We start from the raw sequence: 72089 nt of genomic DNA on the forward strand, positions 1-72089 counted from the left end.
AGGAGAGATAGGAAGGAGCTAGACAGTGAAAAGCTTTGTAGGTCAACAGGAGAAGTTTATATTGGATTCTGAAGTGAATTGGAAGCCAATGAAGAGATTTCAGAAGTGGAGTTACATGGTCAGAGCAGCGAGCCAAGAAGATGATCTTAGCAGCAGAGTGGTGAACAGAAACCAAATGACTGATGTGGGAAGAAGGAAGGCCAGTGAGAAGAAGGTTGCAGTAGTCCAACCGAGTAGAAGGTTGCAGTAGTCCAACTTCTTTTCCCGCATCATTTTATAAAACGGCTATCTTTGTGACTTGCAGCTCACATTGCTTTATTAAAAATCTCCTCCTTGTGTCATTTATTTGCTAATCATTAGCAGGCTGTAGCCAATAAAATCAGGCCATGGTGTTTAGATAAGAACCAATAATCTAAAAAGCATTGATGGCGCACTGGTACTTATGGCTCAAAGCTAGAAATCAAGATAACCCTGGCAGATGCTGTTTTTATAACTCGCCTCCCCCACCCCGATTATTCTCCCCCCCCCCCGCTTTTTGCATTGATGGAGTCATTCCAAAGAGTTATCTCTGGTCACCAGATCAGGTTGACTGGAGGGAAAATGAAGAGCAAAAAAAAAAGAAAGGAAGGAAGGAAGGAAGATGAGAGCGGAAGAGTTGGATTCATAAGAGGCCAGTTTTCAAAATGATTACTAAAGCAGAAAGCCTATGTTCCTACTTTGTGTTTCAGAACAAGATTATATTTTAAGAACATTAGAAGATCCCTGCTGGATTAGATCGAGGGTCCTTCTAGTCCAGCATTCTGTTCACACAGTGGCCATCCAGCTGTCAACCAGGGACTGACAAAGCAGGACATGGTACAACAGCACCCTCCCACCCATGTTCCCCAGCAACGTGTGCACACAGGCTTAGTGCCTCAGATACTGAAGGTAGCACATAACCATCAAGGCTAGTAGCCATTGATAGCCTTCTCCTCCAGGAATTTATCCAGCCCCCTTTGAAAACCATCCAAATTGGTGGCCATCACTACATCTTGTGGTAGTGAGTTCCATAATTTAACTCTGCAATGTGTGAAGAAGTACGTCCTTTTATTTGTCCTGGATCTCCCACCAATCAGTTTCACGGGATGTCCCCTGGTTCTAGTATTTTGAGAGAGGGAAAACAATGTCTCTCTGTCCACATTCTCCACACCATGCCTAATTTTGTACAGCTCTGTCATGTCTCCCCTCAGCCTCCTTTTTTCCACGCTAAACAATCCCAGCTGTTGTAACCTTCCCTCGTAGGGGAGATGCTCCAGCCCCTTGATCATTTTTAGTTGCCCTTTTCTGCACTTTTTCCATCTCTGTAATATCCTTTTTAGGTGTGGTGACCAGAACTGTACCCAGTATCCCAAGTGTGGTCGCACCATAGATTTGTATAAAGGCAGTATGATACAGGCAGTTCTCTTCTCAGACTTTTCTCTCTGACTTTGAAGATACAGCAAGTATATAAAAGCCTCCCCATATGCTACTCCAGACTTCCCCAACCGGTTGTCCACCAAATGTGTTGGGCTACATTTTGATTGAGTACCATTGTTGGTAGAACAGTGAGGTATACATCAAATCAATCAATAAGGACCTACCATCATCCCTGGTCAGCACGGCCGTTGGTAGTTGTGGTCCGATACTGATGGAAGTGGCCATCCAATGTACAGTATTTGGATGGCACCACATTGGGGAACCAACAAAGCCTCATCCTGTGTAGCTAAAATAAATCTGTATTGTTGCTGTTCATCCTTAACTCCATTTATCACCCTTCACTTATCCTTTGTTCCATTTCAGGTTATTATTATTATTATTATTATTATTATTATTATTATTATTATTATTATTTATATAGCACCATCAATGTACATGGTGCTGTACAGAGTAAAACAATAAATAGCAAAACCCTGCCGCAAATGCTTACATTCTAATAAAATCATAATTAAAACCATAAGGAGGGGAAGAGAATGCACCAAACAGGCAGTATAAAAGTCAGAACAAGATCAAGTTTTAAAAGCGTTAGGAAAAAGAAAAGCTTTTAGCTGAGCTTTAAAAGCTGCGATTGAACTTGTAGTTCTCAAATGTTCTGGAAGAGCGTTCCAGGCGTAAGGGGCAGCGGAAGAAAATGGACGAAGCCGAGAAAGGGAAGTGGAGACCCTTGGGCAGGTGAGAAACATGGCATCAGAGGAGCGAAGAGCACGAGCGGGGCAATAGTGTGAGATGAGAGAGGAGAGATAGGAAGGAGCTAGACCGTGAAAAGCTATCTGTCTCCCATTCCAAATGTAATAAAAATGATCCAACATTTTCTGTCCCTTTTTCACAGCAATACAAATCAGTTAATACAGACAGTTATTATTATTTATTTATTTATGTATTTATTTATTTATTTATTTATTTATATAGCACCATCAATGTACATGGTGCTGGTTGAAAGCACCTCAGAACTGGCATCTGTTCTTTTGTCAGCGCCGGCCCAAGACATTTATTTATTACATTTATATCTCACCTTTCTCCATTGTGGAATCAAGGTGGCTACATGTGCTTCCGCCTCCCCTCCAAGCACTGACCAGACCCAGCCCTGCTTAGCTTCAGCAAAGCGGCTGCCTCATGAGCCTTCAGACTATGCCTTGGGACACAATGCAGCCTCTGGTGAAGGACAAGATGGCTGCTTCTCTCTCATTCCATGTACAGAAGCTGAACAGGGTGACAGTTGAAGTGTACTCCATAGGTTTTTAAGGTATATGCTGGGAGTTGTAGGACATGTTTAGGGCATGCTGGGAATTGTAGTGGGTTGTTTTTTTGTCTAAGCATACATGGGAATGGATCCTTTTAGTCTGATCCAACTCAGCTGTTTTGAGGTTCTTATATTAGGCGTGTGCGTGTGGGCAAATTTCAGCTCTAATTAAAAGGACACACATGTTTTGCATGAGGAATGGAACTGAATACTGAAATGTGAGGCTGACTTATGGAATTCACTGCCCCAAAAGGTGGTGTGGTTCCTGTCTTAAAAGAAGTTTAGACGAATTCAGGGGGAAAACTTCCGTCAGTGGCTACTAGCCATGATGGCTGTGGGCAACCTCCCAGTTCAGAGCCTGTCTACCTCTAAGTACTAGCTGAGGAAGTCAAGCATAAGCCATCACCTCTATCACCTTCATGCCCTGCTTGTGAGGCATCTAGATAGCCTCCATTGGAAGCAGGAAGCTGGACCAAATGAGCCTTATGTCCAGGCATAAGAAGAGCCTAGTTTGGCTAAGAGACTGAGCCACGAATCAAAGACAGGTGTCACAGGCAGGCATAGTTGGGCACCTGCTCAGGACCAGCACCCCAATAGCTTGCATAGTGCCAAGGAGCTAAAGCTGGAAGAAGCCAGGTCTTGTTCCCTTTGGGGTGTGTCAGGACTGGGTCATGGCAGCCATCTGCACTGAGCCAAGGACTAGGAATCAGAAATCTGGGTTACTAAGTGTCCTGCTCCAATTGCAGGTTCCATCGTCCCTCCTAGGTGATGACACAAGTGAGGGAACATGGTGCCAGGCAGCAACTGCAGTGGTTCTGGAGTAAAGCAGGTTCTGAAAACTTGGCAGAACCCTTTAGAATTCTGACTCGATTCAACTGAAACCCAGAGTGGGTTCACTACCCCACTGACATTGGAGCCACCAGCCTCCACTGTCGTAGGTGCTGACTTAGGGATTGGGGAGCTGATTCAGGACCATGGAGAGCAACCCTGTAGTCAGGTAAGAGGAGTTACTCCAGCACTGGCTTAGAGCAAACGGTCAAGGTTTTAAAGCCAAGCTGGTGAGTTCTTCTTGGGAGCTCCACCTTCTCAAGTGCTGCTTTTGGTTGTTTTAAGGGCCAGTGCCTTTTCCCACAGGTGAGGAGCTATTTGGGGACATTCCCCAGGATCTCCCTGCTCACTAGAGATCCACTCCTCATTGTAAAAGGGAAATGGCAGCATCTGAGAATCAAGTGGACACCGTGTGGGATCAAAGGTAGAGGTGGATTCCTGCATTGAGCAGGGGGTTGGACTTGATGACCTTATAGGCCCCTTCCAACTCTACTCTTCTAGGATTCTAGGATTCTAAGAGTCCATGAATGGGGATCAGAATCCAGGTCTCCTAATCCCAGTCTAATACTCTAACCACTACACCACACTGGCTCTCCTTGAATGCGCATATAAGGCTTACATCCAGCATCTTGGGGCCAGAGATGTTTAAATTCCTGAGGCGCTCACATAAGTTGGCATAGGCTGAAAAGTAGGGCTGAGCGGGGTGGGTGGGTGGGTGAGGACACACCCAAGCTACTTAGGAGGTTGATTCGGAGCTTCTGAATCAGCCCTGGTCCCTCTCAATCCAGCCCATCCCAGATGTCCGGATCTCACTTCAGATCCAGATCCAAAGCAAGATCCGGACAGCCAGAGTGGGTCAGATGTTGTGGTTTCCCTGGTGCCTGCCAAGCAGCTGCTCAGCGGGCACCTGGGGAAACCCCACCTGCTCATCCCCCAAACTCAGCAAGCCCTTGCCCCTGCCAACCCGCAGGACTTCCCTGACCCACCCGCTCATGCCCAGCACCTATCTGTCCTCCATGAGAGTTGCCATTTTTAAGGAAGATGGTGGCTCTGTCTTTTCCCACATCTATTGTTGAAAACTACAGTAGCTGTAAGGGGGCATTTTCAGATCGGACCGAAGCGACCTGGAACTGGACCCGAAGTGATGCACAGGCCTACTGAAAAGCATGAGTGTGTTTCCCGGTATTTGGGACAGAAGTGGTGGATGGATTCTTGTTCGCACTCAGGATTTAAGTCCAAGTCTCGTGTGGCGCAGAGCGGTAAAGCAGCAGTTTCTGCAGCTGAAACTCTCCCCACGGCCTGAGTTCGATCCCAGCAGAAGCTGGTTTCAGGCAGCTGGCTCGGGTCGACTCAGCCTTTCATCCTTCCGAGGTGGGTAAAATGAGTACCCAGTTAGCTGGGGGAAAGGTAATAACAGCCGGGGAAGGCAATGGCAAACCACCCCACTATATAAGGCCTGCCAAGAAAACATCAGTGAAAGCTGGCGTCCCTCCAAGAGTCAGTAATGACTCAGTGCTTGCACAAGAGGTTCCTTTCCTTTCCTTCTCACATACTTGGGGGCATGCAGGATACTGACACAAGCAATTTTCTTTTTGCCCCCAGACGACTCTGGAGATGTGGAAGGCACACAGGGTCAGGAGGAGCAACGTTTCCTCCCAGAATTGAAATTGGGGGGTGGGAGTGGATTGAATTTTAAGGGGGGGCTGAGGGGTGAGACCCCCTGCCCTTGGCAAAGGTGGACTCAGACTGTATAAAAAACCTAGTTACATGTTTTGCAATTATGGCTATTTCATTAGAATTAATAGCTACACGTTTTGCACAACTCTGTTAATAACACCATGAATGCAGTGCATTAATTTTGAGTAGCTTCTTGTGCCTCTAGTTGTTCCGGTCTTTCGGCTGATATACCTATTAGTATAGCATCATCAGCCTGAAAGCGATTCCCTCCAAAACATTCCTTTCTATTCACGGATGAAAAGGAAGACCGAACTCTTATTGTTCTGCTTCGAAGTATCCAGCAATGAATTTGTACTTCATTCCTTCCAGAAAACACAGTGCCAGGGTCATGTTGAAATGAATTTTTTCCGACTGGAAAATGGCGACTGTAGACAAGTTGCTCTTGAGAGGTGGGAAGGAAGCGTCCAAAGAGTTAGGAGGGATGTAAACTCCCCTCAGTCTAAAGCAAGGGTAGGAAACCTGGTGCCCACCAGATGTTTTTTTACTACGAAAAGCCCCAGCGAGTATGGCCAATGGTCAGTGATTATGGGAGTTGGACATGCAAAACATATGAGGGACACCAGGTTACTTACCCCTTCAGGCTCTGTTGGGGATGCCCTGGGCAGAGCTTATGAATGTTGATTCCAGAAAACATTGTCCTCAGCAAGCCAACTCACGACAGAAGCTGGCCAGCATGCGGTCCAAAAGGCAGGCAGAAGGTCATAGCCCCTTCAACACAGAAGGAGGTGGTAGCATTCTGAACTCTAGCTGCAAGGAGGCTGTAGGTGTGAGGATGGCCATGTTTTTGAAGTGCCCCCCCCTTCAAGGCATGTAGTAAATTAGCACTTCAAAGAATCAGAGAATTGGGGAGTTGGAAGGGACCACAAGGATCACCTAGCCCAACTTCTGCAATGTGCAGGAAAACCAATTAAACTATCCATGAGAGGAGGCTGTCCAGCCTCTTCTTAAAAAACTCCAGAGCTGGAGAACCCACAACCTCCGTAGGTAGACCGTTCCACTGTTGTACAGATCTTACCGTCAGGAAGTTTTTTCCTAATACTTAATTGGAATCTAGGTAGCTGTAACTTAGACCCATTATTTTGGGTCCCAATTTCTATGGCAATAGAAAATAGTCCTTGGCCATCCATCCTGTCTGTGGCATCCTTTTATGTACCTGAACACTGCTAACATGTCTCCCTTCAGTCTTCTTTTCTCCAGGCTGAACATCCCAAGTTCCTTCCGCCTGTCCTCACAGGGCAGGTCCTCAAGTCCCTGAATCATCTTTGTTGCCCTCCTCTGAACTTGTTCTAACCTGTCAACGTCCTTCTGGAAATTCTGGAAAGGGCTGGACTTAACCATCCTTCCTACACAAAAAGTAGGGGGGAGCATTCAAAGGCATGACCTTCACACCCAAATTTGAAGTGGTACAGTCCAGAACGTAACCACCTTTCCCCACTCTGAATAACTATTTAGACATATGCTGCATGGTAAGATAAGAATCAGGTGGTAGAGTCCAGGGATAGTAGAATGGACTGTACCATTTTATACTGCAGGTGAAGGGGGAGGCAAAACCATCCTAGAACCTTTCTCCCAGTTGTCTTCTCCTTGGAAAGGGATGTTTGCACATGGGGAACATTTTTTTAAAAAATGTATTATTATTTCTCAGCTGCAGTCTGAAGTAGGACAGTCCAATTTGCAACCTGAAGATTGTACTACCTCGTTCTATTGCATGTGCAGGCTGGGGCCTTTTAAAAATCTCAGTGCCAGGGAAGTCAGTTCAAACAGTCAATGCTATGATAGACCCAGGAGCAAGAGGCAGCGGTAATCACAGTTTCACATTTACCTCAAGAGTCTCGGACAGACATCTGCATATGAATGTGTTTTCCCTTTAGTTCTTTGTGCCATGACATCTGTGTAGTATATCATGAAAGCATTTGCATCAGTCCTGTTGCTATGAGATGGGAGCTGATTCAAGAGAAGCACCCTTTCCTACCTTTTGCATCTCTCTCCCTCTCTCTCGCTCTCTCTCTCACACACACACACACACACACTTTCTCTCTCTTTCTCTCTCTTTCTTACCCTCCCAACACAGTGAATTCACAGCTTTTCTTGTAGAGTTCCACCAGGTAAAAACAAAACAAAACACAGAGGGAGGGAGGGAGAGAAGGAAGGAGAGGGAGTTTCTGAAACATTCCGCTTAATCTTCCAATTGGATAGCTGCACTTTTTCCCTCTAAATTCTGCCTGTTGTCTATTATCCGTATTTTGCAAGGACATGTTTTGATTATTTGCAAAACTAAACCACAATTTTGCCTGAATTAATTTCAGGTTAATTTCTGTGCCTAACAGCTGCTTGATAAGCAGAGGGCAAAGAACCAAAAGAGCCCGTCGACGCAAAATAAACAAAAAACAAACTCTCAAAGCGGCTTAATAATAATAATTTAAAAAACGAAGACCAAACATCAGATCACAACCAAGGGCAAGCATAAAAACACCAAACGTTATCAATACAAATGCCAATGAAATCCCCAGAACTCTCTTCCTGCTTCCTTTTGCATGAGTTCCTGGGACCAGACAGAAAATGAGTTATGCACAGTTCCAGTTTCCATTCGAATGTCACCAGGTGCAGGAGAGGCGTATGATGCAAAAGGAGATGCTGTTCTATGCCCCAACTCCCTACGGAAGCTATAGTGCCAATCACCCCTTGGGTCATTTTCAGAAATAGTGGAGTGCCCCACCCCCTTCTGCTCCTACAATGGAATCACAAAATGGTAGAGTTGGAAGGGACCCATAAGGCCATCGAGTCCAACACCCTGCTCCATGCAGGAATCCACCCTAAAGCATCCCTGGCAGTTGGCTGTCCAGCTGCCTCTTGAAAGCCTCCAGTGTGGGAGAGCCCACAACCTCCCTAGGTCATGGGTTCCATTGTCATGCTTCTCTGCTCTAACTGTCAGGAAGTTTTTCCTGATGTCCAGCTGGAATCCGTCTTCCTGTAACTTGAGCCCGTTATTCCGTGTCCTGCGCTCTGGGATGACCAAGAAGAGATCCTGGCCCTCCTCTGAGTGACAACCTTTCAAGAACTTGAAGAGTGCTATCACGCCCCCCTCAGTCTTCTCTTCTCCAGGCTAAACATGCCCAGTTTTTTTCAGTCTCTCCTCATAGGGCTTTGTTTCCAGAGCCCTGATGGTCCTTGTTGCCCTCCTCTGAACATTCTCCAGTTTGTCTGCATCCTTCTTGAAGTGTGGTGACCAGAACTGGAAGCAATACCCAAGATGAGGCCTAATCAGGGCTGAATAGCACTGTATATCATAGTCCTTCATTTATCATATTTCTGTTCCCATGAACACGAGTGATTGAGTAAGTGTGTGAGAGAGAAACATGAGTACACTGAGGGGTAAATTATAAACAGTTGGGCCAAAGGATCCTGAAATTCAAGAGGCAGCTATAAGTCTGCACAGGATAACTGCAGGATAATTCCTCATGATTCTGATGAAGTTAGCTTCTGCCTTATAAAGCAACTGCTTCAAGAGCAGCAAAATCCTAGGCATGTTTACCCAGGATTAAAGTCTTTCTAGGTGAAATCGCATTTACTCTCCAGCCAGTGTATCTAAAGATTGCAGCTTCAATCTGTTAAAGGTACCATAAGACTCTCTGCTTAACTGAGTCTGTAGCTTCTCGAGAGAGCTCTTCCATACCAGCAGGATTCAAGTATTATGCAGGTGTTCGTCTGACACCCAGGTGCTGCTAAAGTGGCAACAGGACATACCCCAAACCATCCTCACACCCCAGGCTACATTACAGATCTTTACGCATTGAAAGGGTGACCATATGAAAAGGTTAAAAGGGCTTCTGCATCTTTAACAGTTGCATAGAAAAGGGAATTTCAGCAGGTGTCATTGGTATGCATGCAGCACCTGGTGAAATTCCCTCTTCATCACAACAGTGAAAGCTGCAGGAGCCCTGCCCTCTTTTGTATCTGGCCACTCTAGTGTAGCTCCTGCAGCTTTAACAGTTGTGATGAAGAGGGCATTTCACCAGGTGCTGCATGCATACAAAGGACACCTGCTGCAATCCCTTTTTCTATGCAACTGTTAAAGATACAGGAGCCCGGTCCTCCTTTTCTTATGGTCACCCTATGCATTGAGCACAAAGCTCTGAATAAGGGCTTGTATGTGCATTCAGCTGAATGTGAAGGACACGTGCAAACATGCATGACCTGGCCCCCCTCGCTACCTCACCGACCTTTATGCATTGAGCACAAAAAATTGAATAGGGGCTTGTTAGCACGTTCAGCTGAATGCACTTTACAGAACTCTCACAATCTGGATCCCTCATACAGCAAGGTTGCAGATTGTGGAAGCAATCTGGAACTTTGCCATACATTCAGTTGAACAGTATTACTAGTCAGATTTGTGTACTCGGAGCACGAAGATCAGTGACGTAGTCCGGATGCCCTGGTTGATAAGGTAATGCTCTGGATTACAGGAGCTCTGGAATCATGTTCAAACAAACACACTTACAGGTCCCTCTTCAGACTTTCATGTTCAATGTGCAAAGATCTGTGACGTAGCCAGAGGCACGGGGATGTTTGGGATTGGGTCATGCAATCCTGTGTAGGACTAAAGTGGAAAGCAAATCTTGAATACAAGTGCTTCCAGATGAGGCTTTTGTTATGCAATCATTCACAGAATTTTATGGGGTGTCCACTTGCAATCCTACCATGTTCTCCCATCACTTCTTCTGCCTTTTATCTTACCACCCAAAAAAAAAATCCATTGAGGAGGGAAAGATGAAAGAGCTGCACACATCTTTTGATGGGTAACATTGGGAGATGTCCGTCTGGAAGCACCCGACATGAATGGAAGCAATTCCATGAAAAGAGGGACTTTTCAGTGGTGGCCCCCCAATTATGGAATGATCTCCCCGATGGGGCTCACCTGGCACCAACATTGTTATCTTTTTGGCGCCAGGTCAAGTCTTTTCTCTTTTCCTGGGCAGTTAACATATGCTGAGTTTGTTTTTTTAATTGACCCCAGAATCGTTGTTTTAATTGGATATTGTTGTTTTTATGTTCTTGATGGTTTAAAATTTTGTATACTTGTTTTTAATGTTCACTGTTTTTAACTTCTGTAAACCGCCCCGCTTCAACTATGGGGTGGTACATAAATGTAATAAAATAAATAAAATGAAATAAATATCAATCTTCTCCACATGAGGTTTATATCAGGCTCATAGAAGATTGGTGGCTCATAGAAGAAAGCGGTCTTTTAAATTATGTCATCAAGGTCCCAGGCCCGTACTGCAGTTTATGACCTTCATCCCGCTTTCAAAAAAATTGGAGATAATGTGATAAGGGAAGTTAATCTGATCTATAACCTGTGTGAAATGATGGCATCGCGCTACAATCACAGCACCATCTAGAGGCTGTAAAATGAAACACATAGAACTTGTCAAGAAAGGACTTTCCTCTATTCAAACCACATGTCCGCCCATGTAAAGGAGCCAATCTTAATCCCACAAAGAATCCGGAAGCAGAAAGCTCTGGTAAGAATGAACCCCCTAGTCTCCATCATAGGCAAAACCAGTGGATGCCTCCTTCTCTCCCAGCCATCTTTGGGCTTTCCCTCCATGCCTTCTCCCTCCACCAGCCTCCCTCCCATGCACAGCCATAAATACCACCATACGTGGTGTGGTTGATTCGAAATCAAAATCCGTGACTCATCTCGTATGCCTGCCTTCAGCATCGCAAAGCAGGGGGAACTTATCATCCTCCACCCTTCTTGCATGGTGCTGTCTCCATCTGCTCCAGGGCACGGATGCTGTTTTCCTTGGCATCCTGCCCTGAGGCCCCTGCCAGCTGTAAAAGGACAAAGAGCAGGGTTTGGAGTTAATCAAATTAACCATAAGATTTATGCTGCAGTATTGTCCACCCCGTCTTAAATTGGCACTTAGCAATTCAGCACAGGACTTTTAAAAAATGAGTTTATTTTCTTTATAGGCAAACGTCATACCATACCTAGACTGAAATTTGGCAGGGAGACTGAGAAGATAGCACCAAAACCTAGATGAGGCCCATGGACCACCAAGTGGCCAAGTCATAGGAAGCCGGCTTGTACTGAGTCAGACCCTTGATCCATCTAGCCCAGTACTGTTGACACTGACTGGCAGCAATGCCTTCCCAGCATTGCAGGCAGGATTCTTTGTTAGCCCTATCTGGAGAAGCCGGGATTTGAACCTGCAACCTTCTGCATGCAAAGCAGGTGCTCTGTCACACTGAGCTACAGCCCTTGCCCTTAAATCCTGGGCCTCATCTACACCAAGCAGGCTATTGCACCATGAAAGCAGTATGAAAGGGGCATATAAAAGGCAGGAGCCACAACAAGCAAGATATAGAGGTATGGAAGCAGTATATATTATGTGTCAATAAAGCAGTCGTGTGGCTCCTGCCTTTTATATTCCGCTTTCATAATGCTTTCAGAATGAAATAACCTGCTTGGTGTAGATTAGGCCTTGGACTACCTAATCCATCAGGCCCCTCCCCAATTCTTTACGCTGCTCAAATTTTGATCATTCCAATATTTAAAGTTTGAAGCTATGACTATTCTACTCCCTAAATTAACCCATCTGGGAGGGATCTGTGCCAGATCGAAGAACAGCAGCAACAGGGAAGTTGCTCTTTTGTTATGCTGCAACCCTTTCTGGTTTTGCCTGGAAAGAAAACCGCTGCCTCCTCGGGCTCCCCTCTGAACGTAAGAGTGATCCTCAGACTTTTGATGGGACTTTAGAGAGTCAAAGGATCCGACCTGCCAGACAGCGCAGAAGCACATCTGGCGACGGAGCGAGCGCCATTTGCAAAGCTCGTCCATCGCAGCCCCGACAAAGCCACACCGAACAATCCCCCGCCACAATCCAGGAAAAAGCCGCTTCACAACACGAAAACCTCTCAACGGTGGAGCACTTGGAAGTGCCTTTGTCAAAAGGATTCCCGAACACTGATTCAAACAGGGAGAGAGGCTTTTGAAGTACTGCTGCCTTTTTGCCCAGGTAATTGGAAGAAGATAGACTGGGAGGAGAGATGCTCAATAGGGAACTTCTACGATTGAAAAAACACCACCCTACCTCTTCTTTCAGTCCAATGGAATGAAATGGCCAGCTGGGAGCAGCGAACAAGCCAGACTCAAATCCCAACGACTGTCAGAGCTGAGGAATAAGAACATAAGAAGAGCCCTGCTGGATCAGACCAAGGGCCATAGACTCATAGAGTTGGAAGGAGCCTACAAGGCCATCAAGTCCAACCCCCTGCTCAAGGCAGGAATCCGCCTTAAAGTATACCTGACAGATGGCTGTCCAGCTGCCTCTTGAAGGCCTCCAGTGTGGGAGAGCCCACGACCTCCCTAGGTCATTGATTCCATTGTCATACTGCTCTTACAGTCAGGAAGTCAGGTCCATCTAGTCCAGCACTCTGTTCACACAGCTGTCGGCCAGGGACCCAAAAGCAGGACATGGTGCAACAACACCCGCCCATCCATGTCCCCCAGCAACTGGTGTATATAGGCTTGCTGCCTCTGATACTGGCAGTAGCACATAGCAATCAGGGCTAGTATAGGGCGACCATATGAAAAGGAGGACAGGGCTCCCGTATCTTTAACAGTAATGTAGAAAAGGGAATTTCAGCAGGTGTCAATTGAAGTGGATGAAATTCCCTCTTCATCACAACAGTTAAAGCTACACTAGCTATAGTAGAGTGGCCAGATACAAAAGAGGGCAGGGCTTCTGCAGCTTTAACTGTTGTGATGAAAAGAGAATTTCACCCTCTTCAATTGACACCTGCTGCAATTCCCTTTTCTACATTACTGTTAAAGATAGAGGAGCCCTGTCCTCCTTGTCATATGGTCAACCTAGGCTAGTAGCCATTGATAGCCTTCTCCTCTACGAATTTATCCAACCCCCTTTTAAAGCCATCCAAATTGGTGGCCATCACTACATCTTGTAGTAGCGGATTCCATAGTTCAATTATAAAGGTCCCACAAACTATCATAAGTGAGAAATCACAACTGCACAATAAAGACCTGGTGTACAAAGGCTCTAAGAATCCCAAACTACCAGAGAGAGACACTGAAGTGCTTCTTTATTCCAGGCACTCACTAAAATTGACACCAAAACCAACACAGCCATTCAGCAACCGCCCTGACTCTACTCTTCATTTCTCTTCTTCCTGCTGTTTTTCATGCCTCTACTACAACCCCCAGCATGCAATTCACCTACCGCAATACCACAGCGGTCCTCCCATACATGCCACCACATAGTGCTACCTGTTACATCATTTTGTCATAGAATCATAGAATAGTAGAGTTGGAAGGGGCCTATAAGGCCATTGGGTCCAACCCCCTGCTCAATGCTGGAATCCACCCTAAAGCATCCCTGACAGATGGCTGTCCAGCTGCCTCTTGAATGCCTCTAGTCTGGGAGAGCCCACAACCTCCCTAGGTAACTGGTTCCATTGCCGTACTACTCTAACAGTCAGGAAGTTTTTCCTGATGTCCAGCCGGAATCTGGCTTCCTGTCGCTTGATCCCATTATTCCATATCCTGCACTCTGGAAAGATCAAGAAGACATCCTGACCCTCCTCTGTGTGAGAACCTTTCAAGTATTTGAAGAGTGCTATCATGTCTCCCCTCAATCTTCTCTTCTCCAGGCTAAACATGCCCAGTTCTTTCAGTCTCTCCTCACAAGTCTTTGTTTCCAGACCCCTGATCATCCTCGTTGCATTTGATGTGTGTGTTTTGATGTGGGACTTTTCAAAACATGGACCGATCTTTGAGAACTTTAGCCCAACCTGCCAGCTTCTCATCTCTCCTGTTGGATGATTTGGACATAAGAAGTGATGCACAAGCCTATACTCAAGATACACCAGCTGGAGGTCCATAGGTTATGGCAGAATACTGGTGCAACTCTAGATATGTCACTGCCGGTGGAGAAACACTGGAGCAATTGACATATAGGATTGCTCCACCTGACTGAACAGTAAGAGTTTAACTACTAGACCAATCCTTTCTTATTCAATCCTGTTACATTGTGGCAGTAGGAATCACTGGACTCAATGGCCGTTCTCTACTATTCTATGACTCACTGTACCATTTCTTTGATTAATGACTTCAGGATAACAAACACAACTGATTACATTGCAGATGTTTTGACTGTTTGGTATTAGATTTTTAGTCTTCTGGATAGTATTCCTTCTTTTCTTTTAGATTTGTAGTCATTAAACAATAAAAACTAACTGCAGCGGTCATGCCATTCCTTGCACAAACACTAGAAATAATACAGACATCTTTTGGGTGACATACGACAAACCTTTTTGCTACACCAATTTCTTATTAAATCGAACAATTCACAACATCGCTAATATCAAGTAGCAGAACACGGATGTCTTTCCTTCATTTTGCCATGCATCTTCCTGCCAAGGAATGCCAGAGAAGGCCTGGCAGAGTGAAAATTGGCGTCACCTCTGTCTGGCACCTTCAATTTGCAGAATTACAACTAGCAACATAACATTTCTGTGATTGAAGCCATTGATCGGAGGCGAGATCTTCTTTTCACCTAGTTGTTCAAATTCAACAATGCAAGCAACCTAATTTTCTTATTCTTCCTTTGCCTTGAGCAGAGCATCTGTGCGACTTAACAGACTGTGTCAAGTGTTTCAATATTATGTGGCCCAGGAAAGGAAATCATCCCCCTGGCTGCTGCTGCTGCTGCTGCTTCTTCTTCTTCTTCTTCTTCTTCTTCTTCTTCTTCTTCTTCTTCTTCTTCTTCTTCTTCTTCTTCTTCTTATTATTATTATTATTATTATTATTATTATTATTATTATTTGTATCCTGCCTTTTCCCCAATACTGGGCCTCAAGGCAGTCTGACAAAGTTTAAAACACACATTTTAAAACATAGGAAAAGAAATGTAAAAATAAATAAATAAATAAAAAGTTTAAAATACACAACAAAATTATAAGTCATTAACATAGATGGAGGACCAAATTACTCTCCAAAGGCCTGCTGGAACAAACGCGTTTTTGCCTGCTTCCGAAAGCCCATCAAGGAGGGAGCCAGTCTAGCTTCCCCGGGAAGAGAGTTCCAGAACACTATAGCAGCCACTGAGAAGGCCCTCTGCCATGTTCCAACCAGGCGCGGCCGTGAAGAGGTGGGACTGAAAGAAGGGCTTCTCCAGAAGATCTCAAAGTTCGGGCAGGCTCATAAGGGAGAATATGGTCTTTCAAATAACCTGGACCTGAGCCATATAGAGCTTAATGTTTCTTGTTCATTGAGACTTCTCACTTGATATCTGGCGGATTGTGTGAGTGAGCCAACACACCTCAGACACATCAGATATATATAATTTAATCATCTTCAGGGGTCCTTCTCCGTGAGCCCCTGCCAAAGGAAGTGAAGCAGGTGGCTACCAGGAGGAGGGCCTTCTCTGCTGTGGTGCCATGGCTGTGGAATGAGCTCCCTAGAGAGGTTCGCCTGGCACCTACGTTATACTCTTTTTGACACCAGCTAAAGACCTTTTTATTTCCCCAGTATTTTAACAGTTTATCATCTCAAGTCTTTTAACTTTGCTGTTTTAAATCTGTGTTTTAAATCTGTATAAATTTGTATAAATTGCTGCTTGGTTTGTGCTTTTACATTGCACTTTTATATTGTGTTTTTATACTGTTGTTTGTTTTATACTTCAAGCTGACCAGATGGAAAGGAGGACAGGGCTCCTGTATCTTTAACAGTTGCATTGAAAAGGGAATTTCAGCAGGTGTCATTTGTATATATGGAGAACCTGGTGAAATTCCCTCTTCATCACAACAGTTAAAGTGCAGGAGCTATACTAGAGTGCCCAGATACAAAAGAGGGCAGGGCTCCTGCAGCTTTACATGGTGTGATAAAGAGGGAATTTCACCAGGTGCTGCATGCATACAAATGACACCTGCTGAAATTCCCTTTTCAATACAATTGTTAAAGATACAGGGGCCCTGTCCTCGTTTCCATATGGTCACCCTATTACTGAATTGTATTTGATGGTTTTGACTTTTGTGAACCACCAAGAGAGCTTTGGTTATTAAGCAGTATAGAAACACAATAAATAAATAAATAAATACAATTTAAACTGCAAAAAGAGATCACACATTAAACGTATACAGGTACCAAGCAATATTGTGGTCAGAAGGTTACAGCAATACCTTTAAAAGATACTCTATATACAGGGGCATTATTTCCCACTGGCCTGGATGTATTTCCCAGAGTCATACGTGTGTATTGGTGCCAGTGAAAGGGTCTTTTACCCTTATTTTTTACCCTTTTTCCCATGCAGCGGGCCAGCAGAGGCTGGTGGCTCCAATGTCAGTAGGGCAGTGAATCCACTCCGGGTTTCAGTCAGGACCAATCAGAACTCTAAAAGAACCATCTAAAGTGAAGAAGCAGAAACACCTTGGATAGCAACTTCAGAGTTCTGATTGGTTCTGGCTGAAACCCGGAGCAGATTCACTAACCCAATGATGTCAGAGCCATTGACCTCCACTACAGCGGGCAATTTTCAAGGGAGTTACAGCTGGGGAGGGAGGGATTAACCCCTCTCCCCACATACTGCGACACACACACCCCACAACCTTCCCACATGCACAGCAATTAAGGTCAAGGGCAGGGAAAGACCTCCATTGATGCCAGTGGAAAAACCAGGCCCCCATTTTTTCGAGTGCTTCGCAACGCCTCTGTATCATATTTAATTAGAGGACAGATAACGCATGTGATTCAACAACCCAACCGGGACCATGTAAATGGTTCCCACACTTCACCAAAAGGTATTGCTTTTGCTTTATCTTTCAGTGAAGGCAATGTGATCATTTGGGGCAAGATTAATTCCAGCACTAATTAATATATTTCCTGGGAGATTATAAAACTTTCTTGGAACTGTGCCTTTAACATATCCAGGCAACACTATCGATAGAAATATATTTCAGTGCCTAACTTCCCTCTTTATTATAACAAAAACTTCAACCCAACAAAATTGGATGCAATCAAATTCCACAGGATGCTTTTTCATCTCACCTCCTGTCAGTACACGCACAATGTTTTTCAGTGGAGTAACACCAACACATTACGCTCTGAGTTTTCAAGAGTCAGGTAATCGAGAGGGTAGAAATCTGGAGAACAATCCTGCAGGGAAAGGATGAAGGAGTTGGGTATATTTAGACAGGAGAAGAGATGGCTGATATGATGGCCACCTTCAGATATTCGAAAGGAGAACAGCTTTGCAGTGGCTCCAATCCTTCCTTGCAAGGGGATTGCTGGATAAAATAGCAGTACATTGAGCGCTCTGTGAACCTTTTCTATGAATGCTGCTTGCAGCCAATTGTGGAAACACAATGTCCCTCTTTCGGAACCCCCCTTTAGGAAAACTCCAAAATACTAAGGAAGGAGCTGGGGCTGTCTATACGCGAGGGAAGACCCATGGTGGCTGCAAATCTGTGCTGTGTCAGTTACATGATGCAGCCGTGGATTCACAGCCACTGTGGGGTTTTCCCGCAAAGCTGCGTGTTGAAAAAGTCAGGGACTTACCCTGACTTTTTCATTGGGAGCGAGGTCAGCATGGATCTTCTGCCATCTGACGTCATTCCTGGAGCCAATCCAGGGGGTGGTCCTGATGTCAGGTCACTGGCGATTGGTCACCTTCTACCAGAAAGGGTACCTGAATGACCTCCGGAAACCCCACATTCCCTCCTTGGGTTCGGGATTCCCCGACACCACCATGTGTGAGTAAAACCACAGGTTTTGGGGGGAAGGTGGCAACAATCAGCGTCGTGAAGACAGGGCCCCAGTCAGCACCAGTTTTCTGAGCTGGAATCTGCCCCGCTATGGGGGGTGTGTGTGTGTGTGCTTCCAGATAAGACTTTTATTATGCAATTGCTCTGCTTGATTTCCATAATTTTAGGTGGGGGGATCCAGATGTTGTCATCTTCCATGTGTAACTCTCCTGTGTTTTCTCACCATTTCTTCCTACTTTTTTCTTACCAGAAAAAAAAGCAGTTCAGGAAGAAAAGTCATCATAGCTGCGCAGTGGCTTGGGATTCCATAGGGTGGCCCCCTAATTCTAGAGAGCTAGGTTGACTGCCTTATCCATGCTGTAACTTGGACCCAGGTGTCTGTCCGCTTCCCATTCCTGGACCTGATACTTCTTTTTCGCCCACTTCTTGGTTTTTCTGCCTGTTTTCTCAGCCTTGTGATATCACCACTTGCTTCTTTCTTGGTTTTATAATAATATATTGTAGTTGTAAGCTTCCGTATTTTATATTTTATTCTGTATCTTTTAGTTTTAATTTTTTGAACCATCCAGAGAGCTTTGGCTATTGGACGGTATAGAAACGAAATGAATGAATGAATTTTCCTGGATTTCCATCACTTCCTTGACTTTGAACCACCTTTATCCCTGGAGATACATTGTATGTGTCTCTTTATGCCAGTTTTCACCTCCAGGTATTATCTGTTGATGATCTTTACCCTGGAGTGATGTCATTCTCTCTTGAATGACATATTTTGTTATGTCTTTTTGACCTGATTTCACTATTCAGGGCTCCCAGTTCCAGCTTCTCTATACACAGGAAAAGTCCCACACCTTACCATCGCTTTCATCCTCGCAGTAATCCCACCACCATGATGTTCCCTTCTCAGAAAGACCCCATTGTGTTTTAATGAGACAGCACCATCTAGTGGCCGAGAGATCCCATGATGTCTGGATAATACCATATTATCTGTGGGTTTTTTCAAATGTGCAGTTTCCAGGAGACAGCATGGGAGACATCCTGGCTGTTGACGACATCGTGTAATGAACCTGCAAACTTCCGTGAGTGGCCAATCAGCAGTATGCTAAAAATCACTCGTTTAGAGAAGCTCTCAAGCTCTTTGGCCTGATTCATAAGGTGCTCTTCTCTCTGCCCTGTCCCATTAACAGGAAATGGTGTTTCAAAAAGGCAGCATGGATCTGTAAAGTTCAAGGCTGAAGCAAGCAAACATATTTTCTGCTGTAACTGGTTGTGCAAATATTGTGAGTCCACAGGCCTCAGAAAAGGTACTCTTCTCCTGCCTGAAGAGAATGGTTTCCCACCAGGGGGTCATTTGTGGCAAGCTGGTGATGATGACATTGAAGATTAAGTGTGCCTTTTTACTTATCTCATGTCTCCCATGCTACAAGTTCATTAGTATCCCGGCACTCTGCCACCTCCACAGGAAAATTTCCATGCATATGCCGGCAGGCGAGGTATTAAACACACAGAGACAGACACACACACACCTCTGCTTTTGCTGTGTCAATGGGAAATAAAGAGAATATGGAGACGGAGAAACCGGGAAAGTTGGTGCTTCCAGATAAGCGATACATGACACATTTCAGTCAAAGGGTGGTCTTGTACATGAACAATATAATCAGCACTCTAATAAGAAAGGTATTACCTTAGATGATGACGAGTGAAAACTGTAATTCAGATCAATCAGTGCTTGTCAAAATGGGACTCTCTGCCGCTCTGGCTTTAGCACCAGCTTGATCTGCCGCAGTCAGCAAGAGATCATGCACAAAGTCACAGGTGCCTTCCTGAGCATCTCCAGACAGGGGTGGGAGAGACTCCTGCCCCCAAATCTCCAGACAGCCTCTATCTCAGAGTCTCCCCCTGCCCCCCACCACCCTTCTATGCACCTTGGATGCTTGATACTTTGACTTGCATATCATCATGTACATGGGAGTGAGCACCTGAACTCCATAGGAGGAGAACTCTAAAATGGTCTCTGTTACTGTCCACATGGTAGAGCAACCAGAGCACTTAACCTGTATCTCAGCTCAGGATATAGATGTTGACATGCCCAACCACTGTGGGGGTGGGGAAGGAAGAGGGGGGGAACCAAGTGGACCTTCAGCAGGGCTGGTAGAATGGCCCAGCTCTCTGTGTCCACATATCTGTCTGTCCGTCCATCCATCCATCGTCATCATAGATCCAAGACGTTAAAACCCAGATACCTGAAAGTTAGTATGCATACTAAGGAGACCCTGGGGGTGTGAAACTCGGGGTTATTTTATTTTAAAACACACAAATTAGTTTAGTTAATTTAAATGTGTCCAGATAGTTGAAGCCTGGAGCAACATTTTCAGTCACTAGGAGGCAGAGTTCCCTAAGCAGCACATAGCTGTGCAATACAGCTTGGAGCCAGGGGAGGTTAAAAGGCTGAGAGACAGAATTGTCCACCTTGCTGTGGGGCAGCCCTCCCCACCCCCTGTACGACCAAGGGAACAGACAGGCCTCTCCCTGAGGGGTCTACAGGGGTGCATCGTGCGTAGAGGCGCCAGTGGGCTTGACTTCACTCAGACTAGGAGGGGCAACGGGTCCAACTTGGCTTGCAGCCTTCACTCTATCAATGTCAGGGCTATTCCCACCTGTGCGAAGCCAGGTCCATTTGCCGGTAAATAAATAAAGCTCCCAGAGTATAATCTTCTGAAAGCAGGGTCCAATTTCCATCCTTTCCACCTGTCCTTGTCCCTAACAGGCACTATGAAAAGTGTCACATTAGGGAAGTTGCTCAGAGGTGTCCAGTCCATCAATGTTTAACTTATCTTGAAACAATTGGACACATTTGGCGTACCCACTTGTCCAGCGAGAGGCGGGGGAGAGGCCTAGATAAAGAGCCGATGTGTGCTTTGCCTTGGCTCCCTTCGCTTCTGTGATTTATTGATTTGTTTTCTATAAGAAGCTAATCTCGCAAAGTGTTCCCAGAGCACTGGGATATGGAGAAGTGCGTGGGCTGAGGCCTGCATTCCCCTCCACCTCCCAAATTCTTAAATTTCATTCATCTCCACTGAACTACGTATCACACATCCAGGCCTCGTTCTGAGCCAGAGAAAAGTCGTGAGATGGGTGCAGCTCCAAATCTGGAGCATCCGGCACGCCTCGGATCTCAAAATCTTTTCTACGCTTACCTGGAAGTAAGGTCATCAAACTCAATGGCTCTTTCTTCTGAGTAGACACACACAGGATTGTGTTGAAAGGCGCCGATCCTAAACCCAAGAATTAAGTCCATGTCTGGGCCCGATTCAGAGTGCTGGTATTAACATTCAAAACCCTAAAGGGCTTGGGGCCGGGCTATCTGAAGGAAGGCCTCCTCCCATATGTACCTGCGTGGACCCTCTGATCATCTTCAGAGGTGCTTCTCTATGAGCCCCTGCCAAAGGAAGTGAGGCAGGTGGCTACCAGGAGCAGGGCCTTCTCTGCTGTGGCACCCCAGCTGTGGAATGAGCTCCCTACAGAGGTTCGCCTGGCATCTATGTTATACTCTATCAGACACCAGGTGAAGACCTTTTTATTAGCCAAGTATTTTAGCATTGTAGCATCCTACTCTTATAACTCTGCTATTTTAAATCTGTATTTAAATCTTTGCATTACTGCTCAGTTTTATTCTGGTCATACTTTTATATTGTGGTTTTAAGTTTCCATATTATATTCTATGCTGTACTTTATGGTTTTAATTTCTGTGAACCACCCAGAGAGCTTCGGCTATTGGGCGGTATAGAAATGAACTAACTAAATCAATAAAATAAGTCCCATCAATCAGGCGTAGGATTGCACTGAAAGTTGTCCATGGTCTTTGCAAAATGTCAATCAAACAGGCACACCTGGGCTCAAAATTCCCTGCATGGAAAAAGAAAAAGAATTGGTGGCAGAAAAAAGAGCAGAGTGGGTGGAAGAAAGAGGGAGGTGGAAGGGTGGAAGAAAGAGGGGAGGGATTACAGGGTGGCAGAAAGAGAGGTCTGGCCCAATCCACCAACAGCTTCAGCCCTGCCCACTTCTGGCATGAGAAGTTACAAGTTACAAGATGGGGGATACTTGGCTCAGCAATACTACAAACGAGAAGGATCTTGGAATTGTTGTAGATTGCAAGCTGAATATGAGCCAACAGTGCGATATGGCTGCAAGAAAGGCAAATGCTATTTTGGGCTGCATTAATAGAAGTATAGCTTCCAAATCACGGGAGGTACTGGTTCCTCTCTATTCAGCCCTGGTTAGGCCGCATCTAGAGTATTGCGTCCAGTTCTGGGCTCCACAATTCAAGAAGGACGCAGACAAGCTGGAGGATGTTCAGAGGAGGGCAACCAGGATGATCAGGGGTCTGGAAACAAAGCCCTATGAAGAGAGACTGAAAGAACTGGGCATGTTTAGCCTGGAGAAGAGGAGATTGAGGGGAGACATGAGAGCACTCTTCAAATACTTGAAAGGTTGTCACACAGAGGAGGGCCAGGATCTCTTCTCGATCCTCCCAGAGTGCAGGACACGGAATAACGGGCTCAAGTTAAAGGAAGCCAGATTCCGGCTGGACATCAGGAAAAACTTCCTGACTGTTAGAGCAGTATGACAATGGAACCAATGACCTAGGGAGGTTGTGGGCTCTCCCACACTAGAGGCCTTCAAGAGGCAGCTGGACAAGCATCTGTCGGGGATGCTTTAGGGTGGATTCCTGCATTGAGCAGGGGGTTGGACTCGATGGCCTTGTAGGCCCCTTCCAACTCTGCTATTCTATGATTCTATGATTCTATGATTCTATGATTCTAAGTGTCACCCAAGGGTGACTGGGAAATGTTCATATCACTGGGCAAGGGGGTCCTGTAGCCCTCGTGAACTAAGGCTTCAAGCCCAGGCAATAATGAGGCTGTGACACCAAAGTTGAGGCCACTGAGTCACTTGGCAAAGCTGACTTGTGAGTCCCAGGAGTTAAAATCATGCTAATAGGTATGAGGTGAGGGTTGTGATGGACACGCTGACCATATGAAAAGGAAGACAGGGCTCCTGTATCTTTAAAAGGTGTCACTTGTATGTGTGCAGCACCTGGTGCAATCCCCTTTTCATCACCACAGTTGAAGCTGCAGGAGCTATACTAGAGTGACCAGATACAAAAGAGGGCAGGGCTCCTGCAGCTTTAACTGTTGTGATGAAGAGGGAATTTCACCAGGTGCTACATGCATACAAAGGACACCTGCTGAAATTCCCTTTTCTATACAACTGTTAAAGATAAGGAGCCCTGTCCTCCTTTCCATAGGCTCACCCTAGCGATGGGTGTATTGGTTGGTGATGTCACAAAGGCCTCAATATTGAGCCAATTCTTCTAGTGGCTTCTTCGTGAACTTCAGGGGAGTGCAGGAATTGGAGGGGGAGAGGAATTTGGCTGAATCGGTAGATTCCCAACCTGGTGGTGTCCAGTTGTGTTGGCCTACATCTCCTATCATCTCCAATCAGCATGGCCATAAGCCAAACTGGGGGTGATGGGCATGGTAGTCCAATAGATCCAATGGTTTGGAGAAAGCTGTCATGGGGCAGGGGGGGACGTTGCCCTATTCATCATCTCCATGTTCCAACAGTCAGTGAAACAGCTCAGTAGAAAACACACAGAATTCCATAACTGCTTTATTATTAAGCACTCACCCTCCAACATGTCAGGTACATTGCATTGGCGGATTCTTGCCCCATGTCAGACCAGCTCTTAAGGAGCAGCCTAAGGCAGGACATCCTGAAATGGCTCCCACAATCCCATGACACTGGGGTGACCATATGGAAAGGAGGACCGGGCTTCTATATCTTTAACAGTTCTATTGAAAAGGGAATTTCAGCAAGTGTCATTTGTATGCATGCAGCACCTGGTAAAATTCCCTCTTCATCACAAGAGTTAAAGCTGCAGAAGCCCTGCCCTCTTTTGTATCTGGTCAAGAGGGCAGGGCTCCTCCAACTTTAACTGTTGCAATGAAGAGGGAATTTCACCAGGTGCTGCATGCACGCAAATGTCACCTGCTGAAATTCTCTTTTCTATACAACTGTTAAAGATACAGGAGACCCCTGTCCTCCTTTCCATAAGGTCACCCTACATGACACACTTCTTCAAGGGAAGAAACCTTCCCATGCAAGACACAGACTTGGATTTCCCACAGGCAGTTCTGGGAAGGAAAGGGTTAAATGTGAATCTGTTTGGGATGCTTTAACTCCAAGGTCAGCTAGTCTACACCAAGCAGGATCTTGCACTATGAAAGCAGTATATAAGAAGCAGGAGCCACACGACTGCTTTATAGCGTTACTGAAGTGCACTGACAACTGTTGGGGGCCATTGACACAGGCCATATACTGCTTTCATGCCATTTTCATACAACTTTCATACTGCTATGTCCTGCTTGTTGTAGGTTAGGCCCCGGCGCCCTTCAGATGTTTTGGACTATGATTCCCATAATCCCCTGACCATTGGCCACCCTAGCTGGGCTTGATAGGAGTTGTTGTCCAAAACATCTGAAGGATGTTCAGCTACATCCCCCTGCTTCAAGTACCGGAGATCAGGCTGCATGCCAAATAACACTTACTCATGAGTAACCCTATCAACTTCCTCTTGGATGCCAGGATGCAGCTCACAGATGGGCAAACCTTTGAAGAACTCATGGGGGCCGCCTCTCCTACTGCCGCCTCATCTGGGAGCCGTTCATTCTACGGCCGGCTTAATTAAATGGCCATTGAACGTGATGTAAAGGTCCGACTCCTCACTGTAGATGGCGTTCTCCCTCTCCCGCTTGAACATCCGCACCCAGACCTCGTCCCCCTCCTGCAGGTCGAGCATGAGGCTTTGGCTTTGCATGATGCTCCGCTCGCTGGGCTGAGAGTAGAGGATGGCGACTTCGCTTTCGTTCTTCATGATGTGGAGGTAGGTCTCCTTGTAGTTCCAGGTGTGGACGTTGAGGTTGAAGAAGTAGATCCCCGGAACATAGCAGAAGAACTTGCCTGTAAACATGTTGAAGTGCTTGTGGAGGTTGACGAACTCCGTGTCGAAAGTGACGTGCTGGTAGTAGTCGTTGCTGTGGAGAGGTTTGCTTCGGCCAATGGAAAAGGCGACGTAATGTTGCTTGCAGGAGTCGCCCGGAAGGCCGGCATGGCCTTTTTGGCCTTTCCGGCCTTGATAACCACGTAGGCCGGGTTGACCCACTTTGCCTTCGGGGCCAGACATTCCACTATCCCCCATTTCGCCTTTTTCACCTAAGGGCGCAAGAAGAGGCCAGATCATTGGGACGGAGAAGAGGGGCGTCTAGAGTGGAGCAACGCTTACATTTGGGGACACAGTTTTGCCTTCGGACAACATTTCAGTGCTGGGAATCAACTTCGTGAAGCATTATTATTATTATTATTATTATTAGGGGTGCGCACGGACCCCCCGATCCACCCCGCGGGCCGATCCGAAAATTTCGGATCGGCCCGCTCTGCTCCGCTCCGCCCATAGTCCGCTCCTCTTTGCTGCGGAGCTCCGGCTCCAAATCGGAGCTCCGCAGTGGAGGGGAGTGGCGCCAGGTAAGGGCCCCCTCCCTCCTCTCCCTTACCTGTGTCCGTCCGCGATCCCTCGGCTTCTTCAATTGAGCCCGTGGCTCAACACGGCCTAGAATTCCTGGTTGAGCCACGGGCTCAATTGAAGAAGCCGAGGGACCGTGGACAGACGCAGGTAAGGGAGAGGAGGGAGGGGAGCAAGGCAGGGCCCAGTAAACCCCACTTACCTTTCTTGCGGAGCTCCGGATCGAGGCGAAGAATCCGCCTTCACCTCGATCCTCTTCGCAACGCTCCGCCGGCCCCCCAATCCTCTTCGCCTCCACTTTAAGGGGAGGTGAAGTACCCCACTCCGCTTCTAATTCGCCGGTCCGATTAGAAGCGGAGCACATCTATTATTATTATTATTATTATTATTATTATTATTATTATTATTTTGTTTATTTAAAACATTTCTTGGCTGCCCTTTAGGGCAGAGGCCCTCACAAGTTGGCTTACAACTATAAAATACATAAAATATTAAAAGCAATAAAATATTAAAATATTAAAAGCAATAAAAACATGATTGCAATAAAACAGCAACTAAAACAATAAAAGCAACAATAAAACCATCAGGAAGAACAATAGCAGCAATAGCAGTGTTCATCGTGGGAAGGCCATGGTAAAATGAAATGTTTTTAAGGCCTCCTTGAAAGCCTGCAAGGATGGTTCATGGCAGACGTCTGAAAATGAGAAGGACCTCCCTTTCTGATCTTAAAGTGCAGGCAGGCTGGTATGGCTAGGCAAAAGGGAGATGGTGCCGGAGGGCGGGGTGCAGTATGCCTTTATAAATTGCCTATTTCTTAGGGATGTCATCAGAAACCATCCTCCAGGCACCCCCACTTTTACAGGTTAGGCAAACAGAGGCAGGGCCTTTTCAGTAGTGATGCCCTATTTCTGGCATACCAGAGACATCGCTTCAGCACCATCTCTCCTCTCTTTCTGGCAACAAGTTAAAATTATTGACTTCCTTGAGGCTTTGGTGAGCCACTATGGAAATTCCTTTCCTGTCCAACTGTCACCATCTCAAGGGCAACATCCCTTCAGGCCAAAGGCAGTTGCACCCACACAACTGTCCTTTGTTGTGGAGGACAGTTGTGGAGGACAACTGTCCTTTGTCCTTTGGAGGGGGCAGGGCTTTGGGGAGGGCCCTTATCTGAGGCCCTCAGAGCCAGAAGATGTGGTCTCGTGGGCCACATGTGGCCCAGAAGCTCACGGTTCCCCACCCCCATTTTAAATAAATACAGTTTATGTCACTGTTGAGGGAAAAGGCAACCTGTGTGTGTGTGTGTGAACAGCGGTGGGGCTAAGATAGCTAAACGGCTTCTGGAAAGTCTTTAGCCTTTGCACTGTTCTTTTTAGATCCATGTGCACCACAGAACCAGAGACTGGAGGGGGTCTGTTCCAACTCTTTCTTAGGTAAGGTGACCATATGGAAAGGAGGACCGGGCTCCTGTATCTTTAACAGTTGCATAGAAAAGGGAATTTCAGCAGGTGTCACTTGTATGCATGCAGCACCTGGTGAAATTCCTTCTTCATCACAACAGTTAAAGCTGGAGGAACTATACTAGAGAGACCAGATACAAAAGAGGACAGGGCTCCTGCAGCTTTAACTGCTGTGATGAAGAGGGAATTGCACCAGGTGCTGCATGCATACAAACGACACCTGTTGAAATTTTCTTTTCTAAACAACTGTTAAAGATACAGGAGCCTGGTCCTCCTTTTCATAGGGTCACCCTATTCTTTGGGCCAAACTACAGGTTTAATGCATAGCATGTAGCGCTGTCTCCCTTTTTTACTTTTATTAATTCCAGGCATGTGGGGTGGGGGGTTGATCCTTACCGGGAATACGGTGCGTGGGAAGGGGAGATTTATCTTCTCCTTCCCCAGCCCATTCAGAACTCAAACGTACACAGGCAAAGACAGCTGAATCTTTTTCGTACAGGCATGCACATCACTTGATTACTCCATGTTTAATACAAGGTTTAGGTCCTGTTCTAGCCTTGGGAGTTGGATGGACTCCTGGGACACCCACTGGAGGGGGGGCTCAAGATGATGTCAGGGGGAGGTCCCTCACCCAACCATAAAGCCTATCCCCTGACATCCTGTAAGTGCTAGCCTTCTCTAGCATTGATGTTGGCAAGGGGACGTTCTCATCCCAGGAAGTTTCACAGGCTAAATATGTGACCCAAGCAGACTGGAACAGACCCACAGGCTGGGGATTCCCCATCCAGAGTTAATGGTTTGCAGCTAAATGTATGAACTTGCTGCCCTGGACAATATTACATATGATGTGTCATTGGGTGGTATGGAATGATTATCTCTGTGTGGGGGCGGTGTGTAGGTGTGTTCATCTTGTTCATACCTGTGTGACCTTCTTCCCTAAATGCTGCACTCATCAAAAGGTGACCATGCATGTGTGAACCAACCCTCGCAGGAAAGAAGGGGCACAGGTGATGTCTGCTTACCTTTCAGGATCGTGATATCAATGGTCGGCTGGACCTTGGGCATGGAGTAGGTGGAGTCGCTGGTCATCCGGGCATATCGGGAAGTGGTGATGGAGCCCGGGTCCTCAGCAGGTGTGCAACATCGCACGCATGCCGAAACCCTCCGCCCTTCTCTCTTTGGGAAGGCTCTTCCGCCAAGCAGGCTGCCGGCGTGCAGGGAAGATGCCAAGAGCAGCAGAAAGATGGCACCCATCTTCGGTTAGGAGAGTAAAAAAAGAAGAAATTTGTAAGGAAAGAAAAACTCATAAGGATCGCCCCATTGAGCTTGCTCTTGCGTTTTGCAGCCTCCCGCTGAATTATACACATCAAAGTGACAGTAAGACGGTACCAGGGGTCTCAGACTGGGAACTCTGGTAGCCAGAGCTACATGTGTTGCTCTTTCTGGCACCACGGCAGCTTGCTAGAAAACAGAAAGGCTTCAGCAACACTGCCACAGATGGCCAGGAGATAGTACTGCAGTTAATGGCTCAGGAGGGGTCAGGGGTCACTAGGGGCCAATGGGGTTTCGCCAGACCCTATAAAACAGGCTAAATATGGCTCTGGTGGCAGGACAGCATTCTCCACCATACTTGAAGGCAGCCCTACTATGCTGCTGGAGTGCAAGGCACTTCGCCAGAACAAAAGATACATTGGCAGAATATGCCTGTGGAAGATCATGCTGGTGTATCTGCTCTGCTGGTGAAAGAGTTAAAATAAGGCCGTGTTCAGGGTGGGATGGAGGAGCACGTTTAGGGTGTTTCCTCACGCCTCTTGACAGCACAACTTCAACCAGCTCCTGAAATGGTGTAAAACAATTCCCTCCCATTGACTTCAATGGAAGGGGGGGAATTTAAAAATATTTTATGCCATATTTTATTATCTTATGAATCATTGTCAACAGCCCAGAGAGCTTTGGCTGTTTGGAGGTTTAGAAATGAATATCAATAATAACAGTAATAATACTACTAATAATTTCCCATTTCATTACCACCACAGAGCGTAGGATACAGAGGACTGTCCTCTATTGTGAAGGCATCCTCTGTTTTGAGGGCTGTCAACGCCACACCTGGTTTTAAGTTAAAGAACCGTCAGAAGGAAGTGATGGGCCTTAAAGTTGCCCATCAACAGAACCTGGCCAGTGGATTGAGCAAGGCAGCCAGGTTACCTGGTCACCGTCTTTCCCACCGTGGGGACAAATACTGTATCACTATTCAAACCATAAGAATCTTTCTAAATTTGCATCTGTACATATGCATTGGCATATGCACATTTTATGCAAATAGATGCCCTCTTTGGTCCTCTTTTTTAGCAATGTACAAGTGGCCACCCCACCTGATTGTGAAGGGCTATGACAAGGGTGACCATAAGGAAAGGAAGACAGGGCTCCTGTATCTTTAACAGTTGTGTAGAAAAGGGAATTTCAGCAGGTGTCATTTTTGTGCATACAGCACCTGGTGAAATTCCCTCTTCATCATAACAGTTAAAGCTGCAGGAGCTATACTAGGGTGACCAATTCAAAAGAGGGCAGGGAACAAAAGTCCTTTCTCCATTATTGATCCTACCCCCCACCAATTGTGGAATGCATTTCTTCAAGAATTCTGCTGCTCTGTACTCACTTAGGTTTCAGAAAGGGTATGAAGACACGTTTCTTCAATTTAGCTATTTAAATTAAGTAATTGTTTTAGTATTCTTAATGGACTTGTGTTTTATGGTTTAAATTTTTTCCACGCTGCTTTGATGGACTTTTTAGCATTCACATGCACACACACGCCCGATATATACAAGTTAATGTACAAACATGAAATATAAAAATAAATAAGTGGATAGATCTTTGCAAATTCTGAGATCAACGAATCTGATTCACATTTCCTGCAGATCACAATGGGGGGTGTTCAACCAGTTCTGGATGGGGTTGCACTCCCCCTGAAGGAGCAGGTTCGTAGCTTGGGGGTTCTCCTAGAACCATCTCTGTCACTTGAGGCTCAGGTGGCCTCGGTGGCACGGAGTGCTTTTTACCAACTCCGGTTGGTGGCCCAGCTATGCCCCTATCTGGGCAGTGATAACCTAGCTTCACTTGTCCATGCTCTGGTAACCTCCAAATTAGATTGCTGCAACACCCTCTACATGGGGCAGCCTTTGAAGATGGTTCAGAAGCTGCAGCTTGTGCAGAATGCGGCGGCCAGATTGATAGCTGGAACAGGGAGGTTTGAGCATATAATACCGATTCTGGCTCGCTTGCATTGGCTGCCTATACATTTCCGAGCCCAATTCAAGGTGCTGGTTTTAACTTATAAAGCCCTACATGGCTTGGGACCGCAATACCTGATGGAACGCCTCTCCCGACATCGACCTGCCCGTACACTGCGCTCAACATCTAAGGTCCTCCTTCGAGTGCCTACTCCGAGGGAAGCTCGGAGGATGGCAAAAAGGGAGACGGCCTTTTCGGTGGTGGCCCCCCGACTGTGGAATGATCTCCCTGATGAGGCTCGCCTGTCTTCATCACTGTTATCTTTCAGGCACCAGGTCAAGACTTTTATCTTCTCCCAGGAATTTAACAGCATTTAACAACGCTAAGTGTGTTTTTAACAGCCCCCAGAACTGTTGTTTTATAAATGGATACTGTTGTTTTTATACTGTTGTTTTTATGTTTCTGGTGGTTTTTAAATTTTGTATACTTTTTAAAGTTTACTGTTTTAACTTTTGTGAACCACCCAGAGAGCTTCAGCTGTGGGACAGTATATAAATGTAATAAATAAATTAATAAATAAATAAATAAATAAATAAATGTACTTATCCAGTGGCCAGGCCTGGGCCAGATAGGAAATGTAGGCCCCATTTCAAACTACTCATTAAGTATTTTTTTAATCAGTTCTAAATACATATGAACTAGAACAATTTATAAAAAAGATAATGGCAAGCACTTTTATTCAAGATGTATATAAGACATCACTTGTGCACATTCAGAAATGCTTTACGTGCTTTTCTTGGGGCAAATTCTTCATCATCAACAGAAAAATCAAGCATCTTTGCCTAGGGGGACTCGGAATAAGCCCCCTCAAAATCATAGGCCCATGCCCACTGGCCCCACTGACACCCCCCACCCACCCTCTGCCCAGCCCTGCCAGTGGCTTTTGCATTTCCCAAACATTCCAACATCATTCTTGGCTAAGTTTTAAAATACATTTGGCACTGCATATTTTGAGATAAAACACATTGAGAAGCACACATATCTAAATGCAGATAGATCAAAAAGAAATCCCAGAGATGAATGCAAAAACGGCACGGAAATGATTTATGGCTGAACATCTCCGGACATCACATGGACTGGAAATAGGCCAAATGGGTACAGAAGCGAGTCCTTCACTTCGTCTATGAAATGCGTGTATGTGGGGGGGGGGGGATAAGTCCATCTGGACTGAATTGGTTCTGGATGAATAGCATTTGGGCTCCATGGGAGTTACGTGGACATTCAGGATGTTCTCATCTAAGCCATATTTCTCAAATCGTTTTCTCCCACCACCCACTAGAGCCCTGTTCTTCCGAAGTCTCTTAAAGAAAGCCTCTCCTCATTTTGGCTCCCTAAGAAGACCTCGTGCTCTGTAGGCCCAGAGAAAATGCATCAAATCTATTATAAACTCCTTCGCCGGAGGATCGTTCATCCTGCTGTCTGATATTTATCGGCTGTGGCCACCAGTACATAAAATGATGTATGCATAGAGGACTGCAGTGCTTGGAAACAGTAAAAGCCAATCAAATCCCGATGCACGCTCCTGTCACAGGGTAAAGAAAGTGAGCGGAGTGGTGGTGAGTGGGGGAAGGGTTCTGGTCTGAGAGAGAGAGAGAGAATTATTAGGGTTGCTATGGTAAAGAAAGCCACCTGGTTAATGAAAAGGAAGGAGTCCCCAAGTATCTGTATCTGAATTGTTTCTTCCACCTTTATAGCAGAAATGAAAGAGAGAGAACTGTAAAGTAGGGTGACCATATGGAAAGGAGGACAGGGCTCCTGTATCTTTAACAGTTGCATTGAAAAGGGAATTTCAGCAGGTGTCATTTGTATATATGGGGAATCTGGTGAAATTCCCTCTTCATCACAACAGTTAAAGCTGCAGGAGCTATACTAGAGTGATTCGATTTAAAAGAGGGCAGGGCACCTGCAGCTTTAACTGGTGTGATGAAGAGGAAATTTTGCCAGATTCCCCATATATACAAATGACACCTGCTGAAATTTCCTTTTCAATACAACTGTTAAAGATACAGGAGCCCTTTTTTTTTAATAGATTTTTATTGCTTTTCTACATAATTAAACATACACCATTACAATAAAGAAACAACAACCACAACATACTACATACATGTTGAGTAAGTTGAATACATATATATTGATTAGATATTAGCTATAACATAAGATACAGGAGCCCTGTCCTCCTTTCCATATGGTCACCCTACTGTATGCTAAGGAAATATGGTGATGAAACCACAACCATGGCCCTTTAAACTATTCATTAAACACACAGAGACACACACACCACTGTGCTACTGCTTTGCTATGGCGATCTGCCGAAGGACTAGGTGAAGATTCAAATGCCTTCCAGCTAGGACCTGAAGTCTGAAGGAGTGTTTTCAGATATCTAATATTTCTTTGTTCCTTGAAAAGGCAAATATTGTGTCTACTGAAAATTTGTTCGCCCTCTGCAGCCCAAGGACACCACTGTATTTTCACAAAACAAAACAGTACGGATAACATCTTAGTGTATTGGACTTGTCCCTGTCTGCATGTAATGGATTTTGTGAGGAGTTAAATGTGAATGGTTCACAGAGCCATATACAAGGTCCAGTAGCATAGCTGGTCGAATAGCTGGCCATTATTATGAAGCTAGAGTTGGTTCACACAAAGTTAGTGAGAGTCAGTGTTTCTTGCAGATAACATTCAGCGGTTGACCCATACATTTCAGCCCTTCCTTCTGATAAGACTGTTCTTCTCTGCTGTGAAAAAAAAATGGTTCCTAAAGCAGTTAACTGAGGAACTGAGGCGGAGAGAGAGAAGATGGCCCAGGATGCCTGGTGACACTCATGGTGGTAGTGACATTGGGGAAGGGCGACCCATGAGTGACACATTGCCAAAAAGAGGCTAAAAGTGGACACAGAGTTACACAAAAAGTGCAGGGGCTAATTTATTTGTATATATCCAAATTTAGATATAATAACTACAATAATACTAATACTAATAATAATAAATTTATTTCTTACCCACCTCTCCATCCCGATCGAGGCAGGGAACAACAGTAAGTATAAAATACATAAAATACTGATTAAAAACATAGTATACATTGTTAAAACTTCCTAAAAAAAAATCCTAAAATCATGCTAAAAGCATCCTAAAATTCCACTGGATAGGCCTGCCAGAATAAAAATAATACCTCATCGTAAAGGGGAAGAGGAAAACTGACTTGGTAACTTGTGGGTCTGATCAGTCTGCTGTCCAAGTACTAACTGTTGATGGGTAACTTTAAGGATCCTGGACTCTCCTTCATGGCAATACTTTATCTTTAAACCTGACTTGGACCAGACAGTCCGCCAGGTAGAGGATGCCTTCAAAGAGAGGACTGTATCCCACCTCTCTGACATCACAAATGTGACTTCAGACATCCGGGAAAGGGACAGTTCTGTGGGCCAGGAGGGGAGGGGCTGCAGAGGCTGGCTTATGGTGTCTCCTCCGGCCTCCCCAACTAGAGATGGGCAAATTCCCCTGCATCCCCTGCATGCTTTGCTTGTCAGACTCCCACCAGTTGCTTGACCCCAGTGGGCAGGCAGGGTGAGCCACTAGATGGGGCCAGGCAAGAGCTTGTGCCCTTTGGGGGGGTGGGGGGGTCCACAAGTCATGATTTACACAAATTCGCAGCTGGGAGCATTTATGGAAATCACAATTTGTACAAATTTGCAGCAATAAATAGCAGTTTACGTAAAATTTCAGGGGTACAGATTTGCGCAAATTTGCAGCTGGGAATATTTATGATATTTAGAGCAGTTCGACCATGGAACCAGTTACCTAGGGAGGTTGTGGGCTCTCCCACACTAGAGGCCTTCAAGAGGCAGCTGGACAACCATCTGTCAGGGATGCTGTAGGGTGGATTCCTGCAATGAGCAGGGGGTTGGACTCGATGGCCTTGTAGGCCCCTTCCAACTCTGCTATTCTATGATTCTATGAAAATTGCATTTTGTGCAAATTTGCGGCCATAAATAGTGCAATTTGTGTAAAACTGCATGCATAAAACTGAGCTAGCTCAGAGGTCCTCAAGCTGGCAAAAACTGACCAAGCGCCACCCCCAAAACTGGATTCCTCCCACTTCCCTATCCCCAGCCTCTTTCTCTCCTGTTCTGTTGCTCCCCAGCTAGTTGGACGAAAAAGCCTCCGTCTCTCTTCCTGCCTCGCATTGGATGGTCATAAGCCTTTGAGCTCAGAGGCTTACAGCCATCCTCAAATGACTGAGCCCTTAATGTTGGTTTTTAGCGATGAAGGAAAACAATTGCAGGGCAGATGGAGGGGAAGAAGAGGAATATTGCACGTGGTTCACATGGCCATCTAAAGGGGTCTGCCATGAGGCTGTTAGGTCCAGGGTCCAAAATGATCTAGCAGCACCATTGAAAGAGAGGAGAGAGAGAGAAGGTGCTGTTTCTTTGGCAGCGAACGCCAGTCTTCCAGCCTAAAAGATCCTAGGTTAAAGTGGTGGACCACTTGTGGCTCTCCAGATGTTGTTGGACTACAGCTCCCATCAGCCCCAGGCAGCAGAGCCAATAGTGAGGGATGATGAGAGTTGCAGCTGCCCACCCCTGCCCTAGGACAAATGTAGGCCTGATTGTGCAAACAAATATTACACTTTCAAATTGGGTCAATGAAGAGCCACAAAACCACTTGGCAAGAGTATGAGACAGGGTGGTCATATGGAAAGGAGGACCAGGCTCCTGTATCTTTAACAGTTGCATACGAAAGGGGGTTTCAGCAAGTGTCATTTTTATGCATGCGGCACCTGGTGAAATTCCCTCTTCATCACAACAGTTACAGCTGCAGGAGCCCTGCCCAGTTGACCAGATACAAAAGAGGGGAGGGCTCCTGCAGCTTTAACTGTTGCGATGAAGAGGGGATTTGCACCAGGTGCTGCATGCATACAAAGGACACCTGCTGAAATTCCCTTTTCAATAGAACTGCTAAAGATACAGAAGCCCTGTCCTCCTTTACACATGGTCACCCTATATTAGAGAACACATGATTCTTTAAGCCGATATCTTTCAAAGGAAAGAAATCTTTAGAAAAAGCTGTCAATGAGATTACATTTCCTGACAGTATACAAAGCAATTCATGTTATCAATAAAATAAAACTTATCTTTTTAAAAAATGACACAAAATTATGAAGCCTCTTTCATTGTGGCAAAGTCAAGAAACAGATGGGAGGCGTTAGAAGATCATTTTCAGAATTAATCCGAAGCTGGGACACTCCATCCTGGCATTTTCTGGAATTCTTATTTTCAATTTAGCTTTCAAGTTGCCTGTTTCCTTGGGCAGAAATGAGGATATCTAAGGCTAAAACTGCAGACTCAGAGGCAAAATAGACATGACTTTAAATCCATACCAAGCGACTACGTCTTTTTTTTAAAAAAGAAAGAAAGATATATATATATATATATATATATACTACAATAGGCACAAGGGACTCAATCCAGATCAGGGCCCTAACACAGAGGGACGGGAAGGGGAGCTTTTAAGACCGAAATGATGCCCTTTCTGCCTACTTTAGAGTAAAAGTAAAAATAAAAGACGTCGCTGCTAGATACAGATTTAAAGTCTTGTTTATTTTAGCCCACACAGAGAATATCCTGCATTTCAAAAGCTGGCATCCTGTCATTCAAAAATGCTCAAAGACTCTGGTCAAACTACATTCAAGCATTTTGAGCGCTAAAATTCGGGGCTCAGATTTTAACCTGGAGTCAATTTAATTGTCTAGTGCATTGTTCAGAGAGAGTAGACAGCTCTCTCTCTCTCTCTCTCTTTCGCCCTCCTCACAGCAAAAGGATCAGGACAAGAAAAATAAAGTCCTCTTTCACATGACACAAAGTTAGAATCCATCAACATAAAATGTGTGGGCGGCTGCCGCATTAGACAGCTTTTCAAAAGGAAGACGAGACAGATTTATGGGGGTGTGGTTCTGCCCACGGCTATCACAGCCATGGCAGCTCAATGGAACCCCGCTGTTTAGAGGCAATAATACCTCGAAGTGTGGGATGCTGACGTCCTTCAACAAGAAGGACTCTGGTTTTTGTTCTCAGCTTGTAGACTTAAGCGGCCTCCACCTGGCTGCAGCTGGGGACCGAATGCTGGATTAGGTCAGGGGTGGGGGGCCTCAGGCCTGAGGGCCCCAATCCATCAATCTGGCCACACACCCTTCCCCATGACCTTTCCTCACCAACCACTGACCATTGAGTGGTGTCCCAACTTTTTGTATGGTCTGGGTGACCATATGGAAAGGAGGACAGGTCTCCTGCACCTGAAAAGGGAATTTCAGGTACAACCGTTAAAGCTGCAGGTGCTCTGCCTGCTTGACCAGATACAAAAGGGGTCAGGGCTCCTGCAGCTTTAACGGTTGTGATGAAGAGGGCATTTCACCAGGTGCTGCATGCATACAAAGGACACCTGCTGAAATTCCCATTTCTATCCAACTATTAAAGTTACAGGAGGGCTGTCCCCTTTTCCATATGGTCACCCTAGTGTAGACCCCCCATTCTAAAAGGTTAATATGCCCCTCCTAAGGCAGTAAGAGCTCCTTTTCGTTGTTGCTATTAACAGTTTATTAGTTTGACTCGTGCAGAGCATCTGTGAGCTAGTACTTTATTGGTCAGTATCATACTTTTCCACAAGCAGCCAGAGAAGCTGGATCCAAGACCAACTAGGAGCCCATTGGACTCCCTTCAATCCCAGCCAGTCCCCCTGCTCGCCTGCTGCCACCCCATGGGTCTTACCTGAGACCTCTTGTGCACCAGCAAGCCTCCCAGCCTCCTCTCTTTACTCCCCCTCCCAGCTGCTCCCCCTGCTACCTCCCAGCCCCCCCACTCCCTCCCAGCCACTCCCCCCCACACACACACACTCACCTGCCCAACAATGCACAGGACTTACCTGAGGTCTTCACTCAAATCATTTCAGCAATGATATGTTTCCATGCTGCTGCTCCTTCCCAGCCGCTCCTCTCTTGTTCTTCCCAGTCGCTCCCTCCCAGCCATTCTTCTCTTGTTCACTCCCAGCTGCTGCCCCCCAGCCTTCTGACCCGCAGGACTTACCTGAGGCATGCGCACGTGCTGGCAAGCCACCTGGCCTCCTCTCTGGGCTCCCCTACTCCATCGCAGCCACTCCCTTCTGCTCCCAAATGTGTTTATAGATCCAACACAAAGTTCTTAGCTCAGAACCTCCAGCGTGCCACTCATTGCCTTAGAATTTTATAGATACAGGTGGGTTTTTTCCCCTTTTCCAATATACTCCAAACACGAAACCCGTCTCCCCAATGCCCCCTCCCTTCTTCATATTGTCCTGTATCTAGAGTGAGGGATTTTCTACACGAGGCTGCTAATCAGCTGTTAATTCATTGTATCTTCTTTTGGTTTCGTTGCAGAGTTGAGGCCCAAGCACTAAATGAATAGTGTTTCCCTTCCTGCTTTTCTACTACATAACTCTAGGTGGCACTGTGGGATAATACGATAGCATAAATACACAAAAGTGGGTTGGGGGCATTGCTTTCACAATTAAATGCCACATTTTCCCTGCTCTAAAAAACTCCCCGAAACTGCTCAGTAGACACAGATATGAAACTGGAAGGTCATCTAAAGAACCTGTAAACAACCATGAGTAAGAAATGACACACAGATGACAATGCCTCTTGTAGAAAAGCCCTATAGGGTTCATGTCTCTAAATAATATCATTAAGCAAAAATTGGATAAATCAATAGTTACATAGAAAAAAATAAAATAATAAAATAAAAGGCTCGTGTCAAAGCACCTCTCTTTGCTTGCCTGCACCGGTTCTGCAGTATATCATATTACTCATATTAATTGGAAATTATTTCCTTTTAATAATTTGGTGTAATGTATCTTTTCATGGTCAGCTCAGGTCAACAGATCCCGAATCCAACTGTGCTTTATTTGCTTTCCAGTGTTGTAGAATAATACACTTAGCTGTTACTGTGCCCTTACTAAACCATGCAGTATGCTCCTCTGCCAGGTCCCAATTGTATCCCATAATAACAGGGGTATCATTTACATTGAGTGAGGTTTCCCGGACCAAGTTGATCCTGGCAGTAAAAGCTTGAAGCTAAAATATGCTGATATTTTTATATTTTTTGCCCCATCCATTTGGCCCCTCTTCTTCTGCATTTGGCCCACCATCAGAGAGTGTCTCTGAAATTGAATTCACCCCCTCGTGCTGAAAGAGGTTTCCCCCATCCTTTAGATTAGATGGGCCTCTGTTTCGTAACACCAATTTTGTGACAGTTTCATTGACTACCAATATCTTTTCAAGGCCAGTCCAGTGTTGTTATCAGGGCCGGCACTACCATAGAGGCCACTCAGGTGGCCACCTAGAGCATCAAGGTAAGGGGGCGCTGAACACTGCACCCGGAAGCCACTCTCCCACAGCGGCTCAGAGAGGGCGGCTTCTGGGCGCACCGTTCTGAAGCTGCCCGCCCGCCCCAGTGTCCTGGCTTTGCTTCAGCTGGGCGCCTACCCAGCCGAAGCGAAGACATGCCCCCCCCCACTCCAGCATCCTGGCTTCGCTTCTGCTGGGTGGGCACCGAAACGAAGCCAAAACACTGGGGTAGGGGGTCAGGCTGGCGGCTTCGGAACGGCACACCCGGAAGTCGCTCTCCCAGAGCGGCTTTTGGCTGGGTGTGCCATTCCGAAGCTGCCTGCCTACCGGCCCGCCCACCCCAGCATCCTGGCTTCACTTCAGCTGGGTGCCCACCCAGCCAAAGTGAAGCCACGACCACCCCCCACCCCAGCATCCTGGCTTTGCTTCAGCTGGGTGGGCCCAGCCGAAGTGAAGCCAGAATGCTGGGGTGGAGGGGTAGGCGGGTGGCTTTGGAATGGCACGACCAGAAGTCACTCTCCCAGAGCGGCTTCTGACTGGGCGCACCGTTCCAAAGCCCCCCACCCCCACCCCAGCATCCTGGCTTTGCTTTGGCTGGCCAGGCGAGATGGCACCCCGTGCCCAGGTACACTGGGGTGGGAGGGTGAAAGCAGCTCACCTGCCGAGGGCGCAAAATAGTCTGGCACCAGCCCTGGTTGCTATTAATCTTTTAAGGCCCTAAATGGTTTGGGAACAGGTTCCCTTAAGGATTGCCTTCATTCATAGGTTCTGTGCCTACTTCTTTGCCTGCTGGTAAAACTGGCTATGTTGGCAATCACGAGAGAGCAAGGGCCTTCTCAGTGGTGGCTCCACAGATCTGGAGCTCTCTTCTGGTTGACAGTGTTCCGCCCGTTTAGTACGGGCCTTTAAGAGGGCCTTCAAAACTTTTTATTCTTTTAATTGCTGCCTCTCCTAAGGAGAATAGGCAGACAGTGCAGTTCTTTTCATACAGGGGTAGCATGCGCATAGCTCGTTGTTCTGCTGAGCATCTAGTGACTGAATTCTGGAAATAGCTGCAGCTTCTGCACAAGGCGCAAGGGCAGTCCCACATGGAGCACATTAAAGTAGCATAATATGAGAACAGACTGAAAGAACTGGGCATGTTTAGCCTGGAGAAGAGAAGAGAAGATTGAGGGGAGACATGATAACACTCTTCAAGGACTTGAAAGGTTGCCATGCAGAGGAGGGCCAGGATCTCTTCTGGATCATCCCAGAGTGCAGGGCACGGAATAATGGGCTCCTGTTACAGGAAGCCAGATTCCGGTTGGACATCAAGGGAAAATGTCCTGGCTGGTGGAGCTGTACAACAATGGAACCCATGACCTAGGGAGGTGGTGGGCTCTCCCACCCTAGAGGCCTTCAAGAAGCAGCTGGACAGCCATCTGTCAGGGAAGCTTTAGGGTGGATTCCTGCACTGAGCAGGGGGTTGGACTCAATGGCCTTATAGGCCCCTTCCAACTCCACTATTCTACGATTCTGTTATATATATATATATTAGGGTGACCATATTTTGGAAACCAAAAAGGAGGACAACATGGTCGCCCCCAAAGGGGCGTGTCCAGTACCAAGGGGTTGTGCCCACCCAAACATAACTTTGGTCACATGTCTGATTTTACAGCACACATTTAATAGGGTGACCATATTTGGGAAACCAAAAAAGAGGACACCTAGTGTGTGTGTGTGGGGAAGCAGCTTTCTGAGTCCTGCAGAAAGTACGTTATTCCCCCGCCACCTTAAAGAACCCAATTGGAGTGGAGGAGGGGAAAGGATTTCATTCTGCACCACCACCATCCACTCCAATTGGGGCCTTTTCTATAATGTCCACGCATGACCCACTTTCCCCTTTAAGACCTCAATTGGAGCTCGGGGTGGGGGAATGATGTGCCTCAAGAAAGCATGTCACTCCCTCCTGCCATGCTAATGGCAGCCTTAAAGGGGAAGGTGTGTCATTCCAGGGCATTATTGAAAATTATAGAAAATCCCCCCTGACACCATGGAAAGAACAAAAACCAGGACAAATCTGGGGAAATCCTGACAGTTAGTCACCCTAATATATATATACACGCACATATTGAGGTTACCAGTGCATGAACTACTGTGGCTAGGCAATTCCTATCCAGGAACAGACATACAATAGCTCTGGCACCAACCAATGGTGGTAATGGACATCCTGAGTCACTGAGGCCACCTGGGCCTCCAGTGACCAAGATGGATCCAGGAGAACCTCCAAACTACGGTCCTGTATCGACTGTACACATCTGCCTAAGTGTACAGGAGTGATCTGTTTCCTTCATTCTGGGTACATTGTTTTTAGATGCCTTTGCTCGAAAAAGCAGCTTAGAGACCTTCAACAAATAAATAGCAAATGAATAAATCCATGTGCCAGAGTTACCTGGCTTTGATGAGAGATCTGAAAGTTCTTCCTGGGGGCTGATGGAAGAAGTGTGTCTGGCCCGCCAACACCAGAGGAATCCGTCTTTTGCTTAGTTCTGCCTTTTTTTCTTGACTTCAACGCTTCTGACTGACACTCCTAGGGCAGGATTGCGTTGCGAGGCACAGCGTGGAGCCGAGAGGGAGGTTGTTTCTCCAGGACGCGGAGAGGTTTAATGAGAGCTCCAACAGCCCGGAAAAGGCATGGAGATTTTCGCAACGAGAAGCATAGCCTCCAGAAAGCAGCCCAGCTGCAAAACGGCCACGTTGTATAGAGCGTTTTCTTCCTATTTCTTTCTGCTTGGAACAGCGTGCTGCTACATCCCTGTGCTGCCAAAGCGTCTGAGATGTTTTTCACCGTGTTCGCAGCCAAAACAGAAGATGGCTCAGGGTTGTTGATACTGGTGGTCACAGCTGACTGCTTATTGCTTCGTATTTTATTATTGATGCAGTTAGAAAAATCATCACTATACATAGGGAAAACAGATGCAGAGAAGGCAAAAATGTGCCTGCCTGTTCCAGATGCTCAGCTTCTGCATTCTTACCAACCATTCTAAGGACCAATCTAGATGTGATGTCGAGTACGCAAATTGGCCCCTTCATGCTTGCGTTGCCAAGAAAGGGGAAATGCATTAGCCGAAAATAAAAATAAAAGACACACATTTGCATAAAATTTGCATGTGCTGGTATAGATGTGTAGGTGTACACATTTAGAAATACTATATTTTAAACAGAAATGTTGGACATCTGACCAGAGTGGGGTGAGATGACCACTGTGACCAATTTGTCTGGAAACAAAGCCCTAGGAAGAGAGACTGAAAGAACTGGGAATGTTTAGCCTGGAGAAGAGAAGATTGAGGGGAGACATGACAGCACTCTTCAAATACTTAAAAGTTTGTCACACAGAGGAGGGCCAGGAACTCTTCTCGATCCTCCCAGAGTGCAGGACACGGAATAACAGGCTGAAGTTACAGGAAGCCAGATTCCAGCTGGACATCAGGAAAAACTTCCTGACTGTTAGAGCAGTACGACAATGGAACCAGTTACCTAGGATGGTTGTGGGCTGTCCCACACTAGAGGCCTTCAAGAGGCAGCTGGACAACCCTCTGTCAGGGATGCTTGAGGGTGGATTCCTGCATTGAGCAGGGGGTTGGACTCGATGGCCTTGTAGGCCCCTTCCAACTCTGCTATTCTATGATTCTATGATTCTATGAATTGATAGTAATGGATGTCCTGAGTCACTGAAGCCACCTGGGCCTCCAGTGACCAAGATGGATCCAGGAGAACCTCCAAACTACGGTCCTGTATCGACTGTACACATCTGCCTAAGTGTACAGGAATGATCTGTTTCCTTCATTCTGGGTACGTTGCTTTTTGATGCCTTCGCTCTAAAAAGCAGCTTAGAGACCTTCAACAAATACATAGCAAATGAATAAATCCATGTGCCAGAGTTACCTGGCTTTGATGAGAGATCTGAAAGTTCTTCCTGGGGGCCTGCCCCATCGGCCTGCTGATGGTTGATGGGCAACTTCAAAGCCCAGCTCATCTTTCCGGTGGCTCTTTACCTTTTAACCAGAATTGGATAGGATCCATAGGCGTGCGCAGCACATTTCATTAGGGTGTGCACCCAGAGATTTCTTTCTTTTTTTTAAAGACTAACTTTTATTGAATACTCGGTCATAAAGGTCATTATTTTTATTGATGTATTTGTTAAACACTGTAGATGCTCGCCTGAGCGTGGGAGGGCCCTCGCAGGTGGGGGAGGGGAATAACATGATGCTCCTCAAGCCCCAGCATTGGGGGGGCTTTATGGTGACACTGGCCATTTCATTCCTGCTACTGGGAGCAATGATGCTCTCTCGGGGGCAGCGGTTCGTTGGCGTGGCACTGGAACAGCCCGAGGGTAGTTCCTGCTGTGCCTGGCTCCCCCCTCTGGATCTGGACACCCAGTGGCCCTCTCAATTTAGCACGTATTGCTTGAGACATTAGGGTGTGCCTGGGCACAGCTGGCACACCCCTTGTGCATGCCTATGACAGGACAGCCCTTCAAAGCGAGCAGGGTATCACCACCCACGTCCCGTGAGGCATAGGAAGCCCCTGCAAAAACACAAAACGAAAAACAGGCACTGATGGCGCAGGGCTAATTGTGGTGGGACCGCAGGGGCAGGAAAGAAGCTGCAAGGTGGGAGCTTTCTTCTCCAGGGAGCAACCCCAAAGTGGCAACCAGAGGGGGCTGGTGGCTCCGATGTCCATGGGGCAGTGAATCCACTCTGGGTTTCAGTCAGAACCAGTCAGGACACTAAAGGAAGCACCTCAGATAGCTCCTTTAGAGTTCTGACTGGTTCTGATTGAAACCCGGAGCGGATTCACTGCCCCATGGACATCGGAGCCACCAGCCTCAACTGAAGGCCGATTGGTTGAAGGTTTGAGGCTTAACGCAGGGTGGGGGGTGCTCCCATCCTTCTCAGCTGTGGGAAAGGGCCAGGGCTGCCTCCTCTACGCAGTGCCAGGTCTTGAGCTCCCTCGGGGTGGCAGCATCATGGCAAGAATACTTTTTGGTTGGCTACCAAGGTGAATCAAGACTTGATGACCCTTCACCATGGATCAGTCTCTCTCTCTCTCTCTCTCTCTCTCTCTCTCTCTCTCAGCCTAGCCTACCTCACAGGGTTGCTGTGAATGATAAAATTGGGCTGGTGGTTGAGAACCCTGAACTCCTAGGAGGAAGGAGGAGATAAAAATATCAATTTATTTCTTTATTTATGACATTTCTATACCACCTAACAGCAACTCTTGATGTCACGAGTGAGGGTGTATGTGCATGTGTGTATGTCCATGAGCCACACATTGCAGCCCCCCCCCCCCAATGTGCACCCCTGTAAAACAGGACACGTGGCCAGTTGGCTGCCCTACGCGCTTGGCTTTTGTTAACTCAATAGCAGCCGGGGGGAGGGATCAGGATTGGGACCCTGGCGTGGGTGGACATGTGGAATGAATCCTTTGCCCCCCAACACGGTCTTGTTCCAGACGTGCTTCACATCTGCTTAGAGTCGGCATTCTCCAGAAAGACCACGGCCTCAGCTAGACCAGGGGGTTGTTCCACGACGATCTTGCGATTTTATGATCGTGAGATCGTCGCACTGGTCTACACGTGGTGCGCGGCGTCGCGGCCACCATTTTTATTGTTTTAAAGAAGGAGCGAACGAGCGCTTGTGCGCAGAAGGTAAGTTTTTTAAAAAAAATCCCACCACCACCACCACCACCCCCCGATGGGCGCAGAGCTCCTGAGGAGCTCTGCGTCCCATGCACAGGTCCCAGCTCCTTGCGAGTAACTGCAAGGGACAAACCGCAACGCCTGCACACACGTTCCATGGTCTCGGGATCAGCCAGAGACCATGGAAAAAGCGGGTTCAAAGGCAAGGGCGAGATCCCAGGGCAAGGAAGGGATCATCCCTCCCTGGTACCAGGATCCCCTGTGCGTCATGTGAACGCCCTGGGATATCGCCCCATCTAGCTATGGCCTAAGAAGGCAGGGATGTATTTTGTCATATAAACTGATCCCTTTACGAAGATGGTCACTAACTGACCAGAGGAAATGGCTGCTCCTGCTCCTGGGTCCCTAAGAGCAGCTGGATGTGTAGAAACGGGCGGCTGCCTTATGTGGGGGCGATAATAACACATAATAAGTGTGATTATGTTTATCTGTTCTAATCCCGACTGAAGCAGCAATACCCAGAAATGTACTACTTTCCCATTAGGAGAATGTAGAGCTGCCCCCTCTTGGCAGGGCCACTCCAGTGTTTACAGCCATTGCACAGGCAGAAATTCCCCGGGTGAAGCATTCCTTCTCCTGGCTTCTGGAGGAAAGCTTTTTCTGCCCAAGCCCTGCCTGTCGTGTAGCTGTTAACCACACAGGCGTCCTGCCCGAAAACAACGTGGCAGCCCAAAATTGGGCCGTCTTGGGCTGAAGAGAGCTGAATCACAGTCTGGACATGTGAGGGTTTGTTTGTTTTTTAATTCCTGCTTGGCCAAAAGTAGAGATCTTTCCATGGCCATCATGTTCCTGGCAAGGGAAAATTCTGGCTTTCGTGCCATTTTCAGGAGAAAGGTTTGCCTAGAAATGGTTTTACTTTTCTTTCTGTTTTTGGTGATAAATGAGGTGACCAGATGCAAAGTAGGATAGGGTTGTACAGAAGGGGGGATTTCAACAGGTGTAACTCGCTTGGAGAGAGAGGGAGAGAGAGACAGAGAGAGAGGGAGAGAGAATCCCTGCAAGTAGAAAACTAGCACAGCAGGGAACAGAGCTGAGCCTTTTCCCTTCTCTGCTAGGTTGATTTTTTTTTTTTTTACATACAGGGTTGTTATTTTTTAAATGGGCAGTATTCTAAAACACTGCATTTTGGGAAGTATAGTCCAGAATTCTTCCATCTCATGCCCTGAACCCACACTTGCACTAAAATGAAGTGGCTGAGTCCTGAAGTGATTAGGCGTCCTGTACCTCCTCAGAATCTGGGTGGAATCAGGAGGGGAACCACCGTTTCAAAAGGTTTATTTTGTATCTGGTCAAGAGGGCAGGGCTCCTGCAGCTTTAACTGTTGTGATGAAGAGGGAATTTCACCAGGAGCTGCCTGTATACAAACGTCACCTACTGAAATTCCCTTTTCAGTACAATTGTTAGATACAGGAGCCCTGTCCTCCTTTCCATATGGTCACCCTACCTCTGCTATAACTTCTTCCTACTCTGGAATCAGTGATGGCCTGTTTGTTGCTCCTAAGGCAGGAAAAGGGAGCTATCCTTGCCAAGAGCCGTTAAAAGTAGCTGAAAACATCCTCTTCCTTTCACGCCTGAGGTTTGTATTTTCTTCCAGGTGCATTGACATCACATTGATCATAAAAGTCGATAAAGCCACCTGAAGCGAAGGAGGCTAGCTGAGACAAAGACAAAAACAACGGACACACATGATATGAACTCAACAGCAAGCGCTGCAGCAGTGATGTTCAAGATGAGAAACAATGACAAAACAGCTTATGTGTATCTACCTAGCATGATGCTTTATAACTGACCTGAAGTTTGTCTATATGACTTGTTTACCCCAACCTAAATGCACATATGCACGTTTTAGGTTACATGACACAGCCATCCATTTGCCCCAGCGGTGGCTTTTTAACCCAATAATGCGCATAGAATCATAGAATAGCAGAGTTGGAAGGGGCCTACAAGGCCATCTATTTTTTTTTTTTTAATTTTTATTCATTTTCAACACTATATAAACATAGATAAACATTTCCAAAATATAACTGAAACTAACACAATAAGAAAAAAAATACATCAAATATCTGCTGCATACATATTGAATAATTGTTGAGTACAAATATCAAAAACTATTACATATGCCTTATCACTCTACAACATCTTCATTCTTAACATAAATGTGCACCCCCCACCTCGGGATCATTCTTGAGTCCAAAATCTAATCATTTCTTCTGCTGGTGGTTTCCCACTTCCCTTAGTAAACACGAACACTAGGAACTGTTTCCAGATTCCTTCGAACTCATTTATTTTAGTTACGCCTTTTCTCCACTTAATATTACATGTCAGTTTATCATTAATGGCTATGTCCCATACTACTTTATACCATTCCTCAATAGAATATTCCCCTTGGATCTTCCAGTTCCTAGCTATCATCAATCGTGCTGCAACCAACAAACTCGATATCAGCTCTATAGTTCCTTTTCCACACTTTATATCTTCAAATAGTGACAGCAATGCTATTTTTGGTGTTTGTTCTATTTTCATTCCCACTATTTCTTCAATTTCTGAAAACACCATCTTCCATAATCTTTGTACATATTTGCATTGCCACCACATATGTAAATACGTTCCTTTTTCCCCACATCCTCTCCAACAATTTGCTGAATGTTGATCACTTATCTTATTCAATCTAACCGGGGTTAGGTACCACCTCCATAAAATTTTAAAATAATTCTCCTTTATTCTTACTGATAAACTTCTCAACACTCTTTGTTTCCATAGTCCCTCCCAGCTCTGTCGCCCTATTTGTATCTTCAGATCTGATTCCCAAATCATTTTCTCTGTATTCTCTCTAAACTCCTTCTCTAACAATATTTTATATATTTCACTCATTAATCCTTTTGAAACTATACTACTTCCTTTTCCTTTCTCCTTACTTACTACTAATTCTTCAAACCTCGTCATCTTTCTGCACATTCTATTATCTTTAATCCACTTTTTATTCCATTGCTCTAATTGACCATATTCTAGCCAAGATAGCTTCTTCTCCTTTAACAAATTTTCCATATCTTCTCTTGTTTTAATATCTCTTACCCAATCCTTTAATTTTATTTTATTTTTCTCTTTTAATATTTTACATAATCTACCCTTTAGATCCTCTGGGAAATTCTTTAACATTATTATCGGTGCTAAGGGAGAGTTGCTCGGAAGCAGCTTCCCTTTAAATTTACTCCAAATTTCCCATTGAGTCCTCAGGAGTGGATTATCTATACTTCCAACCCACTTTCTTCCTCCATCTTTAAAAAAAACATTCTCCAGATTCATCTCTACCTTACTTATAATTTTTTCTTCCATCCAATATAAATCTCCTACTCCCATAATTGCTTCTACAACATGTCTTAATCTATTTGCTACGTAGTATAATTTTATGTTTGGGAGACCCATTCCCCCCTTTTTTTGGCTTAGGTACCAATTATTTTTATTCACTCTTGCTCTCTTTTCTCCATTACAATATTTATTAATAATATTTTGCCAACTTTTTGTCTCGGTTTCTGATATTTTTATAGGTAACATCCTAAATACAAAATTAATTTTAGCTAATATCTTCATTTTTATCAAAGCTATTCTCCCAAACCAAGATAAATTTAATCTTTTATATTTTTCCAATTTCTCTAGTACCTCCTTCTTTAACCTCGTTAAATTTTCCCTTTCTAAATTCTCTAGATTTTTTGTAATTTTAATTCCCAAATATTTAATCTCGTTCTTAACTTTCAATTCCATTCCCTTAACTTCCCAATCCTTTTCTTCCCTCTTAGTATAGTTAAACAACATCATCTCTGATTTAGACCAATTTATTTTTAACCCTGTAATTTCCTCAAATTCCCTCAACTGATATTTAATTCTTTCTAATTTTCTTAATGGATTCTTAATGGTCAATAAAGTATCATCCGCAAACATGTTTAGCTTTATTTCCCTTACCTCTCCAATTCCTTCTAATTCTTTATCCTCCCTTAGTGCCTTCGCCAAAACTTCCATAACCATTACAAAAAGGACCGGCGAGAGCGGACATCCTTGTCTTGTTCCTCTGGCTAGTCGTATCTTTTCAGTAAGTCCGTCATTTACCACCACTACCGCCGTATTTTGGGAATATAGCTGTTCTATTACATTTTTAAATTTATTTCCAAATCCCAATTTATCTATAATACTCTTTAGTGCCTGCCAGCTCACACAATCAAAAGCTTTAAAAATATCTAATGCCATAATACCTGCCTTAATATTTGCTTTTTTTATTACATTTATTACATTTAAAACTCTACCCACTAAATTATGCATATGTCTTCCTACCACAAACCCACATTGATCTGCTCCTATATATTCTGCCAAGAATTTATTTAATCGTTTGGCCATAATAGATGTAAAAATTTTAGCATCCTGATTTATTAAAGAAATAGGTCTATAAGAATCGGGATTAGTCAAATCTTTATCTGGTTTTGGGATCAGAATTATCACTGAATGTTCCCATGATTCAGGTATCTTCTCTCCTGATAATATCCTATTATAAAGTTCCATTAATTTTGGAACTAGACAATCTTTGAAGACCTTATAATATTCTGGACCCAAACCATCTGCTCCTGGTGATTTACCCACTTTTAACTTATCAATAACCTCTTCAACTTCTCTTTGAGTTATTACTGACTCCATTAACTCCTTATATTCTGATTTTATTTCCTTCTTTATAAACCTTCCAATATACTCCTCCACCTTTTCTTGTTGAATTTCTTTACCCTTGTACAATTCCTGATAAAATTCCTGAAAAATTTTTATTTTAGCTTTCATTGCATGACAATAATTCCCTCGGCTATCTTTCAACGTTTCTATCCCATTCCTCCCTTTTTCTTTTTGTGTGAGCTTGGCAAGCAACCTCGAGTTCTTATCACTATTTTCAAAATATTCCCTTTTCATATACATTAAATTCTTTTGAATCTCTTCTATATTTAAATTTTCTAATTGTTTCTTCTTAGCTTGTATTTCCACTAATTTATATTTATCTTTACTTCGCCAATATCTTTCCTCCAAGTTTTTAATTTCTATCTCTAACTTTTCCTGTTCTGCACGTTGTTGTCTTTTTAAACTACATGTTTCTCTAATACAGATTCCTCTTGCTACAGCCTTCATGGTGTCCCAAATGACTGACCCAGCTGTTCCTCCTTTTTCATTAATTTCCCATGACTCCGACAGTTCCTTCCGAATTTTATCTACTATTTTATTGTATTTCAATATCTTTGTGTTCAACTTCCATCTATATGCCTCTTTATAATCTTTCTTAACTGTAAATTCTAAACTTAACAAGGCATGATCAGTTACTTTTATTACCCCCATTTCCATTTTACAAATCCTCGTTGCAAAGTCTTTTGAAACAAATATATGATCTATCCTGGAGTATGTATGATGAACTGGGGAAAAATATGAGAATCCAGGCCTATTCCCGTTAAGTAAGCGCCACGAATCTAAATAATCATTTTCTTTTATTAATTTATTCAATATAGTCATATTGTTTCTCTTTTCAACATTAGTGGGATTTGACCTGTCTCTTTTATTATCCATAACCATATTAAAATCCCCCGCTAATATAACATACCCCTCCTTAAATTCTTCTATTTCTTTAAACAACTTTATAAAAAACTCTCTATGCCTCTCATTTGGGGCATAAACATTAATCAAAGTATAGACCTTTCCCTCAATTTTACCTTTTAACATAAGATATCTACCCTTATCATCCTTTTTTACCTCTTCTAATGTAAACCCACTTTTTTTTGAAATCAAAGTGGCCACTCCATTTTTTTTTGATGTCCCTAATGACTTTTCATAATAGGCTAGCCACTTTAATTTTATCATATTCGAATTCTCGGAGCCTTGGTGTGTCTCTTGGATCATTATAATATCTGATCCCTCTTTATTAAGCATTTGTTCTATTCTCTTCCTTTTCACGACTGCCCCTAAACCTTTAACATTGAGTGTTGATACCTTTATCTTTTTATCCATAATCACCCTTTTGAAATCTCTTCCGATCCCTTGTGCTCAGCAGTTCAAACTTGCTTACATAAAAACACAAACTCCATACATAAAACCCCCACCCTCCTACCCCAATCCCTCCTCCCCTACCTTCCCCCCCTCCCCACCCCCCCACTCTAATCCCCCCCCCATATCCCCGTGAGTCTAGTACTCCAGCCATCTACTTTAAAGGGGGAGGGGGGAGGCAGTGCTGTGCCTGGCCGGCAGGTTTCTATATTAGCATTTTTATTTGCAATTATCTCCAAACATAATTAACAATTCTCTTACTCTCCAGATGTCCCAGCCTCATTCCCTCCCCCACCCACTCCAGCCCCATCTGCTTCCCCATCCAGACCCAGCCTCTTCAGCAAATCTTTACCTTGATCCAATGAGGTTACTCTGTGTTCCCTCCTCCCATATGTAAATCTTAAAAAAAACCGGGTAACCCCATGCATAAGAAATTTCATTCTTCATTAATGTTTCCATTATTAGTTTAAGACTACTTCTCCAATTTAATGTACGTTGAGAAAGATCATTGTAAATTTACACTGGTTTGCCTTTATATTATATCTGATTCTTAAATCTCAATTCTTTCATAATTTGCTCTTTTTTATAATAATTACCAAATTTCACCAAAATGTCTCTTGCCCCTTTGTGGTTTTGCCCCCCCACACGATGGACTCGATCCGGATCCAATCCGTCTATTGATATATCGGCATCAGCTCCTTGAACCAGTTCACGATGATTTCTCTAAGATCTTCTCCCTGCGACTCCTTTAGCTGCTTTATTCAAAAAGTAGATCTACTAGATTAATCTTCCGAGGCAATCGATCACAGTACCCATTCTTTAAATTGTATATTAGTTGATTTCTCAAAAGCCTCTTATTCCTTCTGGTCCAAGTCCGCTTTAGCCTCTATCTTTTTGATCTTATCCGAATTTTCCACCTTTTTTATCCGCTAAATACACAATTAATGTCTAAATTCACTCATATGCTGATCCATTTTTTTAAAATATAACAATGTTATTTTCAGCTATAATGGGCCTGATCTCCATCAACGAGGGAGGGTTACTACCACTTTCTCCTCCTTCAGTCATATTTTTTCTTTATTTGGTATTGTATCCAAAGGGACTGGGTCTTTATCTTCCTCCTCTTGCTCAACTCCAGGGGCTGTCCTTTCCAGGAGGGAGAGGCATGCCAAATTATGATTTGAAAGTTCCTTTTTTTTATATAATTTGAAGGTTTCTTATTTTTTTTTTCTTCTTTTTTTCTTTTTTCTTTTTTTTTTTCTTTTTCTTTTTTTGTATATTAAGCTTTGCCCAACTTTTGATCTTTCTTTTAATGTTAGGCATGGGACTCTTCTGGGTAGGGCATAAATCTTAGAGTGTAACTCGCTTCCTTAGCAACTTATGCTGGCTTCTCTGTTATATATCAAACACTTTTTCTTTCTTCATGAGGGGGGGGAATATCCAGTTCACAACAGCATTCACTAGAGGGGATCAGTTTAATCATTCGCAGCCTCTCAGCTTCCCACATCTCCCTCACCGAATGCCGAATGCAGCTTCTTCCACCTTCTCTCCCCCCCTTCTCACCACGCCAATAAATCCAATCAACAACTTCCACCTTACAAAGCCAGCATTTCAATCTTTCCCATGTGAGATAAGAATGAAAGGTTATAACACAAATCAATGTCCAGCAAGCATAAATTCCTTCTTTTTAAACTGCGTCAGTGTTACTTTCGGTTTCGATAGTGTTGCCGTTTATACAGACATTGTATTAAATATCAATCATCTCACCTCCCTTCTTCAAATCTCTCAGCTTTTCCAGCTCCTGTGACTTTTATAATCATTTTCTGTCGTTTGCTCAAAGATTTATGCCCATTAGAAGAGAGATAATTGCTTTTTCCGGCAAACGCCGCTTAGAGCCTCAGAAGAAACCCGCCATTGCTCAGGCGGCCAGCTCCGCCCCCCTACAAGGCCATCTAGTCCAACCCCCTGCTCAATGCAGGAATCCACCCTAAAGCATCCCTGACAGAGGGTTGTCCAGCTGCCTCTTGAAGGCCTCGAGTGTAGGACAGCCCACAACCTCCCTGGGTAACTGATTCCATTGTCGTACTGCTCTAACAGTCAGGAAGTTTTTCCTGATGTCCAGCCGGAATCTGGCTTCCTTTAACTTCAGCCCGTTATTCCATGTCCTGCACTCTGGGAGGATCGAGAAGAGATCCTGGCCCTCCTCTGTGTGACAACCTTTTAAGTATTTGAAGAGTGCTATCATGTCTCCCCTCAATCTTTTCTTCTCCAGGCTAAACATGCCCAGTTCTTTCAGTCTATCTTCATAGGGCTTTGTTTCCAGACCCCTGATCATCCTGGTTGCCCTCCTCTGAACACGCTCCAGCTTGTCTGCATCCTTCTTGAATTGTGGAGCCCAGAACTGGATGCAGTACTCTAAATGAGGCCTAACCAGGGCCAAATAGAGGGGAACCGGTACCTCACGTGAATACATCTTCGCATTCGCGATTTACCGCAACTTTTAGATCACGTCCGATTTTGCACCGCATTATGCCTATGTGTCTTTGGGGGAGTTAAATCGAATTTTGACATGTGGGCAGATCTTTGAGAGTAGGACAACATGATTGTCTGATTTCCCAATTTCGTTCGTTTGCGCCGATTTTAGTTTGAAGTCTCCCTGCAGAGCTCTGCAGAGAAAGCTTCTTAAAACAAATTTATTTCTGTATTTATATATTTATTGCATTGCTGTACCGCCCAGTATACAAAACTCTCAGGGCAGTTCACAAAAAGAAAGAGGGGAAACAAGCAACCAGACGAAGGAGATGTGTTCTGCTGCCTCGTTCCTTTCCCTCTGCTGCCTCGTTCCTTCCCTCCCCTCCTCCCGGTTTGTCTCTTATATGAATCTGCAGAGCTGCGTATATAAAATTTATAGCTTCTTTCCTCTCTCCTCCTTAGCGTTGTATCATTGTATATGCGATAATGCGCATGTGCGCATTTATAACTCACTATAATGAATAAATAAATTCAGGAAATAAGTTGGTGGTGCTGCTGCAGTGTGACGCTCTTTACCTACATTCGAATCAATGAAAATTCAGGTTTATATTTAATGAGGAGCAATCCCATTGATGTATAGATGGGGGCCTGGACAGGATTTCTGCTCTGAATGGAAGGGAAAATCTTGGCAGGTTTCTCCTCCAGACTTCTAGAGTAAGGGCTTCTCTACATTAAGCAAAAATCCCTCGCCCTTAATGGGCTTTCTTCTTCTGGAGTCTTTCCGGGTTTACAACAGGTGCCTTTAGACAGTGAACACACGATTTGAAATTGAAAACTTCCCTTCTCAGCAATGGTCTACATGTTCAATGAAACGGCACCATCTAGTGGCTGAATTATAGCACAACTGTAACTGATTGCAACTGAAAATCAAAAAACCTCTTCCAAACAACAATTGTCCATGGTTCATCAGGGATGATCCACTACATAAGAAATGCCCTGCTGGATCAGACCAAGGGTCTATCTAGTCCAGCACTCTGTTCACACAGTGGCCAACCAGCTGTCGACCAGGAATCCACAAGCAGGACACGGTGCAACAACAGCCTCCCACCCATGTTCCCCAGCAACTGGTGCATACAGGCTTACTGCTTCGGATACTAGAGGTAGCACATAGCCATCACATCTAGTAGCCACTGATAGACTTCTCCTCCAGGAATTTATCCAACCCTCCTTTAAAACCATCCAAAGTGGTGGTTGTCTTTTGGTAATGAAGTCCATAGTTTAATTCTGTGTTGTGTGAAGAAGTTCTTCATTTTATCTGTCCTGAATCTCCCACCGATCATCTTCATGGGATGACCCCTTTGGGTTCTAGTATTATGAAAGTGGGAGGAAAATGTCTCCCTGTCCCCATGCTCTGCATCAAGCGTAATTTTATACACCTCTATCATTTCTCCTCTAAGCCTCATTTTTTCCAAGCTAAACAATCCCAGCTCTTGTAACCTTCTCTCATACAGAAGCATTCCTTTCCCCCTTCACCTGGTCCATTAATGTTATAAGACCAAAGGTGGCCAGGTGGCCTCTTTTACAAAAGGCAGCCCTCTATTTGAAGGGCTATCAGAAGACTGTGCTCTCTTTGAGGATCTGTCCTGTCCAATTCCAGTTTAAAGATGAAGAACTTTTGCCTATCAAGAGTTAGGATCTAGACAGCAGTATGGACAGACAAATACAGACAGACACGGGTCACCCTCTAGACCTGTGCTGAGTGTCCTCTATTTTCTATTGAAATTGTAATAATCATTTCTACATTTGCCTCTCTATATATAAAATAGCATATGCACATGATGTGGAAACCACTGTCCTCTTTTTTTGGTGATGGATTTCTTCTTTGGGCCAATTAATAAGTGTCCACTCTAGTGTGGCGCAGAGCAGTAAAGCAGCAGTTTCTGCAGCTGGAACTCTCCCCACGGCCAGAGTTCAATCCCAGCAGAAGCTGGTTTCAGGCAGCCGGCTCAGGTCAACTCAGCCTTCCATCCTCCCGAGGTTGGTAAAATGAGTACCCAGTTAGCTGGGGGAAAGGTAATAACAGCCGGGGAAGGCAACGGCAAACCACCCCGCTATAAGGCCTGCCGAGAAAACGTCAGCGAAAGCTGGCGTCCCTCCAAGAGTCAGTAATGACTCAGTGCTGCATGACAGGTTCCTTTCCTTTCCTTTCCTTTCCCTAGATGAGGAACCCATGTTTTCATGTATCATCTTGAAAACATGCTAATCTATTCCCTCTTTAAAAAAAAAAGTCTGACTGCATTGCAGGCTCTTTAACTGTCGCCTATATTTTACGCAATCTTTTGTGCCCATTTTGGAACCCGGTCCCAGTGCGTCCGAGGCAGGGGCCCTCCCAGAGTTAGTCCACTGCTTGGAGGTGGGAGATCAAACTGAAAAGCAGGAGAAAGTTACATTGGGTAATTTCCCAGAGACGCAGGCCTGACTGAATAGACCGAGGGCATAGAGGGACGCAGGGGAGATAATCCCAGGATTTCCGGCTTCCGGGTTCATCGCCCTACGTGCAGACAACCGTGAGACATCCTGGAAGTGAAGAGGGACGCCGTGCCCAGCGTGGCTGCCATTTTTTTAAAAAAGAAACCAGGAGCCAGAGCTTACTTGTGCTGCAGCAAAAAGCAAGTTTAAGAAAAAAACTCCAAAAAAAGCCCCGACCCTGCTGGCCCACCCCACCCCCGATGTCCCTGGACTGCCCCCGGCCCAGATCCTTTCCTCTGGTGACCCCTGCTACTCACGTGGAGGAGGGGAAAAGCCAGGATGGGTGCCCACACTGCCTGCAGTCCTTGGGATTGACCCAGGACTGTGGGTAAAATCAGGATAACAGCAGTCCCAGAAATCCTGGGGAAATGGAGGGATCATCCCTCCCTTCTCCCAGGATCCCCGTACGTCATTTAGATGTACAGGGACAATCCAGGGATGATCCCAGAGGAAAGGGCAGGTGTAAAAAGGGCCCAAGCAAAACTAGCCAACATGGTTCGTGTGTCCCCCTGTTTGCATTTTATTGGCATCAGCTTCCGTTTGCATGCATATCACTGATTCAGGTATCTTGCAGCTTACCTTGTGACACAAAATCACCTTTCTCCTCAGCTTCCTTGCTGTCCTTGAGTGAGCTTCGTGATCTGAGAACTCCCTTGTTCATTCAGTCATCAGATGTGTGTGTGTGTTTTTCTCCCTTTTCCTGCTGATGCAGCTGGCTTTGGTGTCCAAACGAAACAGCGGGTGTCAAGCCAACTTCTTATGAAATTCAGCAGCCACACAGAGCAGACGGAGGGGCCAGCGAGGTTTTCTTCACGTTGTCTGCTGACATCCAAAACCTGGCTGGACTTTGAGGTTTTGCCGGGAGCATCTCGGGCTTTGGGGAGGAGGCTAAAGGAACCAACCCTGTCTTTACCAAACCATCTTCCTCTGAGTGACCAAATGGATCGTGGAGGAAGACATGGGATTCATATTTCTTTGGGTGAACCAGGATCACTGGAAAGCAAAAAGTAATCTTTTTACAGCAGTGTATGTCATTATGAGCAAAAGATTCCCAAAGACTTTAGCAATGGGATCTACAGATGTTCTCAGTTTTTACAAGGAAGTGATTTTTCCAGCCATTCTGATTCTTGAATTGCCATAGAACCAGAAGTAGATCAAAGGACTTCTTAAGTAGCTAAAGGTGCAATCTTAGCATTGCACCCTAAGAGCTTCTCTACACATAGGAAAAATCCTGCAGTTTTACCAGGGCTTTTGTCCTCCACAGTCGTCACAACGTGCGCCATGTTTTTGGATTGAAAACTTCCCTTCTTGGAAAGGATCCATTGTGTTTAATGAGATAGTGCCATCTAATGGTGTAATTATAGCACAAGGCCAGCTTTACACACTGGGGAGATCCTGCGATATCCCAGTGATAGCTTTAAATACCACATTATCTCCAATCTTTTTAAAGCGATATTACAGGAGGATAGCGCTGGAGACGTCCTGGACATTGACAATGTCATGTAATGGACCCACAAACTTTTGTGAGTGGCCAAGCATAAGTGTGCAATAAATTGCTCATTTAAAGAGTCTCTAAGTCACCCCTGGCTCTTTCTTTCTTTCTTTCTTTCTTTCTTTCTTTCTTTCTTTCCTTCTTTCTTTCTTCCTTCCTTCCTTCCTTCCTTCCTTCCTTCCTTCCCATCTCTTATCTCCTCAAAAGCCACCTTTTCCCTGAAACTTCCATGGCAAGACTGCCGGATTTAGGCAAAAGTTAAATAACTACAGGTTAAGACCTCACATTATGAGTGGTCTCTAAATAGTATCAAGAAAAGAAAAGAAAAAGAACAGAAAAGGAAAAAGGACTGAATCTCATTTTAATTAATTGATTGGAAAATAAAGGAGAATGGCCGGAAAAGACTCTAGACAAAAACGTACTTATATGGCTAACAATTATTTATCCTATTGAGTTTATGGATCTGTGCAGGAATAATTGTATTATATCAGAATTTCATTAGAGAACGTGGTTATTTTTTTGCAAACAGAAGGTCCCACATTCAGTCCTTAGCATCTCCAGTTTAAATACAAGAATCTGGGTTTGCCTGTCTCAGAACTTGGAGAACACCTGCTCGTTGCATCGAGTATAGAATTAAATGGCCCAATGGTTAGATCCAGTATGAGGCAAGACAGAGTTGTACATTCAGATGAAACCTAAGCAAGCATGTGGTCACATTCATCTCTTCTTCTTACTCTTGCTTCCCTTTCCTTCCTCTGTTGTCTCCACTGATAAAAATTGCAATACTGTAAGCGAGTTGCAGCAGCAGCAACAACAACAACAATGTTACTTATGTCACTTTGAGCTTTTCTACAGGAGGCTGTTCATCAGATGCCAATCCACTGTATTTATTTTTTGTTCTTTGCAGAGTTGAGATCCGAGGAGCATTTCTTTTCCTGCTTTTCCATTATATAACCTGTAGGTGGCACTGTGGTATAGCAGAATAGCACAGATAAACAAAAAGCAATTGCACTTCCTTTCACTTTCAGAATTAAATGCTGCATTTTCCCTGTTTTAAAAATATCTTGCCAAAAGTGCCGGTTAGACACAGAAATAACACTGGAGGATCACAACAACATCTAAAGAACCCATAAACTACTGTGAGTAGGGAATGACAAACGCACAATAAATGCCTTGTGTAGAAAAGCCATGATCAGTAATAGTAACATACAAGTGAGACGTGCAATGAAGTACTGCAGTGTATTCTCACCTCCTAAGAGGACTGCTCCTGTTCAGGGCTGCAGCTTTGCCCAGTCCTTATTGGGTTCTATTGGGGCTCTCCGGTCTCCTTAGGCTTCCTTCTTCTTTCACAGTGGCCTCCTTTTGGTTCCACTCCTGTTGGCACTCACCACTTGAGTTTGCTATTAGAGAGGGAGGAATTCATAGGCGGAGGGGGCAATGGTGGCCCTGCGCAAACTGAGACTGCCCCTGAGTATTCTCTTAATTCCTAGCATGAATCAGGATGGATGTGGGTATTCCTTGAATTTCTGCTGCATCTGTAAGTGCTTCTCAATGTACCCTTAACTTCCTCCATCTTAAATGTGGGGCAAAAACATTGCCCCCCCTTCAACCCTTGCAGCTTTACCTGGCTCCTTTTTAATGCATCTATAGTGACTTACCAAGAATTGTGAGGGTTCAGTAGAAATAGTGAACCAGAAGTCTTAAGCAAAAACACTGCATTATAGAGTTTGTAGTCTTATAGGGCAGTATGAGCTCCTGAAGGTGTTCGCAGAGAGGGAGACGATCTTATGCAGTGTTGTTGAAACAGGTTGGATGTTTACAATAATATCCTGGATCTCACACACCCATCCCATCTATTAACTAAGGGCTTTACCACACCAGGCTAAACTCCTGCATCCTTACCAAGGCTTTTGTTTCTGGATTCTTTGCAGGATTAAGATCAGTTCCTTTACATGGGCGAACATGTGCTTTGAAATGAGTGTGCCCTTTCTCAGTAAATTCTATACTTTTTCTGCATTTTTCATTATACACCCACTAGATAGCATTGCTGATATATTGGATTAACCTTGCTTATCGAGTTATCTGTGATCTTTTTGAAAGCGGGATAAAGGTGAGAAAGTGCAGGAGACATCCTAGAGGTTGGTGACATCATGTAAACAATGCCGCAAACTTCTGACCAATCACAAGCATGTAATAAATCACTCAAGTACAATTGATACATGTTAACACTCTTCAAATACTTGAAAGGTTATCACACAGAGGAGGGCCGGGTTCTCTTCTCGATCATCCCAGAGTGCAGGACACAGACTAATGGGCTCAAGTTACAGGAAGCCAGATTCCAGATGGACATCAGGAAAAACTTCCTGACCGTTAGAGCAGTACGACAATGGAACCCATGACCTAGGGAGGTGGTGGGCTCTCCCACCATAGAGGCCTTCAAGAGGCAGCTGAACAGCCATCTGTCAGGTACACTTTAAGGTGGATTCCTGCATTGAGCAAGGGGTTGGACTCGATGGCCCTTCCAATTCTACTATTCTATGATTCTACGAAATGCTTTAAATCCACTGCTTTGCACCTTGGAATCAAAAGTCAGGTTCACACAATGTCACAGCTACAATGACAGTTTCAAGATAAGGACAATCAGGTTGAAGTACAGGGACAGCTATTTGGGGGGAACCCGAGGAGCTTGGCTGTCTTCTTTAACACAAAAACAACACTATCTGGCAGCAGAGAAATTGAACAGGATCTGTAATGGCCAGTCTCCAGCAGTAGAAAAATAGACTCAATTTGGTGTGTGCCCAACTCTGTACCTTTAGTGATTCATCTCCTCTTGCTAACGACCGTGTGCATGCATATTGATCCATGCTCCAAAATAAGTTTGAGGCAAACTTTGGAACAAAGGAGTACTGGCTGTGGAACACAAAGATGTAAATAAGGACATAGGGTTATCTTGAGTCCATTTGGTCCATCGAACCAATATTAACCACACTGACTGGCAGCCAAGGCTCTCCAGGGATTCAGGAAGCAGTTTTCCCAGCCCTGTCTGGAGATGCTGCCATGGATTGAACCTGGGACCTTCTCAGGGGCTCTACCACAATAGGATGTGTTAGATCATCTATAGTAGGGCGACCATATGGAAAGGAGGACAGGGCTTATGAATCTTTAATAGTTTTGTACAAAAGAAAATTCCAGTGGGTGTCATTTGTATATATGCAGAACCTGATGAAATTCCCTCTTCAGCACAACATCAAGCTGCAGGAGCCCTGCCTAGCATGACCAGATATAGAAAAGGGCAGGGCTCCTGCAGCTTGATGTTATGCGGAAAGGGGAATTTCTTCAGGTTCTCCATATATACAAATAATACCTGCTGAAATTTCCTTTTCTATGCAACTGTTAAAGTTACAGGAGCCCAGTCCTCTTTTCTATATGGTCACCTTAATCTATAGGCATGACACTTTCCAAAGAACACTACCTCCAGAGTCTAATGATCTAAAGCGCAAACCAGGCATTACTTTAATAGTGCAGTTAGTAAGCACATCTGGGAGTTCTTTGGTTTTTTATAGAGGAAAATTCTTATCCTCACTGATAAGGAGGATAAAAATTCTTATCCGCACAGGGTGGATTTTAACACATCCTTCTCTCCTGTGCCTACCTTGACAAAATTCCACCCCCCACACTGCAATTAGCATGGGTGGGGAGGGGAAGTCCCACAGGCACCAATTGGCACTTCCTTTGTAACACAATAGCACAGTTATTTTAATGGCGGACCAAGAAATTATTTATTTTTATTTATTTATTTCCAATATTTATCTAGCGCTCCAGATCTCAGGCAGATCCTGGAGGGGTGAACAATAAAAGAAAGAAGATGAAAGAATAAAACACAAAATTATAAAAATAAGACCTCCTTTTTCAGATTTTCAATTTTTTTTAATGAGACAGAAACAAAAATATAATATTAGTTATCAAAAATGGAGTTTGGGGAATGAATATGAATGGAAAGAAACAGGTTATTATCCCTATTATATGATTATTCTTAATATTTAAACCCAAGCAAAAAGGTGTGCTTACCAATGGAGTATAGATATCTAGTGGATCATCCCTGATGAGCTGTGGCAATTGTTTGAAAGAAGTTCTTGAGTTTCAGTTGCAATCAACTGAAGGCCATGCAATAGTATTTGACTATTTAGAAAGTGCATAAAATATAAAAGCTGGAAGATGGTAAATGTTGGGCCTGTCAGAAAACAGAAGGAGACTTTATTCATATGTCACAGAGGAGTAAGAATGCAAACAACTTTTTGGAGGTTGGGATAAAGTAGAGTGACCATATGGAAAAAGGGACAGGGCTCCTGTATCTTTAACAGTTGTATAGACAAGGGAATTTCAGCAGGTGTCCTTTGTATGCATGAACACCTGGGCAGGATCTACACTATTCATTACACTGTTGTTTAAGTGCATTGTTGCGTCCTCCCTTGCTACATTACAAAATGCAACTTGAGCCCAGTCAATCGAAATACCTTTTCTTCTATCGTTTTACCCGGGCACACTCTTCTTTAGAACGTTCTTCATTAGCTCTGAAGTAAACCTCCTTCTTCCGGTGACTCTGAGCTAGACCTGCCGGGATAAGCCGGCAGGGAGGCGGGGCGACGCGTAGGGACGAGGGAAGCCCTGCAGCGTCTTAAAGGGGCCACGTGCGCCCCGAAAGATAAGCGGTTTTTAAAAAAAATTAAGCCTCTGTCCCCTCTTTCGCCGCCCTCCCTCCCTCTCCCCCTTGTCGCGTTGTGCCAGCTCTCCCTCCCCTAGAAAAGCCCTCACTTGTCCTAATCAGGAAGCAAAGACCATGGTCACGAGACATGACTTTGAAAGACGGCATTGAATACAACGAAAGGTTGGGGCACATTGTTAGTTTTAAAACGATTTTAACAGAAAGTGGAACGGTTTTAAAAGTCAGAAGAAACGTAACAACAACAGCATCACGTGACTGCTGACGTCATCTCTGCCAACTTGTTACGTTTCATCTAGACAAGTGTAGACGGGCTACCCTCTTCAGCACAACAGTTAAAGCTGCAGGAGCTATACTAGAGTGACCAGATACAAAAGAGGGCAGGGCTCCTGCACCTTCAACTGTTGTGATGAAGAGGGAATTTCACCAGGTTCTCCATATATACAAATGACATCTGCTGAAATGCCCTTTTCTATGCAACTGTTAAAGATACAGGAGCCCAGTCCCCCTTTCCATAGGGTCACCCTAGGATAAAGATAAAAAAATAAAAGCATCTTGGATAGCTCTTTTAGAGTTCTGACTGAAACCCAGGGCGGATTCACCACCCCACTGACATCGGAGCATGGTGATTTGCGGCACGTGCTTTCCAATCCTGTACCTTTTAGGATTTATTAATTTTACTTTTAAGCAAACAGATGATCTGCAAAGAGACAGCGTGTCTGAACTTGTAGTCCCTGCCGCTATGGGGCTGTGGCCTCCTCAAAGTGACTTCCAACCAGGGTGAAAGCCCAGCCTCATAAATCAGCCTCACAGACTGAAACGTTCTCCTTCCTTGAATGCAGCGATTATTTAAAGATCCCATCTTACTTTCCGAGCTGGCTGAGGCACACCAGCGCTGTTTAATTTGGAGGGTGAAGGTTTGACAGCGGACGCCAGTTGCTACGGGGTGTGCTTTTTTTTCCCCTTCCTCCCTGTGTGTTAGCTTTTGGGAGAGGGTGCAGGAGGGGGAGACTTTGACAGGAATAAAAATGAAACGCCTGGGTCTAAACAGATAGATTCTCTGAGCGTAAATGACACGCACCAGAGACCTGGGGATGTCAAATCCTGCCAAATGGCTCGTTGGTTGGCTTGCTTAGCAAAAACCAGATCTGAGCAGAGACTGGTGGGAGAGATGGAGTTAACTACTAAGTCTCCCTGCCTCTACAGCTGAAGCAGCACCTGCCCCTGCACAGTACAAAAGTTTCAAGCCAGCTTTCTACATACGGGGAAGCTGTTTTGTTTGGTGTTTACATTTATTCATTTATTTGTAACATTTATACACCACTGAATATAATAGATTCTCTCGGCAGTACACAGCATTAAGCCAGTGTGGTGTAGTGGCTCAAGTGTCAGACTGGGAGTCGGGAGATCCGGGTTCTAGTCTAGGGTGACCATATGAAAAGGAGAACAGGGCTCCGGTATCTTTAACAGTTGTGTTGAAAAGGGAGTTCCTGCAGGTGTCATTTGTATATATGGAGAACCTGGTGAAATTTCCTCTTCATCACAACAGTTGCAGGTGCCCTGCCCTCTTTTAAATCTGGTCCCTCTAGTATAGCTCCTGCAGCTTCAAAGGTTGTGATGAAGAGGGAATTTCACTAGGTTCTCCATATATACAAAGGACACCTGCTGAAATTCCCTTTTCTATGCAACTGTTAAAGATACAGGAGCCCCGTCCCCTTTTTCATAGGGTCACCCTACCCTCTTCATCACAACAGTGAAAGCTGCAGGAGCCCTGCCTTCTTTTAAATCTGTTCATTCTAGTATAGCTCCTGCAGCTTCAGCTGTTGTGATGAAGAGGGAATTTTACCAGGTTCTCCATATATACAAATGACCCCTGCTGAAATGCCCTTTTCTATGCAACTGTTAAAGATTCAGGAGCCCTGTCCTCCTTTTCATATGGTCACCCTATTCTAGCCCTCACTCGGACATGGAAACCCAGTCACAGACTCTCAGCCCAACCCACCTCACAGTGTTGTTGTTGTTGTTGTTGTGAGGTTAAAACGGAGAGGAGGCGGATTATGTACGCCGCCTTGGGTTCCTTGGAGGAAAAAAGGCAGGATATAAATGCAATAATTAATAAATAAATAAAAATACAATATTAAAAACACATGATTGAAACACAACATAAAAACACTTCCCACTACAGTAAAGGAGAAGTAAAATGGAGTGGCCCAATTTGTTTACTTATGGCGCAGGGAAAGCCTGGATGAACAGATACTTCAGGAGGTGTTTTAAAGATGCCGTGTTTTCTGCCTCCCAAACAGCAAGAGGGACGGATTTCCAGATAGTGAGTCTCGCTGGAGGCTGGTGGCTAACAGAGCATTCCAAAGTGCTCTGGATCGCTCCTTTAGAGTTCTGACTGGTTCTGAGCAGTGGATTCACTGCTTCACTGTTTTTGGAGCCACCAGCCTCCACTAGATGAGGAGGGAGATTCAATTATTATTTGTTTATTCAAGGCATTTTAACCCACTCTTCCACTAAAATGGCTGCCAGAAGTGGCTCGAAAAGGTAAGAATGAAAAGCATCCCTGCCTGCAAACTGTCAGTCTAAAAGCCACGACATAAAAGGAAAGGGGATTTGGAGGGAGGAGGAGGGGGGGAAAGTAAATTCAGGCACTAGATTTTTGAAACTATAATAGTTGGACTTGCAATCCCACATGTTCAATCTGTAATGATGATATACACCCAGGAAATGAGTACAGAGTAATTTATCCACATATATAGATCAACTTTTTGATAGGAAAGAAATCGGACAAGTTTGCCCTGAACAAACATGTACTTACACACACACACACACACACACACCTCCAAAAAGCATTTGAAATGACTCTCTCTGAATCATTGTGTAATCCTACTTTTTAAGAGTGCAGCATAATAGTTTGGATGGAAGTTTCCAGCTTTTTTCCAAGTTGCTGACGCATGTACCAGTTCTTCCAAAACAGCTGGCTAAGCCATCAGTGAAGTATAAATATAGACATCTCCACTGGACAAGATAAAATGCCTGCCCTGTGGGCTCCCCAACAGAGCAAAAGAGGGAAACTGTGGAAACGCTGGACGGTTGGCAGAGGCTCCGCCTTCCAACTGCCCCTTTTCGGGAAGAGTCCCTCCTCTCTGTTACCTGACTCAGGTAAATTTTGTCCCTTTCTTTGCCTTTTGGGTTGCCCTGTTAAAGTATTGTCACCGAAATTGCTAGCACATCCATTCTTCAGGGTAGAGTCCTGCCTTTTTCCCAGTGAGAATACCGGTTCCATAAGGCCTTTTCCGTGGCAGGCAGTACCTTCCACGCTGCCACCAGAACCTTCACCTCAGGTCCAAGACACTAAATCCTCAAGCCGTGAAGACTTACTGCTCTTTTGCTCTGACTTAATTATTTAATGGCAGATATAACAAAATCCCATTGCTCAACAGATGCTGTCCCTGTAAAAATACCGAGGTGGAAACCGTATCACATGTGTTACTGTTCTGTAGATTTTATCAAGGGGCTAGGAATGATCTTCTGAACCCCATTTTACAATTTTTTCCTGGTCACCCAACTGAATTCCTAATGTCCCTATTACTTCAGAACTCAGACAAGTCAATAACTGAGCAAGTGGTCAAGTTTTTGAACTTGGCCATTTCTATTAGATCCTCTACGGTTACTTGTCCTTTTAATAGTAAAATGTACGCTCAGTCCTTTTGTATGTAACTTTTGCTGGAATGGTCTATTGACTGCAATGAAATTGTTGTTGTTGTTGTCATACTCCTTTAATTGCTTTACTGTTTGGAAGCCACAAGCTGTAAACATAGGATTTCATGAAACAAAGAAATGTGCATTATTATTTCTGGATGTATGTTGTTGAAAAGTAAATAGAATCATAGAATAGCAGAGTTGGAAGGGGCCTACAAGGCCATCTAGTCCAACCCCCTGCTCAATGCAGGAATCCACCCTCAAGCATCCCTGACAGAGGGTTATCCGGCTGCCTCTTGAATACCTCTAGTGTGGGAGCGCCCACAACCTCCCTAGGTAACTGATTCCACCGTCGCACTGCTCTAACAGTTAGGAAGTTTTTCCTGATGTCCAGCCGGAATCTGGCTTCCTTTAACTTGAGCCTGTTATTCCGTGTCCTGCACTCTGGGAGGATCGAGAAGATATCCTGGCTCTCCTCTGTGTGACAACCTTTCAAGTATTTGAAGAGTGCTATCATGTCTCCCCTCCATCTTCTCTTCTCCAGGCTAAACATGCCCAGTTCTTTCAGTCTCTCTTCATAGGGCTTTGTTTCCAGACCTCTGATCATCCTGGTTGCCCTCCTCTGAACACGCTCCAGCTTGTCTGCGTCCTTCTTGAATTGTGGAGCCCAGAACTTTTAAAGTAACTTTAAAAGGTTCTATCAATATATAGGATGGCAGCTTTAACCAAACTGGTAGCATTTCTTAGGTGGAGGCGTTGTTGCCTTTTTTCAGAAATCTGTCCTGCGTATTTCCTCTGATCATTTCCAAAGTCAGCCTTCCGTGTGCTGCACACGTTCCCTGCATCCTGCAGGCTGTAACCAGGTCCTCTGAGGGGTGAGAAGGCGACTTCCCTCCTGTGGAGACATTCAATATTAAACTGTACCTTTGCTCCTAGGTTTTTGCCAGGGTATGATTTAACATCCACACCGCAGCAGTGGCACCAGCCTGCCTCAACACGTGCCCAGGGCACCGCTGCAATTGTTTGTGATCCTTATATAACAAAACACTGTAGAAAAGTCAAGATACCGCCGAGGCTGCCATTAAAATGAGAACAAACAAACAACATTGCAGCTCAGCAAATCCTTCCATTGCAGAGTTGAAAGGGACCAAAAGACCAATGAAAGCTCTTCCGCCCAAGTTCACCCCATAGATACACCCACTCAGTTGAGGCCACAACAGGTCACAAGCGGAGAAGATTGGCTGATAGAAAGAATAAGAAATCCGTAAGTCAGATAGCCATGTTTCTGCATCTGTTTGAAGGACTGAATGCAATTTAATAGGGATAAATGCCAAGTTCTACATTTAGGAAATAGAAACCAAATGCATAGTTACAAGATGGGGGATACTTGGCTCAGCAATACTACAAACGAGAAGGATCTTGGAATGGTTGTAGATCACAAGCTGAATATGAACCAACAGTGCGATATGGCTGCAAGAAAGGCAAATGCTATTTTGGGCTGCATTAATAGAAGTATAGCTTCCAAATCACGTGAGGTACTGGTTCCTCTCTATTCGGCCCTGGTGAGGCCTCATCTAGAGTACTGCGTCCAGTTCTGGGCTCCACAATTCAAGAAGGACGCAGACAAGCTGGAGCGTGTTCAGGGGAGGGCAACCAGGATGATCAGGTATCTGGAACAAAGTCCTCTAAAGAGAGACTGAAAGAACTGGGCATGTTTAGCCTGGAGAAGAGACGATTGAGGGGAGACATGATAGCACTCTTCAAATACTTAAAAGGTTGTCACACAGAGGAGGGCCAAGATCTCTTCTTGATCCTCCCAGAGTGCAGGACACGGAATAACGGGCTCAAGTTAAAGGAAGCCAGATTCTAGCTGGACATCAGGAAAAACTTCCTGACTGTTAGAGCAGTACAACAATGGAATCAGTTCCCTAGGGAGGTTGTGGGCTCTCCCACACTAGAGGCCTTCAAGAGGCAGCTGGACAACCATCTGTCAGGGATGCTTGAGGGTGGATTCCTGCATTGAGCAGGGGGTTGGACTTGATGGCCTTGTAGGCCCCTTCCAACTCTGCTATTCTATGATTCTATGATTCTATGAGTGTGCTGTCCAATTCCAGTTTAAAAATAAAGAACCTCAAAGGACATGGACTAATGGGCTCAAGTTACAGGAAGCCAAATTCTGGCTGGACATCAAGAAAACCATCCTGACTGTTAGAGAATTAGGACAACGGAACCAATTGCCTAGGGAGGTCGTGGCCTCTCCCACACTAGAGGCCTTCAAGAGACAGCTCTCAGGTACACTTTAAGGTGGATTCTTGCATTGGGCAGGGGGTGTTGGACTCGATGGCCTTAGAGGCCTCTTCCAACTCTACTATCCTATGATTCTATGACCTGTTGCCCATCAACAATTAACATCTGGACAGCAGGATGAACAGGCAGCTCACCTTATCACAGCCTTTGACACTACAGTGAGATGTACTGTATTTCTGTTTAAAATATAATATTTCTAAATTTTCATCTATGCATATACAGAAGAATATGCAAATGTTATGCAAATCACTGTCCACTTTTGCCTCTTTTTTAGTGATGTTATTTCCTATTTGGGGGCATTCTGCCTCATTGGGCAGAATTCAATGGGGGGGGGCGCTTCCATCCCCACAAATTCCCTGCCACCTGCTGATTCTCATTCTCAAGTGGTGGGTTCCAACATTTCTGCTGTGCCAGTAGGACCCACCGCTTACTAAGGGAACTTAACATAAGAAGAGCCATGCTGGATCAGACCAAGGGTCCAGCTAGTCCAGCATTCTCTTCACACAGTGAACAACCAGCTGCCCAAAGGAATATATGAACAGCACCCTCCCACCCATGTTCCCCAGCAACTGGTTCACACTGGCTTACTGCCTTGAATACTAGAGGTAGCACATAACCATCAGGGCTAGTAGCCATTGATAACCTCCTCTTCCAGGAATTTATCCAACCCCTTTTGAAAGCCATCCAAATTGGTGGCCATCACTACAATTTGTGCTACCATCATTCTCTACAATGCACCTGCTCTTTACTTTCCTTGGATGGCATCGACCCATCTGCAGGGGTCAGGGCTGCTGGCAGAGTTGTGGCTCTGGACAAGATGGTCTCCCAATTCCTCTTGGCTATTTGATTCTGTGGATATTTCCAGCTTTTGGGTAGGGATGTGCTTCGCTTCGGTGCCTGCCTCAGCCTGCCTCACACCGAATCTATTTTGGGACCAGATTGGGCCTCCTCAGCCTGAAGCAGCCTAGCCTGATTTGGCTCAATGGCCAGCCACTACCCTCTGCTTGCCCAGGGGACTTACCTGAAGCCTCTGCATCAGTGAGTTACCCATCCTCCAGAAGTGCTGCTCTGATTTTTCATAGATTTACTGTTGTAAACTACGGTGGCCGGAAGAGGCCATTTCTGGACACCATAGTTTAGAACAGTAGCTCTATGGCAGCTCGGAGTAGCTCTCTGGTGCACTTCAGGTAAGTCCTGGACACTTCAGGTAAGTCCTGCAGGCAGGGGGAGAGTGGGAGGGGAGGGAAGTCCTAGGTGTTCCTGGGCATGCAGAACAGCCTGCCTGCTTTGGATTCAGAACCAAATCCGAGGTGCGCCGAGTTAAATCAAGGCCAATTTGGAAGCTCCAAATTCACCTCCAAGGTGAAGTGTGTGTGTGTGTGTGTGTGTGTGTGTGTGTGTGTGCGCACAGCCCTACTTTTAGGGACCTCAGGAGGTGCCTTAAACCAGGACACATTATTCCTCTGTCTGGCAGTGCCTCTATAGGGTGTCAGACAGAGAGAGGCCCACATTATCGCCTGCTACCAGACCCTTTATTTATCTGGAGATGCTGGGGATTGAACCCAGAACCTTCTGCATAAAAAGCACGTGCTTCTCCTCCTGAGCCACGGCACACCACCTTTCTATAGCCTGCGGAAATGTGAAGCGCAGGTGGGGATTTTTGTGCAGGAATTCAGATGCAAGAGACATCTTTGGCAATGAGGACGAACTTCAGATCAGGTTATATTTTGAAAAGGTTACCTGGGCCTATTAGATCTTTGTCTGCATGCTAAATGTTTGCTTCTCCACTTGTTGATTCCATTCTCGCTGGAGAGTCTGTTCCATTCAATAAAGCAGACGCAAAACATCCAGGCTTCCTGCTTTATGCCTTTTCCTTTTTTTAAAAAAAAAATGTGGTTCATTTCTGCTATTTACATTGACCTTTTAACACACCCTCTTCATGTGTTTGTTGTTCTGCGGCTGCCTGGCAATCCTCTAATCACATCAAGCGCTGTTCCCCATGAAGCAGTCAAGAGCCAGAGCAACTGGGAAAGAGCGGCGCGAGGAAGGGAGGCAATTAATATAACAGACAATAATGCGCTTTTCAGTGTTTGCAGGTAACATTTCCACAAAGCCAGGGCAGCGGAACAACAAGGATTCTTGGCTTGAAGCAGAAGCAGGCTGGGAAATGTTCTGTTTGTATTCACTGGTGGCTTGCCGACAAATCCAGTTGTCAAAGAGAGATCATGAGTGCTGTTAGTGCAAGCTGCAGTTTTATGAGGGCCCTTGGGCAAAACAGCTTGGATAGAATGCTGACTGCTTCTGGCTGAAACCTGGAGCAGATTCACCGCCCCACTGGTGTCAGAGCTACCAGCCTCTGCTGAATGTGGCTATGAATGCCAAGTTCCTTTCAACACCCCTAAACAAGCAGCCAAGCTCGTAGGGAGATTGGGCAGCACCATGAAAATGAGTCGTGGCCTAAATCCAGCCATGGGTGCTTCACAGGGGGTGTATCTGAGTAAGCCAGACATCAGAGTATTGCAAGCAAGAAGGAAAGGTCAGGTCTCATCATGTTGCATTTCAACCCGGGGGAGGGGGTAGAATTGAGAGGGGGCATTTCTACACCTGCCTTTTTCCTGGGATCATCCCTGTGCATCCAAATGACACACAGGGGATCCCAGGAGCAGGCAGGGATGATCCCTCCATTTGCCTGGGATAATTCTTAGGTGTAGAAAGGGCCACACACGGACACACACACAGAGAGAGAGAGAAAGAGAGAGAGAGAGAGAGAGAGAGAGAGAGAGAGAGAGAGAGAGAGAGAGAGAGAGAGAGAGAGAGAGAGAGCAAACTGGGGAACAGCCAGGGTTTCAGTGAACTCTGGAGGATCTTAGAGTCCATGGAGCAGCGTGTCCAACTTTGTGTCTATATGACGCCACTTTGCATCTTGATCCACTTCACTGCTGTGAAGTGGAATCAATATGCTTAAATGGCAGGACTAAGCATGGAAAAATTGCAGCAGCGTAGTCTGATGGCATGAATGGGCAGCAGGCCCAAACCCCTGAAAACCTGCTTTTGTTTGCTTTCTGGGAACTCTGCATGACTCTGAAATCTTGTAGCTGTGCTGCTACAGTTCATTGAATTGTTGTGTTAGACGTCACAACTGCCCTGACTTTTGTTCCCCGACTGTAAGACGGCCATGGCGGCCACTACTTGGCTTTTTCAGTCCATCCCCTGCCCTGCATTCCTGCGCCTACCCTGCACTGGAAACCACCCCTAGCTGTGTTCACTTTCCTAATCTGAAGTGAAGCCACCAGCGACAGACAAGAGAATCAACATGGTGACATCAGGGCAAAAGTCACAGTGTAACAGCATTGTGAAAAGGTGCCATTTCACGGGGGAAAGCCCAACGTGGCTGCATGTTAGCGGTTGCGTCATAGCATCATATAAACAATGCAGCACCACTGCGCAGCCTCAACACGGTAAATAGGCCATATAGACACACACACACACACACACACACACACACACACACACCAAGTGTGGCGAGTTCTCTAGAAGATCTTTCAAAGAGGGATTAACTAAAGCAGGGCTGTTGAACCTCTTTCCGCCCAAGGGATGAATTCAATTACAGGGAAGTGTTCGACGGCCACGTTGCAGTGGTAGGAGGGGCTGAAGGCAAAAGTGGGCATGGCCAATAGCCAAAGGGACAAGGCCAAGAGGCTCAGGTGTGACAGACTAGGCAGGTGCCTAACTTCGCCCGTCCTTGATGTTGGCCTTGTTTATTGAAAGCAGGGTCTCCAACCATTTTAGCCCCATAAGCATGCTTGTCACATTGAGGAAGTGCCATGGGGGCCGCCCCCTGAGCTGCTACTCTTTCCACACACCTTTCAGCGATATGCTGGATCAATTAAAATATTAGCCGACAGACAGCCCAAATTTATGAATTGGACTTAGCTGATTGCTTAGCTGATTCAGATCCTTGCTTTATTAAAAATAAAAATGCACTGTTGTTACCATTCCCAGAGTACCCAGAAAGATATTCAGTATCAACCAACAGAGACAAGCGATTTTCACAGCCTAGCTGGAACGGACCTGGGGGAGAAGTTGGCAGGCCGGATCGAGACCCCTGGCTCACCGGCCCACGATTGCCTATCCCTGGTTTAAGGCATGAAAACTTACAATGAGTCCTGCTGCAAAAAATCTGTCTAATCCAGCCCTCTGCTTCCAACAGTGGCCAACCAAGATGGCGGCTGCTATGCCAGGGATCAGATCTATGGCACCATAGCT

At 45.2% G+C, this 72089-nt stretch overlaps 1 protein-coding gene across 1 annotated transcript; it reads right to left on the reverse strand.

The window, feature by feature from the left end:
• Nucleotides 1-24795: 24795 nt before the first annotated feature.
• C1QTNF8 (C1q and TNF related 8) lies at nucleotides 24796-28393 on the reverse strand. Its single transcript, XM_063143434.1, has 2 exons — nucleotides 28162-28393; nucleotides 24796-25375 (listed from the first exon to the last, which is right to left on the reverse strand). The coding sequence occupies exons 1-2, from the start codon at nucleotides 28391-28393 to the stop codon at nucleotides 24828-24830; spliced, it is 780 nt and encodes a 259-aa protein (XP_062999504.1). The 3' UTR covers nucleotides 24796-24827.
• Nucleotides 28394-72089: the final 43696 nt, after the last annotated feature.

The sequence above is a fragment of the Elgaria multicarinata genome, chromosome 17 (assembly GCF_023053635.1).
Source record: "Elgaria multicarinata webbii isolate HBS135686 ecotype San Diego chromosome 17, rElgMul1.1.pri, whole genome shotgun sequence".
Classification (NCBI taxonomy): Eukaryota; Metazoa; Chordata; class Lepidosauria; order Squamata; family Anguidae; genus Elgaria; species Elgaria multicarinata.

Coding starts and splice junctions, on each gene's coding strand:
- C1QTNF8 (XM_063143434.1), bottom strand. CDS start 28,393: ATGGGTGCCATCTTTCTGCTGCTCTTGGCATCTTCCCTGCACGCCGGC. Junction 25,376..28,161: donor TGATATCACGATCCTGAAAG/GTAAGCAGACAT, acceptor TTGCGCCCTTAG/GTGAAAAAGGCGAAATGGGG.